The sequence below is a fragment of the Hypanus sabinus genome, chromosome 14 (assembly GCF_030144855.1).
Source record: "Hypanus sabinus isolate sHypSab1 chromosome 14, sHypSab1.hap1, whole genome shotgun sequence".
In the NCBI taxonomy this organism is placed as follows: Eukaryota; Metazoa; Chordata; class Chondrichthyes; order Myliobatiformes; family Dasyatidae; genus Hypanus; species Hypanus sabinus.
The window spans coordinates 8,340,061-8,412,149 of NC_082719.1; the positions used below are offsets into that span (position 1 = coordinate 8,340,061).

The 72,089-nt window shown below is 40.8% G+C and overlaps 2 protein-coding genes across 5 annotated transcripts in view; both read left to right on the forward strand.

Moving 5' to 3' along the window:
• The first annotated feature begins 8,768 nt into the window (after positions 1-8,768).
• Positions 8,769-35,085, forward strand: ndnf (neuron-derived neurotrophic factor). Its single transcript, XM_059988509.1, has 4 exons — positions 8,769-9,075; positions 22,696-22,890; positions 29,676-29,800; positions 33,195-35,085. Exons 1-4 carry the CDS (start codon positions 9,056-9,058, stop codon positions 34,595-34,597), a joined length of 1,743 nt encoding a protein of 580 aa, XP_059844492.1. The 5' UTR covers positions 8,769-9,055; the 3' UTR covers positions 34,598-35,085.
• Positions 35,086-49,392: 14,307 nt separating this feature from the next.
• The window catches only part of prdm5 (PR domain containing 5), a 305,611-nt gene continuing 282,914 nt past the window's right edge, over positions 49,393-72,089 (forward strand). For all 4 annotated transcript variants that reach the window (XM_059988749.1, XM_059988750.1, XM_059988751.1 and 1 more), the window contains exons 1-2: positions 49,393-49,604; positions 59,892-59,975. In XM_059988749.1, coding sequence (XP_059844732.1) covers positions 49,512-49,604; positions 59,892-59,975 — 177 coding nt within the window. In that variant the 5' untranslated portion in view covers positions 49,393-49,511. The remainder of the gene's footprint in view (positions 49,605-59,891; positions 59,976-72,089) is intronic.

Genomic DNA, 72,089 nt, shown 5'->3' on the forward strand with positions numbered 1-72,089 from the left:
ATGCAGAGGAGGCTGCACATACTGGTGACCCTGATGGACTCGGAGTGAAGTATCATATCACCTATAAGGACTGTTTAGGGCCCTGAAAGTTGGTGAGGGAGGAGGAGTAGCACTTTCATGGATAATTGCCGGTGGGGGGTGGAGATCAGTGGCGGAGGTGAGTGGAAAAAGCAGTCATGTAGAGAACAACCCTTGCAGAAAGTGGAGGGGGTGGGTGTGGATGCAATGGAGGAAGTGATGTGTTTACTGGTAGGATCCCGTTATAGATGGTGAAGGTTGCAGAGAATGATGTACTGAATTGGGAGGCTCGTGGATAGTAAGTAAGGACAAAGGGGAACTCTGTCCTGTTGTGTTGGCAGGAGGTTGGGATGAGGGCAGACTCACAGGAAATGGGGGAGATGTGGGTAAGGGGAGCATCAATGGTGGAAGGAAAACCCCTTTCTTTTAAGAAAAGGGGACATCTCGAATGTTCTAGAAAGGAAAACCTCATCTTGAGAACAGGTGCGGCACAGACAGAGAAACCGCAGGACAGGAATAGCATTTTTACAAGCAGCAGAGTAGGATGAGGTACAGTCAAGGCAACTGTGATAGGCAGTAGATTTGTAAAAGATGTTAGGAGACGGTCTGTCTCTAGAGATGAATTTCTATTTCCACAGGTCCTGGATGAACAACTGAGCCTTCACAACATTTTCCGTTTTGGTTATAACAGTTGACTATGTGACAACCGCCCAAAGGCCGCAGGCAGCAGCATAGCGGTAGTGCTAACCTTCGCATCGAAATAAACATCTGTGAGCATCAAGTGATCTCTGTCACATGACAATGTTTCTTCCCTGTCCTCAGCTGGTCTCAAAGTTCAAAGTTCAAATTAAATTTATTATGGAAGTCACTACCTTCCAGACATACAACAGACAAGTACAATAGAAGGCTGCCAACGGGATGGTGGCAGCTCCAAGCCTACCATCATGTGCCGAAGAAGTCTTCAGTGTCCGGCCTCACATCGTCATGAAGTGTTTCGAGACGCTCGTCATGAGGCACAACAAGACCCTGCTGCCCCCCCTCACTGGACCCCCTGCAGTTTGCGTACCGTCCCAACCGCTCAACAGATGATGCCATTGCCACCACCCTCCACCTGGCCCTCACCCACCTGGACAAAAAGGACACATACATTCGAATGCTGTTCATAGACTTCATTTCAGCATTCAACACAATCATCCCTCAGAAACTGATTGGAAAGCTGAGCCTACTGGGCCTGAACACCTCCCTCTGAAACTGGATCCTAGACTTCCTGACTGGGAGACCGCAATCAGTCCAGATCGGGAGTTGCATCTCCAACACCATCACACTGAGCCCAGGGCTGTGTGCTCAGTCCACTGCTGTTCACTCTGCTGACCCATGACTGCGCTGCAACACACAGCACAAATCACATCATCAAGTTCGCCGATGACACAACCGTGGTGGGTCTCATCAGCAAGAACGATGAGTCAGCTTACAGAGAGGAGATGCAGCGGCTAACAGACTGGTGCAGAGTCAACAACCTGTCTCTTAATGTGAACAAAACAAAAGAGATGGTTGTTGACTTCAGGAGGGCACGGAGCGATCACTCCCCGCTGAACATCGACGGCTCCTCGGTAGAGATTCTCAAAGCAAACAGCATTATGAAGGACCCCACGGACCCCTCATACAAACTCTTCTCCCTCCTGCCATCTGGGAAAAGGCACAGAAACACTCGGGCTCTCACGACCAGATTATGTAACAGTTTCTACCCCCAAGCTATCAGACTCCTCAATACCCAGAGTCTGGACTGACACCAACATACTGCCCTCTACTGTGCCTATTGTCTTGTTTATTATTTATTGTAATGCCTGCACTGTTTTGTGCACTTTATGCAGTCCTGGGTAGGTCTGTAGTCTAGTGTAGTTTTTTTTCCTGTTTTGTTTTTACGCAAAAGTTTAGGGGTAACATGAGGGGAACTTCTTTACTCAGAGAGTGGTGGCTGTGTGGAATAAGCTTCCAGTAGAAGGCAGGTTCAGTATTGTCAGTTTAAAAAAAAATTGGATAGGTATATGGACAGGAAAGGAATGGAGGGTTATGGGCTGAGTGCGGGTAGGTGGGACTAGGTGAGAGTAAGCTTTCAGCACGGACTCGAAGGACTGAGATGGCCTGTTTCTGTGCTGCAATTGTTATATGGTTACATAGTAGTTCAGTGTAGTTTTTGTACTGTTTTATGTAGCACCATGGTCCTGAAAAAGGTTACCTCGTTTTTACTGTGTACTGTACCAGCAGCTATGGTCAAAATGACAGTAAGAAGTGACTTGACTTGAGAATCAATGAAAACTACACACAAAGACTGCCAAACAACCAATTGAAAAGAAGATGATCAGTGCACATAGAAATAAATAAATAAATAAATAAGGTTTCCTGGAGCTGTTGAGATGGTTTAAGCTAATTTGGCTGCAGTAGATTTAAGAACTGGAGTGATAGGACTGAGGTTAGAGCATTTGGTACACAATAACCCTTCCTGAACCTGGTGGTGTGGGACCTAAGGCTCCTGTATCTCCTTCGTGATGACTGCAGTAAAACATTTAGAAAGGAGTGGTTCTATTAGCTGGACGCAGCATGGATTCAGAAAGGGCAGGTTCTATTTGTCAAACTTACTGGAGTTCTTTGAGCACATAATGAGTGCAATGGATAGAGGGGAACAGGTGGATGTGATATACCTGGATTTCCAGAAGGCGTTTGATAAGGTGCCGCACAAGAAACTTATAAATAAGATACAGATGCATGGAGTCAGAGGAAGCATAAATAGTGGATTGGTTAGCTGATAGAAGGCAGAGAGTTTGTATAAATGGGAGGTTCTCTGGTTGGCAGTCAGTGGTGATTGGGGTGCCACAGGGTTCGGAGCTGGGCCCACAGCTGTTTACCATTTATACTGATGATTTGGGACTGAGTATAGCGTAGCAAAATTTGCTGATAACACTAAACTGAGTGGAAAAGCAAATTGTACAGAGGATGTGGAGTGTTTGCAGAGGGATATAGATAGGTTAAGTGAGTGGGCTAATGTCTGGCAGATGAAATACAACGTTGGTAAATTGGAGATCATCCACTTTGAAAGGAATAATAGAAGAGCAATTTATTATTTAAATAGTGAAGAATTGTAGCATGCTGTTGTGCAGAGGGACTTCGGAGTGCTTGTGCATGAATCACAAAAAGTTAGTTTGCAGGTACAACAGGTTATTAAGAAGGCAAACGGAATGTTGGCCTTCATTGCTAGAGGGTTTGAATTCAAGAGCAGGGAGGTCATGCTGCAAACTATACAGGGTACTGTTGAGGCCGCACCTGGAGTACTGTGTGCAGTTCTCGTCTCCACACTTGAGGAAGGATATACTGGCTTTGGAGGCCATGCAGAGGAAGTTCACCAGGTTGATTCCAGGGATGAAGGGGTTAACTTATGAGGAGAGATTGAGTCACCTGGGACTATACTCTCTGGAATTCAGAAGAATGAGAGGGGATCTTATAGAAATATACAAAATTTTGAAAGGGATGGATAAGATAGAAGTAGGAAAGTTGTTTGCGTTGGTAGGTGAGACTAGAACTAGGGGACATTGCCTCAAGATTCAGGGAAGAAAATTTAGGACAGAGATGAGGAGAAACTGCTTTTCCCAGAGGGTGGTGAATCTGTGAAATTCTCTGCCCAGGGAAGCAGTTGAGGCTTCTTCACTAAGTATATTTAAGATACAGTTAGATAGGTTTTTATGTAGTAAGGGAATTAAGGGTTGTGGGGAAAAGGCATGTGGGTGGAGCTGAGTTTACGGACAGATCAGCCATGATCTTATTGAATGACGGGGCAGGCTCGATGGGCTGGTTGGCCTACTCCGGCTCCTATTTCTTATGTAAGATCACATGGAAGGTAGGGATCCTTGACGATGAATGCTGTTTTTTTTGTGGCACTTGTCCTTGTAGATGTGCTCAGTGGTGGGGAGGGTTTTGTCTGGGCTGTGTCCAGGCTTTGTAGGCTTTTCCATTCTTGGCAATTGGTGCTTCCATAGAAGGCCATGCTGCAACCCGTCAGGGTATTGTCCAATAGGCATCAATCGATATGTGTCAAAGTTCTAAATGATGTGCAAACCTGTAAGAAAGTAGAGATGCTGTCCTGCACTTATCTTCTGATCCCAGGACAGATCCTCTGCCAAGGAATTTAAAATTACTGACCCTCTCCACCTCCAATCCCCTAATGAGGACTGGCTCATGTAATCAATAATCAGCTCTTTGGTTTTGCTTACATTAAGAGAGAGGTTGTTGTGGTAGCAGCATTGGTTGTTCTTATACACTGCCAATCAGTATAAAGTTGGTAGAGCAAGGTGGCTAAGCACGTGGCCTTGTGGTGCACCTGTGCTGATGGTGATTGTGGAAGAGATGTTGTTGCCAATCCAAATTGTCAGAGGTCTGCAAGTGAGGATCTAACTGAACAAGGATGTATCAAGGCATAGAACTTAGAGTTTACTGATTAGGTTTGTGGGGATGATGATATTGAATGCTGAGCTGTAGTCAAGGAAGAGAATCCTGATGTATGCACCTTCACTGTCCAGATGTTGCAGAGCTGGAAATGAAATGGTGTCTGGTGGTAAGCAAATGGAAGCAGATCCAAGTCACTCCTCAGACAGGAGTTGATATTCATGACCAGTCTCTCAAAACTCTTCATCACAGTACCTGTAAGTACTACTGGATTAGGCAGGTTACCACGTTCTTCTTGATTGAAGCCTGGCTGAAGCAGGGAGCCAAGGCAAAACGTCCAGCTAGTTGATTAGCACTTCCCTTCAGTACTTGGCCAGGTACACCATCAAGGTCAGACGCTTTCTCTTGGCTCATCCTGATGAAGATTGGTCTCCGAGATCAATCCCAAGTAAACTTTGGCATGCTGGAAGTACGATGCTTATCAAATTGGCTGAACAGACAATGGCGTTGACTATCTCACAGGTAGCAAATCAATAATTCAGAAAAATACTGTCTCACATAACTTTTAAAGTATTTTACAGCAAAATAAGGGGCTATATGCATGTGATCAATATAGAAACTGAAATATCATAAGAAAGCATTGAAACTATGTTCTAAACTACCTGGAGATTTAGGGAGCTGTAACTGCATCCTTAAAAGCTCGTCTGTATCTCATTCAATGAGACATTAATTTTTCAGGAGATTTTTCTTTACAGAACAATAGTTTGCAGAAACCTTAAAATTCAAGTTAATTCCCTGATTCCATGGGAGGGGGTGCTTATTAATAGTACATACTCTTTGGTGGGTGGGGCAAGAATTGATGACAGTAGCTTTTGAATTCCTGTGATTAACCACACAGTTACGTACTCGGAGAATTATTGACTGGCTTCCTTCCTAATAACGGTGAGTGCTGACAGCGCGGCCATTATTCTTACAAGTCCTCTTGTTGACTTGCAGGGCGATGTGAAGGGCTGCAGTTCCTTCTTCCTCCACGGGGTGGCGAGGAGCACCTGCTGCAATTCGGATTCCCGAGCAGTTGGTGATTCACGGTTGCATGCGGAGCAGGGCGCGAAGTAAGCAGGACCTGAAAATGAATAAAAATGGGGCCAATTATGAGACGTTAACAGCATGAGAGCAATTCTCGGGAACAAAAAAATACACGGCGCTTTCAAGACATGCCAGATTACAGCCCTTATTTTAGGTGAAGCAGGCAAGTATTTTCATCATTATTATTCATTTACCCAATTTTAGAATCATAGTTGTATGATTGAAAACATGCTTTTTGACCTAACTGGCCCATGCTGGCCAAAAGGTCTACCTGAGCTGATCCCATTTGCCTGCATTTTACCCATATCCCTTTGTACTTGTTCAAGTGCTTGTGCTTATACACACCCTTCCACATACCCGCCACTCTGTGCGATAAAGTTGCACCTCAAGTCTTTAAATCTTTCGCTTCTCATGCTGAATGCGTGTCCTCCAGTTTTAGACTATCGTACCCTGAGAAAAAGAGTGTGATCAGGTTACTCATACCTCTCGTGACTTTACTTACCTCTATGATTACCCCTCAGCCTCCTGCACTCCCAAGAAAGAAAGCCGCAGCCTACCCAGCCTCTCTTTTTGACTCAAGCCCACCAGTCTCAATAGCATCCTTGTAATTTCTGGCACACTTTCCAGTTTAATAATTCCTGCAAGTTTGGTGATGTAATTCAAACAATATCGCAAGCCGGGACTCATAATGGACTGGTGCAGTTGCAATATGAATTCCCAACTCCTGGTCTCTGACCACTGACAGCTAAAGGCAAGTCTGTCAAATGATTTCTTCATTACCCTCTACCACTTTCACAGAACTATGATCCTGTACTCCATTGAGCACTGCTCTCCATTTATAGTGTAAGTCCTGCCCTGGGTTTACTAGCAAATAAAAAGTACCTCACACATGTCTGAGTTAAATTCCATCTGCCATTCCTTGGCCCACTTCCCCAGTTTCTGTAGATTCTCTTGTAATCTCAGACAATCTTCTTCACTGTACACACCACTGCCAATTTTGATGTTAATAACATCGCTAACAGAATCTTCATATGGCTGTCAAACCACACTGAACCCAGGGCAGATCCCTGAGGCACACCACTGGTCACGAGGCCCTGAAATGCTACAGACTTGATCGGTTTATAACCATTATTACTGTATATCTGTAAAATTCACAGGCTTAAGATAAAAATTCTGCGTGCTTAGTTTTGCTTCTGAGTACTAATGAGCCTAACCTTACATTTCTTGCAGACTCCACTGCAATATCCAGTCTCATAAAGAAAATATTCTTCACAGGTCAATACATACATTGTTTATTTATAAAGGTACGTTTTGAAGATGGGACAAAATCTTTTGGTTTTCCTTTCTACAAGGGATGATTTTATTATCTGTTTCAAAATTATAATTGGTTTTTAAATTATTTATGTCAGCCTCGAAATTACACCGCCAAACTCGCAGAAATTCGCTCTCGAAGACGTCGCACTACCGCTTCTGACCACTAGATGGCAGGGTGTGTACGGAACGTAACTTCCAGAGCTTGTTTGATTTTCTTCCAACCCAGTTCCCGTTCGCCACTTCTCTGCGCTTATTGCCTGAAAATACCAGTATCAGTGAAAAACGGTTTAATTTTAAAAGCAATAAATGAAGCATAATCACTACGCAAACGTTATCTCGAATTACAAGTGTGCATAATACTCTGTTACAGTTGCCGAAGACGTACCGGGTAGGTTAATTGGTAATTGTAAATTGTACCGGGATTTGGTTAGGATTAATCCGGATATGTCGGGGGTTGCTGTGGCGGCGTTGCTCGAAGGAAGGGCTTACTTACTCCGCTCTGTATCGCTCAATAAACGAACAAATAAGTAAATAATAAAGTGTACCGCGCCCATTTCTCTATTTGCCTATGTGTCTATTTCTATGGAAGTCAACTCCCCCTTCCGAAGTAATTAACTGGTGGAAATATCGAACAGGTCCATCAACGTCTGGATTCAGAGGAGATGAAATGAGCTGGCTTTCTGAGGGCAACACTGCAGATCAAGAATTAATTCGTCTATCCCGATACATCAGCCGTGTGACGTTAACATTCATTACTCCAGACGACCTGGAGGTGCTAGGGGTTCCAGTTGCATTTTTCGTTGCTGCTGTGCACAAATCCTGTTTGTAAATAGATGTCGCTCTATTTAATGCGATTACAATTTACAGGTATTAAGAGTTTGCAATCCGTGCATTTTCACCGCTGTAAAAATGGAATTATCGAGAGAGGAAGGAGACATTTTTATTAAAAAGTGACAGATGCCAGTCATAAACAAGTTAACACGTAATTACTTGCATGTGTGTACGCGCGCGCAAGTTAAATTGCTGTGCTATATCGTTTTGTGTCTGCATCACTCTTCAGCTATTTCACTGTTCTTATTCCCCTCTGCTGCCCTCGTTGTTCTGATCTGCCCAGTCTTTCACCCTCCTGGCTGCGTGTGTCTGCGGCGTTAATGGAATAGGGCATTTTGGCCGTGGAGGAGCAGGGTGCGATTAACTGCAATTTGTGTCCATTGGAAACCGCCTTGTATCTGAAACCTTGCAACCATGGAAGTCGCGGTGTGACAATAAAAACACATCATTGGTGCCAGTGTCACACTGAGTCAGTCTCCCCGTGCGCTGCATTAAATAGACCGCCCAGCACTGCACGCAGATCGAAACCACGGTGTGCAGATTTCAAGCAAACAGAAATCTCAAAAATCCATCACTATGCTGACCAGCCATCCCAGAATGTAGCTATGGTTTTGGATGGAGATTCGAGCGAATTCATCGCCTCCAAAAACTTCGCTCAACTCAACAGACATTATCAGTCAAGACCGAAGAAAAGATAACGTAGAATTTAATAGTTACGCAATAAAACGGTGGACTCGCGAACAAATGATATATTTGCAAATTTCGTGCAAAATGGTTCTTGGTAAATGGTGCTAATGATTTGAAATATGGTGTTTATATGCTAGTTCTTGCTCTAAGCCGGGACTCGGGCTGGTCGGTCCGAACGCTGCCGCCGCTCCAGCTTTCATTCATAAAGGGAAGACAGTCACTCTGTTATTGGTTAAAATGGCGCGCTCTCTGTCTTTGATTGGCTTTTCCCTCCGCATTCTTTGTCTTTGGCAATTGGCGAAGGTAACTCTGCTGGCCTGTGATTGGTCAGTTGGATAACGACGTGTGGATTGGTAGAAGCCAAGAACGGGACAGAGTGAGTGGAGTTTGAGCGCAACTTCTGTTCAGTCTTCCCTCTGCTCTGTGGAAAGTGAGACCGAAAGAGCGAGCCAGATACTGATGCTCACACATTGCCTCTATGCAATCCGACACATGTTCCTTGCAGACTCGGCTTTGCGGAATTTAGAAGAGAGCCACATTTCAGATACAGGGGTAGCTTCACTGGCAGCCATCCAAGTTCTGTCCGCATTTATTTAGCATTCTTCTCCCCTTACTCCCTCTCAAAATAAACGTGGGATCTTAAGCGAAGAAAAATAAACTGGACTAACAGAGTTGGAAGTTTGCAATGCAAATAATTACCTCAAGGTAAGAAATACTATTTCTTTCCCACCCTCAAAAGAATCTCACGGCAAAATAAAATTAACTGGAATTTTCTTGAGACCTGTGTTGTATCAGACGCTGTGTGTCATATTTTGCTTTAAAAAGTATTTTGGCTTATGCTGAATATTACTGTATTTAATCCAGACAGTGCAATACACTTGTTATATATAAATGACAAAAACATAATGATATTCGTCCTTCGCTCACCTATTCGCGTATCTACGAACGCGGCTTAGCACTTATAAATGGTTAAAGCAACCAATTTTGGTCCAGCGGATTTAGTTCGCTTTCACTTGATTACGGGAAGACGTGGGTTGGAGGAATTTTTAAAATTTTAAAAAAATTGTTTCGCTAATGTGCAAGGGATGAAGTGTTTTGATTTGCATTTGGAGGGTATAAGGGGGTTTGTTGCCTTTCGTTGATGTCACGTTCCCATAAACAATCAGAAATGATACTGGGAAATAAAACCAGAAAATATCGGAAACACTCGGCAGGTCAGGCAGCATCTGTGGTAAAAGAACCAGCCTTAAAGCGCTTTCCAGCAATGCTGCTTTTTTGTTCTTGATTTTCAGCACGCGTTTTTTTGTGTAAGTTTCCCTGTTGTCGGGAAAGTTGTTTCCCACAAACAGGCTTCCAGCAGGCGAGCTTCTGACTGCGAGTGGTTGCTTCTGAAAGTTTGGCTTCCATCCTCTGGACCAGTCAGGTAGACTTGTATCCTGGTACTTTTGGAAACTTTCTCTGCTACCAAATGTACCGGAAATGTGGAGCCTTGCGTTTTATTTTGAATATCGGGGAGAGAAAAAATAACATTCCTGGCGTTAAACTTCGTGAAGCATCGACACGATTTCGTTCATTATTGGTTTCGGTTCAGTCGCCAGCTGAGTGTCATAACGAACGGAGCTTCACGATGAAATGGCATTTGGCGGTAGACAAACATCATTGAATGTGAAATTGTTGCTGTTTGATAATTTCGCATCCACGGCTGATTGAAACTTGTTTTGCAGTAAAACAGCAGCCGTGCTAATTGATCCTGATCACACTAAGCGCCCGCCAAGCTAACCAACCCCTCTTTTTCATCAACATGTCAACAAAAGGTACCCTTCAATTTCAAAAAATCAAACTTGTGCTGGCGTCAAAACGCGAAAAGAGACAGATCAACTGCGAGCCGCCAGCACCAGTGATTACAGGGTTTAAACCCAGTTCCTCCACCACTCGCCTTCCGCGACTGAGATCCGGGATGGGTGATCGACACCCTACTTGGAGAGAGAAAAGGCAGTGCGCTGCGGCGCCGAGGTCGATTTAGTTAAGGTCCAGTAAAGTACAGGCTTGATTAAACTTTTGGTCAGAAGCTATGGCCTAAATTGTTCTGTGTGCCCCGCCCCGACAGAGAGCGGTCAGCAAGCTTTTCGTATCTGAGCTCAGTTCGTACAGGAGCGGGTCAGAAACAACCAGGCTCCGCCGCGGCAGAGCGCCGCTTTCTACTGCTCCTTTCATCTTTTGTCCCGTATGATCTTGCTTTTCTTACGACAGCTTGAACAGGTCGGTTCATGCCTGGTTCTTTAGCTTGACTCTTCTGCTCAGCTTTCGCCTTAACGTTCGTACTTGTGGACTAAGATAAATGTTGGAATCAACTGTGGGCGCAAGCGCCACCTTTTTTTTGTTCAATATCCTCTAATGCAGATGGGTATCAGTTCGGTGATCATTTAACCCTTTAGTAGCACCGCTGTAAAGACTGCAGATATTCACCGCTTCAACTTTCAGAAAACTAACGGTGATTAATAATCTACCGAAAAGGCAACGAGCCGCGTCAGTTTGTGAAATACTTGGTCCAATGGAAATAATACTGTGATATAAGATTGTTGCTAAAGCTGCCACGAGCTGGCGATATCCTGTCAGTGCATATCGCTGATCTGGAACTCATTAATAAATACTATTTACGAGGATTCAAATTCCCCATTAACCCCCGCTGGAAACTGATTCTCCTGCAAGGCCCGTTAAAAAACATACAAACAGTACTGTAACAGAATGTCTTTGTTGTGTCTGCTTCTCCACGCCAGGGTGCCTTGACCAAGTTGTGTTGAAGGCGGAGTTTGTTTTGAAAGCAGTAGAACTCTACAATATCTCGAGTTCAAAATACCACAAATATAATAATATCAAAATTAGATGCATCAATTCACAAAAGCTCACAGCAGTTGTTAATTACTTGCAAAAGAGAGCAGTGAAATTCCAGAGTGTGCACAGCCTGCAATCTGGGGTCATCCTGAAAGGAAGGGGTTGGATTGGACATTGCATGGAAACCCTTTAGAAATATATGCAACCACGACCTTCTTTCAATGTGTAATTGGCATGTAGACCCTGATTAACACGACTGGATAGGAAAGGACAAAGGGTCGGTTGTACACACACACACATTTTCTATGTATTATAATCAAGATAAGTAGCGATTCCTTCTTTTGCAGATCAGAGTTCGTCACTTTAATCAACTCGTTGCGGCTAACTTTCAAACAGACATGAGTAAGGAAATAATGGGCATCTTGCAGTGTAATCCGATCTCTGCTTCTCTTTAATCCAATGTGCGGGTTGACCGCAGCATAAATCAAAACAAAATCCCAGTCTCCTTCTGCGCAGCGTGCAGTGTATCAGGCTGTGGGGATGATTCCCCAACAGTCCACATCATTAGTGTTTCCTTCTTCGCTGTCCTTGTGACGGAAATATGATGACATGCGAACTACCATCTACTCGGTAGTTTATTAGAGCACAAGTCCATTTACATTAACTTTGAACTTGATGCCATAAATAAAAGATTCAAGATGTTTTCGAATCCGGCTAATTTTCATTGTATGTAGTATTTGTCTTTTAATATGAGTAAACATATCAATGTCACCGCTAACCGTTTCCGAGAAGAAGTGTTTTGCATTTTAATAACGCCTCTGAAAGGCAGGCGTGAATAGCTATATTTTACACATTTTAATGAATATTTCATAAAGTCGGTTAAATTTAGTGGGAATTCTATCAAGATCGGGTTTCAAGCCCTGTACACTTCGGTTTAAATTTATTGCATAACTTCAATTAATGTTAAACATGTTATTAAATCTGCTAATTTTACAACGTAGCGTTTTGGGCATACCCTGGATAAAACAATAAACTCTTAAGGAACCATGGAGGAAATCTACTGTATATCTGCCGAGGAATGTCTTCTAAATCCCCGTACCCTTCACTTTGTATGCTTGTAATGAAACAGGTGTTTAACCTGTCAGACCTATCATTGAAACAAAGTAGCCCATTTAGCACTTTAATGGAATTTTGGCTGGTTTACGAACTAACTCCATGTACTTGAATATGTTCCATTTTCTTTAATGCCCTGCCTTTATTAGCAATTAATTAACCTATAATTATGACTTACACTGTAGAATGCCACATTTCTATAATATTTGGCATGTAACTGTGTAGGCAATGTATCCACCATCCCCTGTGCTTAGCTTCATCTCCACTGCTGGGTCCAGTTACCCTCCTCTCCATAAACCCCCCTCTCCCATCACTACTTATCAATCTGTATTTCTCAAACAACAGGTGGATCATTTCTTTTATCTACCAAATCCATCCTTGAAGGCTTCATTTAAAGTCTCCCTCTAATTATTAATAATAGACAATTATGTTAACATTTGAAATTCAGATTTTGATCATTTTCTGCATGAATCTGATGCCCTTTCTGTGTGGACCACAGGTCTGCTCTGACATTGCAATTCCAGCTTTTCACCATTTGTGTGGAATTTGATTTGTCATTTTTAGGTGCATATCTATCTAAATTAATAACCCTTCTTTAAAAAATCCCATACGTTTAATTTGTTGATGTCTGTATTGTTGTTGTCTTAAATGCAACTAAATTTTATACTGGTCTTAAATAGGTGATCTTCTGTCCCAACATCTAAACCATTAATAAATCTAGTGTGTAATTGAGACTCCAAAGTGACCTTTGTTGGATACCACTCATTAAAATTCTGCCATTTGGCAGTACCTGCCAATTATTCCTTTTGGCTTTTTGCCATATAGCTACATTCCTTACTGCAAGTCATCATTATTCTTTGAACATCATGATTTTCACCTACCTTAACAGGCACTTATAAAGGAGTTTATCAAATATTTTTGCAAGTTCAAAGTTTTTTTTTAAAAGATAGACTTTCCCAGCCACTACATATATATATATAAAAAAGAATTAGATCAGGTTTGTCAGACATCACCTACTTCTTGTAAGTAGAGGTTGACTTTCTCTAATCAGCTAAGAAATTTAAAGGTCTTCTGTGCTTCATTTGGAGACTTAAGTGGTTTCCTAATATCAGACATTAAGAAAATCAGTGTAGAATTTGTTTGCCTCATTCATATTTTCCACATATACACTGACCTTTAAGATTCCAGGAGAGAAACCACTTGATCCCAAGTACATGCATTTCTTTGGTTTAATTAGAGTTTTTTTTAAACTTAAGTTACAAATATGAGCAACCTATCCTTATTTCAATATTGGGATGTCTGGCATTTTCTCCTTATTTGGTTTAGGCAGCCTCTGTGGTAACTGGAATTCCATGTTAACCCTAGCACCAGAGTTGGTGCAGGGTGGAGGGGGGTTATAAATAACAATAGCATTGAAAACAAGAACTTATCAACATACTTGATTGCTCAGAACAGCCATTCAGCTTTTTGCACCACTTTGTTCAGTTGGTTAGTTTTCTTGTCAGGTGAGCAATTAGTATTTCCATGGTCATCTGCTTATACCTCTAGTCTTGTCTCATCTGTTTGATGTCCTTCTTCAAGCCCTCTCTTTCACACTTGCCCCATCTTTCTACATCTTTTTCCCTGTAAATTCATTCTCATTAATTTCTTTCCATCAGCTTAATGTTCTGACCCTATTTCCAGGTTTAATTCCCCCCTTGTTTCTTGTGCCATTCTGAATCTGTCCCTTAACTTTTGAGCAGTCTAACAGTAAAATGGCCTGCTGAATAATAATTTAAATTGCATTTTAAATCACAGGTGTGAAAAATAAATCTGGTGGTAGGTATAGCTGAAATGTTCACTGTTCAGCCAGAGGCTGAACCCCTCTTTCTATACCATGGTCCCATTTTAATGTGGTCTTTGTCCTGACACTCATACTAACCAGGCTATCAGCGCAGTCAGCAACCTCATATCGAATGATATTCGCACAGGCCCTCCCTGCTAGTCGAGAACAAACGAAGATTTAATGGTTGTTTTAGCGCTTGAAGCTGACAACATGTTTCTGTATTCAGCCATGTTCATTGGCAGCTGCAGTGCTTTCCAAACATTTATGAAGTGTCTTCAACTTGATAAAATGATATCAAGCATTCTTTGACAAGGAGTCGCGGAAAGACACGAGTATGATCTGCGTCAAAACAACGGAACATCGGGACCAACATCTTCCCCAAGGCCAGAACAATTCGTTTCAATGGAGACCTGATTATAATCTGAGATTACGCTAGGGACGTGATTATCAGAAAACTAAGAGAGTCCGAAGAGCTTCTCTTCCACCATCGTAAAACCACAACACAGAGGGTCTGAAGGCAAACTTTATCATGTGTATGATGGGAAGAGAATTCGAAACGGGAACCCTCTGAAAGCCTCTCGGATTCCTGATATTTTTTAAACTTATTTAGCTATTGTGGCATATAAAAAGGGCAGAACAAAGTTAAATTTCGAATTGCTCTGTCGTGTAATTTTCTGTCCGTTCTTCCAAACCTTTTCACTCCCAACCACAATGCGTTTTATTGGTTCCAAATTCCGAGCTTTAAACAACCTCCCGTGCTTTAGTCAAACATTTTCAGATTCGACTGGGCTGCATTCATGCGAAATGCGACCTCAAGGCTTGGGGACGTTTATTCTGTGACTAGGGGTTGTAATGGGCTGATGGTTATAGCACAAGGTGCTTGAAGCATAGTGAGGGAGGAATGGTGAGGATAATGGTGGTGGTGGGGGGAGATGGCTTGGATGGAGGAAGAGTGTAGGGCATTGCGTGTTAGGTGGGAGGGGAAGCTGGGGCAAAGGAAATTGTGGGAGTTAAGCCTTTTGCGGACCCACACGTTAATGCTCACCGGAAGTGGTGGCTCTTACACGTCCTGAGACGAGAACTGTCACTCCAAGGCCACTCGGAGAGAGGATCGCGTCCTGGAGTGGTGATCATGCGGGCAGTGGTGTGAGGAGAGGCACAAGATCGGATGCGGGACTGCTGTAACCCAATATCTGCCTCGCCAAGCCACAACTTTTCACTTTCAGCTCATAGTCCCAATAACAAAGCTCCCCGAAGCGCATCTTACAAAATGAGCAGCCTTCCCACCTGCCAACTATAATCATATCGGCTGCGAGAGAAAAAAAGACTCCTGTCTATCAATTTCAACTTAAATCATAATATTCACACTCCGCTACCAAAATGATAAATATTTAAATCTAACGTGATTGAAAGGTACGTTCGGTGATTAAAAGTAAATAATCACATAGCTCTTGAAATCATGTGTGCCATTTCAATCAGCCTGAAAAGGGAGCAGATGTGCGGTGTGACGGGTTTAACGAGATCAATGAAAAGCAGTGTGTATAGGTTCCAGCAGCGGCCTCATTGCTTTTAATAAACCCCGATAATGGAAACCATTACCGCGAAGAGCTGTCAAAAATATGTCCACAGAGTTCACAAGGAGGCCAGGCGTCTAAATCCTGCACCAAATAACAAAGTGTTTGTTGGACAATTGCCACCGGGTACCGGGAATACCTTCCATTACCTGTCATTCCTCGAGAGAGAAGTGACAGGCAATCATAAGAAACGACATAGGGAGATGGAGAGATATTTGCAGAGCGTGATGGATGACATTGCCAGAGTATAATTCCAGCTGGCAATTTGAGTCCAATGCCAACCAAGGTGCTGACCCATTAGCTTGGTTTTCCTAAAGGTCGCAGTAATGTTGAGATTGCATCCTTCATCTGCGAACGCCGTTCTCCTTCCCCAGTCGCATGGCCATCACCACGTAATGAGCCCAGGCCGCTGCCGGCCTGGCTTCTTGTAATTTGTCATAAGAACACAGACAGTTGCGCCATACAAGTATTTCCTACAGTGTAAGTGTGTCAGTCTGTGTCATTATGCCTGATTGTGAACTTCCAGATCAAATTTACATTCATGTGTCTTCTGCAACGGATGTTGTTCAAGGACCGTTACTAGCATTTTGAAACATAACCTGATACAATCGTATTCGTGGGTGTTAAGAGGGGTGAATAATAGGAAAGAGACCCTGAAAGTGAGACTAAGTAAGTAAAAAGGATCCGGGAGAGAATCTTAAGTGTTCGTATAGCACCCAGGGTGAAGTGATTGAAAGTGAGGTTGTGTAAGAGGGAAGAAGTGGAAGATCCCGGGGGTCAGAGGGCGCTGCGGTGATGTTCAAGGGTTACGGATGTGGTGGGGGGGGGGGGGTGAAAGGCGCAAAGATCATGTTCACGTCAAAACATTGTTGGATCATGAGCCAGTATATGCGAGCCAGGTTATAGCTGAATGGGATCTGGTGTGGTGGAATGTTACACCAATAATAGTTTTGAATAGGCACTTAACCACGACACCGGTGCCAAGCTGCATGGGTCCTAATGCCCTTCCCTTGGACAACACCAGTGGCATGGAGAGGGGAATCTTGCAGCTTGGGCAACTGTCGGTCTTTCAAATATATATATAAACCTGGAAACTTTCCAAGGTGCAAATCCATGGTCTATCGAGACCAACGGAGGCCTACACGCAGTTTTGAACGAGATCATATTCATGAGGCGTCAGGATGGAAACTCAGCCACCGGAACTACCACGTGTCCCGGGCATTGGCCAGCTCATACAGCGAATTGTCTACTTTTAATTGATTACGACAAACGATACAGACTTTGGGATCACGTAGGAATGAGGTTTCAGTTTTTATGAAGTAAAGTGGTTTATCAGCAAACAAGGCAGGGGCGCTGAAATGTCCTCAGGACTGATGGTTGCATGACTTCTTTCCGGTGTCTTTCCGAAAGCGGGCTGAAGAGACAATGCTTTAAGTTTAATCGTGTGAAAGAGGATTTCCTCCAGCGATCCAATTGATCAGTCGAGATAGATGTACTTTAGGTTGGTGTTCAAGTTTGGCGTAACAGCAACTTCCTTTGAGCATTAACAATAGAAGTCTAGATTTTAATGTTAGGTCATGAAACCATCTGAGCTTTACCTTCACTATCACCGTTCCTATTTAACCCGTTCTTAGAATCTCGATATTCAGGTACTGATGCGCGCCCAGAAATGATTGTGAATAACTCTTCCGCTCGAATGTTGTTTTATTGCGCTCATATGAAGTGACTTGCAAGATTTTCCAGCATCGAAGGCATCAAAGTAAGTTGTTGCTTGCGCGTGTACGGTCCAATTACTAAGATCCTAACTGAGTTGCAGATGAATTCAGAACGCATCGATTGAATTGTGGTAAAGGTTAACAAACTTGCGTAAAAGTAATATCGAAAATGTATTAACGTCAATACGTTGGAGAATTCGCGAGACGTATTCGTTCAATGGAAGGAGGAAGTTTAAACTGCATCCGTTAACAGCAATTTTAACTGGTTCTAATACGGCTCCTGTTGAGAACCGGCCCCTGTCCTTCCCTCAGCCGTCAGTTGCCATTATTCAGCAAGAACTGAGGAACTGGCGGTGTGGGTGGGGCTGCTTCACACCCTTTCACAGTTGGGTCAGGAGAGCCGCGGTCCCAGCACTTGGCCCAATTCACTCCCCGTGCCAGCGGCCCTCTCTCGTGGACCTCTGAAGATGGGCCGCCTCTCGATGATCGCCGGGATGGACCCCTGTGCGTCTTCACCAGCAGTCTGTTTCCCGGGACACAGGACACGGGGGAATCAGTTTGCGAGGGAACGGGACTCTGCAATATTCACAAAACAACATTGTGACTGAGGAGGCCTTATTATGCAGAATCTGAAAAAAACTGCTACCTAATTCATTATTTAATTTTCTTCAGCAGTCACTCGGGATCGAAGATAACCCGTTCCCAACACGACACCCGCCTACCTGCCAGACAGCGGGTGCGGGACGATTCACCCTCCACGGGTGGGACTATCTCGCCAGGTCACTAGCATTGATAGACATGGGGATCTTCAGGTGCAAGTCCGTAGCTCTCTGAAAGTGACAACACGAGAAATAAAGGTGGCAAAGAAGGTTTCTTCATCGTTTGGCGGAATGAGTTAGGTTGGAACTTATAGACTTCTGGAGTGATTTGTATGCTTTTGGTATCCTCCCGACGAGAATGATGTGGAGGCTTTGCAGACAGTGCGGAAGAGATTTATCAGGATGTTGCCGGGATTAGAATGCATTAGCGATAGAGAGAGGCTGGATGACTCCGGACTGGAGCGCCAGGGAATGAGAGATGAGCTAAAAGAAGTATATAATATCTTGAGAGGTCCATAGTCGGAGTCTTTTTCCGAAGTTGAAAGAGTCAAGTACTGGGGGGGTGGACTATGTGGTTTAGATGAAAGGGGGCAAGTGTACGGGAGATGTGTGGGGCAAGTTTTAACACAGAGATGGGTAGCTGCCGGGGTAGGTGGTAGACGCTGATGCTTGAGTAATATTAAGAGGCACATGAACCGATAGGAGATCAAGGGATGTTCATGCACATGAGATTAGTGGGATTGGCACACTGGTTGGTGTAGACATGATGGGCTTGCAGGCTGTGTTCCTGTGCTATAATGTTCCGAGCAAAAACAATGATGCCCTCAGGAGGCTTCTCTCCTGCTGGCCGTCTCTCCCGTGCTCAGATTCTTTACTCAAATCCATGTTGACAACATCCACTATCCCACTCTCTTCATAACTTCCTCAAAAACCTTAATCAATCCTCCTCTGCAGGTTATTGCAAGGATATAAGTTCATGTTTTTTAATGCAAGTAAACCTTGTCCTTAAGAATCTTCTCTAATCATTTCCCTACCATTGTCCCTCTTAAAGGAAGACCATTGGCTATTTTCCAGTCTCCAGTGGCTAGGGGGGGATACAAAGATATCCATGAAGACAGCAGCAATTTCATTCCTTGCTTCCCTCATTACATAGGACAGAACCCACTGAAACACTGAAACTGCTTTCCAAGATGCCCAAAACCACACCCTCCTTCATATCACCATGCCTTAGAATCTCAAAATACCCCTCTGTATTCTCACTATCACCCAAATCCTCTTTTGTAAATACTCACTTTCTGTGGTTCCATACGTAAGTTTTCTCCTTTGCCCTTGAATGGACCTATCCTTTCCCTAACTACCCTCTTGAACCTAATGTAAGTATAAAATGCATTGAGATTAGGGAGAAGAAATAAGGATTTTACTCTCCTGTATGAATCATATTAATTTGGGGGCAAAACAAAATTTTGAGCCATGTGCTAAATTGTCGGTTATATTTTATGATCTTCTGTCAATTCTTCCCCTCCCAGACACCTCTATTCCCACATTAACTACAAACCAAATTTCAGAATTATTTATATGAATTTCCTGTATTTTAACTTAAACTGAGCCCCCTGGAAATTCAGTTTGATTTTCAGACACAACAGAAAACAAGTTATGTTTATTGTTTGAAATCTTGAACTTCTACTTTGATGACTAACATAATTATTTTTACTGAGGTATTGCATTTTAGCCAAAATTATTCTTCAGCCAGAGGGTGATGAAATTGTGGAATTCATTGCCACAGATGTCTGTGGAGGTCAGGTCATTGGGTATATTTCAAGCAGAGGTTGATAGCATTTTGATTTGTTGTGTGTCAAAGGCAGAAGAATGGGGTTGAGAGGGTTAATAAATCAGCCATGATGGAATGGTGGAGCAGACTCAGGCCTGAGTGGCCTAATTTTGCTCCAATTTCTCATTCTCTATTTTCTGTCTTTCAATCTACTTTAATGACCACACCATACACAACTTTTAAACAAACTAGAAACTTTCTTATTCTACTTTAAAACTATGCATGTATAAATTAACTGAAACTTAAATTTACATTAAAAAAGATGTGTTGCGAGTTTAAAATGTTCCTTAGGCCTAGATTGTTTTGATAATTTATGACCTGTATTAGGTTCACATATATTTCAAGGATTTGACAGAAAATTTAAATGTAATTATGATAGATAGGGTGTGAAAATGGGCACATTTTTGTGACCAACTTCCAGGCTGTGTCCTAGGATGAAATTCCAAGACAGTCTATTTATCTGCAAAAGAATCAGTATATTCATTCACATTGGCTGTAATCATTTCAGCTTATATTTTTTTCAAATGAATTTCCTGGACTTTACTGGTTTCTTTCCACATGCCAGAAAGTACTGGTTGGTAGGTTAATTAATTACTGAGAATCACCCTATGTGCAGTGTAGAAGAGAGTAGGTTCCAGAGATATAAGTGGGAAAATGGAACCGATGAAATTAGTGAGATCTGGCATTGACTTGATGGGCTGAGTAGCCTCCTATATCATGTGAAATGTGAAAAACATGAAATAAATAAAATATTTCAGTATTTTAGTTACTTCATTAATATATTCCCTTTAGTCATTGCTTTTAATTGTAACCTGTGATAGAAGTTGTAACACCTCATTGCAAGCACAGTGTGTTAACTTTCTAGCCTTTTGCCACTGGTCTGGAGACCCTGCAGAGAGCACCTTCTGAAAAGTCCAGCTTGCAGGCTGGGTTTTTGACAGTTTTTATTTGTTGTTTGTGACAGAATATTTGCTATATGTACTAACAGTGGCCACCTGAGAGGAGATCCTCAGCATTGTGAGGATCTTTTTGATGATAAAATGACACATGGACATGAATCAAGCCATAGATTTTGACATCAGGTGGTGGGTACTGGTGAGGATGGTGAGGGAGGAATTGGTGCAGTTTCCAGTTTCTGTTACATTGGTCACAGGTTTAGTTTTTCAACTTTGTTTTCCTGGGTGCAAGCTTTGCTGAGAATTGAAAAACACCAATTTACTACTGTGCCTGTGAATTCCTTATTTTTAAGCTGGTTTTATTACATTTTGGAGGACAGGATTGGAATCAGATTTAATAATTTAATAACACATGCATAAGTCATGAAATTTGTGGCAGCAGTATGTTACAATACATAATCATAAAGAAAGCAATGCTGTGGATTACATTGAATATATATAATATATATTAAATAAAGTAGTGAGGTAGAGTTCATGGGTTTAATGTCCATTCAGAAATCAGATAGCAGAGAGAAAGAAGCTGTTCCTGAATCATTGAGTTTGTGCCTTCAGGCTTCTGTACCTCCTTTCTGATGATAGAAATGGAAGCAGGACATAACCTGGGTGGCGGTGGGGAGGGTGGGGACCTTACTGACAGATGCCACCTTTTTGAAGCATCCATCATTAGAGGTCCTGACATAATGTGAAAAATATTTTCATTTGAGGAGAAATGAAAACTGATCCTTCAATTAATAGCTTATCTCGCTTTGTACACCCTGAGTATTCACTGCATGCATAAGGGCAACGAAATCTGCCATCTACAATTAAGCCTTATTAGCCTGTCTGTCATTTCAGTAAAATTTAATATTCCACTTACCCTATCCTGTCTAAAAACATCCTCTTCGTCTTATTTGTATTTTGTAATAAATAGAATGGAGCATGTACAATATAAATTATTATTGAACATTTGTAAAAAAGGTAACTAAATAGTTTGAATAGATATAATGAGGGTAGGAGGATGGTTTAAGCAACAAAGAACTTTTAGTCATCTTTATAGCGATAACAATTTTGTCACTAGTTTTCGACATTCCAAATTTGACTCACAGCAGTGTTTCAAGGGCATTAAATACCCCCGGTACTTCATCAATAAACATTCTTTTTTTTTCAGATAGGTGTTTGAACTTTGAGTCTTGGTAATTTTTCTGATTGGAGGTACAATAGAGCTGAATCCAATTTTCATGCCCCTGTGTAACAGGGATCAGTCATTTTGCTGCTCCTTCTTGCAGCATGTCTAAGTTAACACTGGGAAACCTTCCTGCTACATTTTGGAAAATGTTCTTATCCAAATATTTTAATTTTGGATGGGAGATAGATTTTCCAACTGACCTATTGGGGAAGCTAATATTTAAAACAATTTAAGATTCAAAAACTTCTAAATTTATTTATGGATAATTGATAGAGGTGAAATCTATCTTTTATAATTATTAAAGGAGACAATCAATATTTTGAATGATCTAACTTCACATTGTTCATCCTATCAGAATCTGATACATAGACAATTTCAGCAGGAAAACTCTATATATCTTTGGTCCAAAACAAAAATGTATGATGGGGGTGAAGAAGGAGGGGATGAAGATTTGTGTGGAAATTGTGCTTATTCTAAGGTAACAATATCTTGTGACATCACCTTATTAAATCATTTGCAGCTCTGAAGTAGCAGTATCTTACTTCTGTATGGAATAATCACAAATAAAATAAGGCTAGTCTTTTTTTGAAATGAACAACTTAATTCATATCCTGGAAATAGCAATACCTCTTAAGTTCATCAGAATTTGACCATATGTTGTGTGTGTTTGTTAAAAAATGTTAATATCTCCCTGATAATTGTCCTGTTCTTGGTTTAGGAAAATGTTAATCATATCCTGGGCAGTGACATCACTGCTACTGTTTGCAACAGACTCCAGGACACAGAAGCTACCCACCAGAGATGAAGAGCTCTTCCAGATGCAGCTTCGAGACAAGTCTCTTTTCCATGATTCTTCCATCATCCCAGACGGAGCTGAGATCAGCAGTTATCTCTTCAGGGATGCACCTAAAAGGTAATTTATTTCATGATTTAGGGATAGGAATGAGAGTAATTCAACATCAACACAACACATAATTGAAATCCTGTAAAGACCAAGAACTCACAACCTGGCCAGCCTTGCAAACTGCAAACAGCTTTATCTATTTGATAATATTACCCTTTGGACAGTGTACTTCCATTTATAAATAGGTACCACCAATATCATATTGCGATGTACAACAAGATCCCAAATTCATAACTTTCATTTCCAGCTAGCCACCATAATGAGAAAAATACTCAGAAATAGTTCCTTATCAGCTAATTTCTAATGAAAAAGCTTCCGATATTACCATGACTGCATCATAATAGCTCAGATTTCTTGAAGTGACATCTTCTGATAAGCCTTGCTGCACAGGACCCTGGTAGCCTTGTACTTACCAGGTCTGATCCATCTCAGCATCTCCAGGATTGGGGCTGTGGAATCTAGATAAGTTTGCTCCCTTCCTCATGAATTCATATGGAATACAAACAGATAGGCTATCATGAATCTGTTAGTAACTTTAGAACTTATGCATTCAGAGGCACAAGTTGATCTTTGAAATTATTGTTTGAAGGAACCTCGGTACTTCATCATTGAACTAAAATTGTCAAGAAGCAAGATTCAACTAGTCAAGAACTTTTGAAGTTAACTCTGCACTATTACAATCCTGACTATTAATAATCAACAACCACTGTTCCAGAGTTGCAATTGACTATTTTCACCCAACCTTAGAAATAACCTTAAATCACATTTGAAAAATTGAATTGGGAACAGAAAATGCCAGAAATAGTCAGCGGGTCAGACAGCATCTATGAAATCAGAATCAGAATCAGAATCAGACTTTAATCGCCAAGTACCTGTGCACATACAAGGAATTTACTTCCGGCAGATGTTGTCTCTCTGCTCATAACAATAATAATGATAAATATAAATGAAAATATAGATTATACATACAGGTAGTGCAATCCAAGTAATAGTTAGCCAACAGTTAACCGGCAGTTAACTGTTCAGCAAAGTGACCGCAGTAGGGAAAAAACTTCTCCAGTGCCTATTAGTCTTAGTCTGGAGGGATCTGAAGCACCTACCAGACGGAAGCAGTTCAAACAGTCCGTGCGCAGGATGGGAGGAGTCCTTTATGATGTTCCCTGCCCTCTTCTTCAACCTGGAAGAGTACAGGTCCACAATAGAAGGCAGGGAGGCTCCAATGATGCACTCGGCAGTCTTCACTGTGCGCTGTAGTCTGGTTCTATCCCGCTTGGTGGCGGCTCTAAACCACACAGTGATGGAGGTGCACAGGACAGACTCAATGACTGCAGTGTAGAACTGCAGCAGCAATTCCTGAGGCAGACCATATTTCCTCAAGAGCCGCGGGAAGTACATCCGCTGCTGGGCCTTCTTCAGGATGGAGCTGATGTTCTGCTCCCACTTCAGATCCTGAGAGATGGTGGTTCCCAGGAACCCAAAGTTCTCCACGGTGGACACAGGGCTGCTGAGGATGTCTCCTGAAATCCACTATCATCTCCTTTGTCTTGAGCGTGTTCAGCTGCAGATTGTTCCGACTGCACTAGAGCACCAGTTGGTCCACCTGCTGTCGATATGCAGACTCATCACTGTTCTGGATGAGTCCGATGACAGTGGTGTCGTCTGCAAACTTCAAAAGCTTCACATAGGGGTTGGAGGAGGTGCAGTCATTGGTGCAGAGGGAGAACAGCAGTGGAGAGAGGACGCACCCCTGGGGGGTGCCGGTGTTGGTAATTCGAGTATCCGAGGTGACCTGTCCCATCCTTACCTGCTGACTTCTGTTGGTCAGGAAGAGGAGCAGAATTAACATTTCAGGTCAAAGGCTTTTGTCAAAGCTAGGAAAGAGAAATAATACAATGTATTATTTGCATTATTTATTATTATTATGAATGTATTATCTTGCATCTGTGCTACTCTGGTAACAGACACGGAGTCTGTAGAAATTGATGCAAAACAGTCATGAGCTGTATACAGATTACAGAAGAGGAGGTGCTTGTTGACTTGAAGGAAATTAGCATGGACAAATCTTCAGGGACTGATAAAGATTTCCCACAAATCTTGTGGGAAGCTAGTGTAGAAATTGCAGGGACTCAGACGGAAGTATTTAAAATGACCTTAGGTGAGGAGCTAGTGGTTTGAAGGATAGTAATATTATTTAAGGAGATTATCCGGAAAGTTGATGAAGGAAAGGCAGTGGATACTGTCTACATGGACTTTAGCTAGGCTTTTTGAGATGGTTATTCACTATTCAGGGGCAGGAAGTCTTATCATTTTTGCCAAGCTTTGCTTTCTAAACATAACTGTTGTGAACTTCTAGAGATCAAAACACTGTTTTTAATTTAAACTTCCAACCAATATTCTTTGTTCAGTTTCTTGATGTAAACAGGAGCCAGTCTTCAGTTGTTATTGTAAATAATCAGTTTGAGGTTAAAAGGACAGTTTGTTGGCCCAAAAACTCATGGCTTATTGCTCAAGAGGTGCAGTAAAAGACAATGGTTATCTAATTGGGCTTGTTTCAAACTAGCTGACGAAGGGCCTCGGTCCAAAACGTCAACAGTGCTTCTCCTTATAGATGCTGCCTGGCCTGCTGTGTTCCACCAGCATTTTGTGTGTGTTGCTTGAATTTCCAGCATCTGCAGATTTCCTCGTGTTTGCAATACTCGCTGAGTTATTTAATTCAAGGAAGTTTGCAGACCAGATTGTTATTATCACTTAGCATATCAAATAGCTGCTGTTTTGATAGTTGGAAGATTTGTCAGCATTCCCAGCATTATTTGTGGGCATCTGGGAACTCCATCCCTGGAAGCTTTTAGTCCACTTTTGTGAAAAGGTATCTAAAAAAAATCATGTATGTGAAGTCAGCAAGTGACAAAGGAAATGTATAAATGTAGAGAGCAATCCAGGCTTTTTAGATTGGCTCAGAAACATCAAGAAAAAATGGGGCGAATAAAAATCCACTCCTCTACCTTTGATTTCTGTGAGGAACTTGTTGGTATGTCTTTTAAGCTTATAGAAATTGAACCGGTGTCTTGGAAATCCTTTGTGTTTTAGAAATGGTTTGTAATTTGGAAATGTTTTATAAGATATATTTGTTTTAAGAATGTTGCCTGGATTTAAACATGTATCACTGGAAAAAATGAACTTTGTTAAAATTACTTTGTTAGCTGGAAGTATCTTCTCCTTGCTAGGGAGAGAAGATCCACTGCTGAAATAGTGCACACCAGCAGCTAAACTCACCATGAAGGATAAACGGGGAAGTAAACTAGTCTTTGAAAATTGAGTAGTTATACTGTAACTTCTCTTTAGTGAGGGTACTATAGCTATCTATATCGATAGGGCTTTAAGTTTTCATTTGAGTTTAGAACTTGACGGTCAGCAAACACAATACCATCAGGGTTTGACAAAGTGCGGAACGTTAATTTAGTCAAGAAGGTTGAGATGCTTGGCATTCAGGATGAGGTAGCAAGTGGAATTAGATGTTAGCTTCAGGGGAGAAGCTAGAGAGTGATAATTGATGGTTGCATTTTTGATTGGAGTGCTGTGAATAGTGGTATGCCACAGGGATCGGTGGTGGGTTCGTTGTTGTTTATCATGCAGATCATTGATAGATGACATTGTAGGTAAACTAGATCAACAAATTTGCAGGTAACAACATGACTGGAGGTGTTGTGTACTGGTGTCTGGGCCAGCTGGAAAATTGGGCTCAAAAATGGCAGTTGGAATTTAATACTGATAAGTGTGATGAGTTACACTTTGGGAGGACAAAGCACGGTAGACCTATGCAGTGACCAGTTGGGAACTATACATTGTGGTAGAACCAGAGAGGTTAGGGAAATACAGATCCATAATTCTATGAAAGTTGTGTTCACAGGTAGATAGATGTGTAAAGAGAGCATTCGGCACAATGGCCTTCATAAATAAAAGTACGGAGTACAAGAATTGGGAAGTTGAAGTTTTATAAGACATTGATGAGGCCTAATTTGGAGTATTGTATGCAGTGCCTAATTTGGAGTGTACATGGTAGAATATTTCCTGCATGACTACCTGAGAAGAAGGATGAGTTTCACCACCATGAGGATCTTTTTAATAATAGAATGACATATAGAACATGAATCTATGCAGGCTGGAGAAGTAATTAAACCATAATTTTTGACATCATATTGGGGGGAGTGGTATTAGGGAGGAAAGAGTGAAAGGAAAATTTACAAGGATGTCGCCGATACTTGAAGACTTGAGTTATAGAGAAAGATTGAATAGGCTAGGACCTTATTCCTTAGAGCATAGGAGAATGAGGGAAGATTTAATAGAGGTATACAAGATTATGAGGGGTACAGACAGGATAAATGCAAGCAGGGTTTTTCTACTGAGATTGGGTGAGACCAGAACTGGAAGTCATGGATTAATGTCTAAGGGGAACATGAGGGGGAGCTTCTTCACTCAAGAGGGTGGTGAGGGTGTGGAATGAGCTGCCAGCAGAAGTAGTGGATGTGGGTTCAATTTCAACACTTAAGAGAAATTTGGATCCATTCATGCATGGGCAGGGGTTATGGAGGGCTATGGTCTGGGTTGATGGGACTAGGCTGAATAATAGTTTGGCATAGACAAGTTGGGGAAAAGGGCCTGTTTCTGTGCTGAAGTGTTCTATGACTGTGACTCTGGAAAATAGAAGAGAAGGTGGCTGGGGATGGATAGGAAGAAGGGAATATGACTTTATCAGGTGAAGCCAGGTTAAATAGGTTAATGGGCAGTTAGAAACTGATTATGCTATTAGCTGGGCTGCAATTTGCTGTGTACCAATGCAGAGTGGAAAAATGAATCAAAGTCTAGGATGTATGACTTAGAGCAGAAATGCTCAGTTACGAGAAAGAGTTCCCTAAAGTTAGAGAAAGTTATACTGAGACCAGATTACATTTCTGATTTACAAAATCTGTAATTCTTATTTTCATTTTTTATGACTCAATCAAGACAGGATTAATTTTCAAATTTTATGCCATAAATAGTATTTCCTTCTACTGTCTTGTTCAGTTATTAACCACACTTCACAGATGTAATGCTTACTTTATCTCAAACACGTAGGTTAACATCCCGCAGAAATCTTCAAAAATTAATCACAAAGTTGAATGTGACTAAAGTGCTGAACACAGAATCAAAGCACACCACCCATTTTCATGACAGTAATGTAAACTATAACCATAACTATTTACATATTGCTGTTTATAAATATTATTTATAATTATATTTGAATATCACTGAAAAACTAGGTACTTTGTAGCTCTCAGAAGTTAATGTTAAATTTATTAATTTCAGATAACCAGCTTTCCTGCTTGTGTCAGAGTTGACCTGTTCTAATGTACAGTTATTAATTTAGCTTTTCTTTCTTCACAGTTGCTGCCTGATCTAATGGGTATTTCAGGCATTTCGAAGTATTTCAGATTTCCAACTGTTTCCATGTTCTGCATTATATATTTCCAACATATTCTTTTGATTTATTTCTATTTCCAGTTGCCTAAATCTTCAAAAGGAATGTCTTGATGAGGCAATATTGAATCTCCAATCTATCACCAGCAGTCTCTTTGTTTTCTCCATTCAATTAACTTTCTTTAACTCAACAATTTAAAAAACATTTATGTTCTCATATTTATCATTCTGGCGAAGGTCAATGACCTGAAATTTTTATCTGTTTTTCTCTTTTGCAGATGCTGCCTTACATGTGGAGTATTTTCAGCATTTCCTCTTTTTGTGCTTAACACGCTGTACATTTATTCCATTTATGTTAATGTTTACATTTAATTCCATTGTCCTGTCTGTGCTATTGAAGGCCATTGATGACCTTCCATCTCGATGGTATGGTTGGAGTTCATCAATGTTTCTATAATCTATAGTATCCACAGTACAGGGGATTGGCCTGTTGGGTCAGCCTTGCCTGTTTCTACCTCTCATGACAGGGATGTAAGGTTGGACTTTGAGAGGAAGTGTTTACACTTTTCCATTAGAAAAGGGCATAAGAGCTCTACAGGTAATGGGGGCAGCACGGTAGTGTAGTGGTTAGCATAATGCTTTACCGTTCTCCCCGCTGCCTGTAAGGAGTTTGTACTGTATCCCTGTAACACGTGGGTTTCCTCCCATAGTCCCAAGATGGTAGGTTAAATGGTCATTGTAACCTGTCCCATGATTAGGCTAGGATTAAAAACCTTGTTGCAGGGTGATGCAACTTGTAGAGCCTGAAGTGTCTATTCTGTGATGTATCTCAATAAATGGTATATAAATTAATAACACACAAGCCATCCATTTGTGATGAACAATCTAGTTATCATTGCAGTAGCAGTATTGAAAAGTACAGCTTACAGCTTACTTCAGATACGGCAAAGCTGTCTAGTGTTTGACATAGAAATCCACCACATTATCGAAATATATATATAAATGCCAAAACTACAACTTTTGACCTGCTTTATACGCTCTGCAATCTTCAGAAAGCATTTTGTTAAAGCCAGTGGGAGTAGCAGAGCAAGCAGAAATGCTGAAGGATATTATGTCCCTATTAGAATATTCTGCTCACTGCAGATTCTTACAGTAGAAAGTTGTTACGGCGGAATACAATTATATACTAAATGTTCTTTTTTCTATTTACCATAAACTGTTAGCCTTGTTACCATATCCATTTCAGTCAAAAATAGTACCTATTAGTAAAATCTACCTTCTAAATATTTTAAGACGTAAATAAATAATTAACATTAATAGCTATCACTTTCTACTTGTAGATACTACTTTGTGGTTGAGGAAGACAATACACCCTTGTCAATTACCATCACACCATGTGATGCCCCCTTAGAATGGAAACTAACTCTTCAAGAACTTCCTGAGGAGTCGAGTGGAGAAGGTTCTGGTAAGAATATAATGAGAAAACAAGGTGTAATTCCTCAACATGGTTAATTAATGATCAACATCCCTTAAAATTGCTATATAGTTTAATTGAGGTGAATGGAGTTCTAAGTAATATATCCTTGAATCAAATCAGGAGTTTCAGTCTGTACATGAATAGAGTCAAGGTGGATTATTATGTTATATCTATTCTGGTTAAAAGTCAGTCTTCTGAATTTTTCAGTTATCAGCATTTCATTTTGGGATCAGAATGGACAATATGTATTTCCAATTTGGAATATTCCAAATGGTATGTTTCATTTGAATTCAAAGCAAATTTAGAAGAAGTTCCTCTGTGTAAAGGCAGGAACAAGCACTCTGTTTCTGTGCTGATTACGGGTTTCAGCCTAAACTATCGACCATTTAACCCCTCCATTGATGCTGCCTGAATTGCTGAGTTCTTCCAGCATTTTGTGCACTTTCCACAAGATTTCCAGCATCTGCAGAACTCTTGTGTTTATTCTGTTTCAAGGAACATGTTAGGTATATATTGTTTTTGTGATAACTAATGCTTAATCAAATAGAAGTGATATAAAAGCATTCAAGGAGCTTCTATGCATTAGTTGAAATAGATAATTGGGTTTCTAACTACATATGCTCGCTAGAACATGTTGAGGAGAAATTCACAAAGGAAGTTCAGAAATCGACTTCTGTTTGAATGTAAATGTCTCGAACTTGCTGACAGATCAAAAGGCTGCTCAAGCCACAGGAACTTCAAACAGCTCCAAAGTTGAGTTTGCCTGCAGGCAGTTGAACTTCCAATTTTGCAACCTCAATATTTTTGGAAGAGATCAGACATAAATGGTTGTGAATTGAAATGTGTACCTCCAACAAACTTTGAGTGCAAATTGGGGTTGAAGTGAGTTTGAACTAACAACCCACAAACTACAGCTCTAATAGTAAATTGAATCCATTTTAAGCATAGGCAAGTAGAAGGAACAGAAATAGGAATTCTCTCTGCAGATTAGGGATAGGGTGATGTAATTCCATTTATGTTAGGGGGAAGCTATTTTTTCTCATTTATTTTCAACTGCAACATGAATAGAGCATGACTTAAATTCAGAACTATTACACTTTTATCATGAAATGCCTGCAGAAGAGTTTTACAATAGCTCCTCATACTGTATGTATTTTGCCTCCCTTGCCTCCCTTCAATAAGGGGAGAGCTGTTGTAACACCTCCAATTATTTTGCTGTATCTCTATATTAAATATATCTTAACTGCAGAATGTAAAATGCAGCAACAAATATTTTTGCAGTGTTATGAACATTACCAAAGGAACTTGTACAATATCAAGCCTTCCTAAGAAATCTTACAAATAGCTGAAGATGCTAATTTCCTTTTGTTTCATCTTTGCAATTTACATTAAACCTTAATAAAACACCTAACAGCAATGTATTCTAAAGTTTAGGAGTTCAAAAGAATTGTTTTTTGACAAAATGTGTTTGGAATTTGGAAGGGATAGTGATGGGTGTTGCTCACAATAGACACAAGTTTTTGGGCAATAGCCAGAAACTCAGATTTTGGGAGATTGGTCCATAAATTCCATGCTGAGGGGGTGGTTGACTGCACCACATGTTGTGGCTTTGGGGAGAAGAAGACTCAACATTTTCTGGAACTTTTTCGTGTTCCCTCCTTTACACTGAGTACCTTTTTTCCGTCACCCATAAGTCAGTGATAGTTTTCTAGCTGGTGGAAATTTAGCATTTATCTAATAATGGCTGCAAGGTGCAAGAGTGAAATTCCCAGAAAAATTTGTTGGTAATGTGGAGGAATATTAGATTTCTGAACCCGTAACATAGCTTTATTTACCTGAATCTTTTCAATCTGAGCCACTTTGTTGAGCTGGATTGCACTCAACCTGGCTCTCATTCACACATGCCCCTGTATGCTCTTTGCAGATGTCTTGAGCTTCAGCAGTCTGGATGGTCTAACCAAGCTCCAGGTGGAGGTGGATGTAAGAATTGATTTGTCTTTGGGCAGTGCACTTGAGGCATCATTTCCAGATTGCCTTGATCTACTTTTGATATCTTGCAGTATGTGGTTGAAAGGTCTCTTTTAACATTTTATAAATGCTTCTGATCATTAATAAGCACAGGCATTTAAAAAGATAAAACAGATTTAAATGATCAGGTATTATTTAAAAGATAAAATAATATATTTCAAAACACATTTATCTCATATAAATTAATTAAACACTTAATATTAATTAAATCAAATAAAAACATTTTCCTGCACTTTTCAGTGCCATTGGTAATTCTATTAAAATGATGGTAAAAAACTGGGTATGAACTCAGCACTGTGGCAAGAGGCCTGATGTCAATATATCTAAAGGACAAACACACTGACTCACAATGCAGATATCGGAGGGATTTTGCTTCCAGGTTCTGTCTAAAGCAGGCATTCCCAACCTTTTTTATGCCTTGGACCAATGCCATTAAGCAAAGGGTCCAAGGACCCCAGGTTCGAAACACCTGGTCTAAAGGGAGTAGATTTTTATCCTATTGCCATTCAAGGGATCCCTTAAATAAGAAAAGAAGAAAACAATTTAGTATATTTGTAACCCTCAGGTTCTATCAGCTGTGTAAGTCTGGGGAAGACTATCTCTGGCCCCACCAAACGGGTGAGATTGAGATGTGAGTCCACTCTGAAACCCCCCCGTCTGTGTGGATGCAGCGTGATTTGTTCCCCTGTTACAAATCAGTACCACGAAATTACAGACAGTACACTGCATACAATTAAACAACACAGACTTTATCATTCTTACTTTGACTACATGGCTAGTGAAGAAAAAGCAAAAAAAAGAAAAGGGCTCATTTTAATGAAACAGTCTAATGCCCACAAGTTGGAGCTCACGGTTTCCTCTTCGCCAATGCTCCTTCGATCTCACCGGCCTTTGTCGGACCATGGCTCTGCTCTGGATCAAGTCCTACAATCTCTTCCCTCCAGAGTCTTCTCCCTTCATCTCCCGCCAAACAAAAGATCCAGATCATCCTGGGGTCAGGCACACGGCACGAAAACACCCTCCCGTCATTGGACGGCTCAGATTCCGAAGCACCATAACCAAAACTCTGCTTCTGCAGAAAGACCATTACGTCAGCAGTGAAACCGTTCCCAGGGTGTTACGCATTTGTTTGCAGATGTTCAGAAAATTGCAGAGTCCTTTGTAGCCATTACATTACTGTTAGTGTATTGTGAGTGCTGTTTGCACAGATTGTCTTTTGACAGGACATTCGTACAATCTATGCTGAGATAAATAACCGGTGAGATTAATGAGTCGCACTGTTGTTCCTGCATATACAGCATGATGGACAAGTGTTCCTGGCAGTTTTAAACTAATTCAGTGTTTGTCATTTCAGGAGAGCCAGAACCACTGGAGCAGCAGAAGCAGAAACAACAAGCACTGAAAGAGCTTGGCACCAATTTGTACTCTTACAAAGGCAATGATGTTGAATCATACCGAGCATCTAATTCACCCTCCGGTTTGTACCGCTTGGAACTGATTTCAACAGAAAAAGATACAAATTTCAAAGTTTATGCCTCTACCACACCTGATTCAGATCAGCCTTATCCTGAGCTCCCCTATGACCCACGTGTGGATGTGACCTCCTTTGGACGTACAACTGTCACTTTGGCCTGGAAACCTAGTCCCACCATCTCACAATTGAGGCAACCCATCCAGTACTGTGTGATCATCAATAAGGAGCACAACTTCAAAAGTCTTTGTGCAGTGGAAGCAAAACTAAATGCTGATGATACCTTCATGGCAGCACCCAAGCCTGGATTAGACTTCAGTCCTTTTGATTTTGCCTATTTTGGCTTTCCTTCAGACAATGGCCCCAGCAGAGAACGAAAGACGGCCAAACCAGTTAATACACGCTTATCACGACATATGGCTGGAGCACCAGGTGTAGATCTGCAGCAGGTCTGCATTGGCAACAAAAGCATTTTCACTGTGTCAGACCTGAAACCAGACACACAGTACTACTTTGACATTTTTGCAGTCAACACCAACTCAAATATGAGCACTGCCTATGTGGGGACTTTTGCAAAAACTAAGGAAGAGGCTAAGCAGAAGACAATGGAACTGAAGGATGGAAAAGTGACTGATGTATTTATTAAACGAAAAGGTGTTAAGTTCTTAAGGTTTGCTCCAGTCTCTTCTCACCAGAAGGTGATGCTGTATGTTCACTCGTGTCTGGATGGAATCCAAATCCAGGTCAGGAGAGATGGGAAACTTATGCTCTCACAGAATATGGAAGGTGTACGTCACTTCCAGCTAAGAGGAAAACCAAAAGCCAAGTACCTTATCAGGCTGAAAGGAAGCAAGACAGGTGCTTCATTGCTGAAGATCTTGGCCACCAACAGGCCAAACAAGCAACCCTTTCCTTCTGTACCAGAAGACACACGAATAAAAGTCTTCGACAAGCTCCGCACATGTTCCTCAGTCACTGTGGCATGGCTGGGCACACAGGAACGAAACAAGTTTTGTGTTTATAAGAGGCTTGTGGAGAATAACTACAGTGAAGAGCAGAAGAAAAGAGAGCAGAACCAATGTATTGGACCAGACACACGAAAGAAATCTGAGAAAGTGGTCTGCAAATACTTCCATAGTCACATCCTACAAAAAGCAGTGACTACAGAGACAATCAGAGGGCTACAGCCAGGCAGATCGTATCTTCTGGATGTTTATGTCATAGGACATGGAGGACACTCTGTCAAGTATCAGAGCAAACTGGTCAAAACAAGAAGATCTTGTTAGTGTCTCTGTGTACAGACTCAATATTATTGAACTATGAACATTATTAGATGAAAATATACAGACTGACTACTTAAACAGCTGAGATGTTGCAACCTGTATTTGTAATTTAGAAAGATATCAACTTGTATATTTATGTTTACATAATTCAGTAATTATTTGAAGAGACTAAGACTGATGCACTTAGACAGCATCTGGCTTTTGCAATTACATAACTGCAAATCCCTTGTCACACCTGGCATTGATATAAGTAATCCTCAATGGCAGGATAACACTCAAGTACTGTCAGCTTTTTGTCACCGACACTGCATGAATTGCATTTTAACTTATTTCATCATCCCAAGCCGCTTAACCTAGCTGCCCTGTTAATCGTACATGCAATATAGGACATAGGGATCTGTAAATTATTTTATAAGGATAAAGTTCAGTCTTAAATGTCTATGTTTTTATGATTGTAAACTTTATGAATCATCTCCATTAAAATACAATTCTAACTATCTATTTGGCAATGCTCTTGTTGTGTTTCTCAGGTGTGTATGAAAGGATTATCCCTTTTCTCTCACACAGGATTCAATGATCTTGTCAAATACTTCTGCGTGCTATGTTTTTGATTTTATTGTAGTACTTAAACTTAAGTCATTGTTTCCTTTTACTTATGAAGTAACAATTTAGCAAGCCAATTTTGATAATGTAATAACATAGAGAATATACACTATCAAGAGAAAATCTGCAGATGCAGGAAATCCAAGTATCTTGCCTGAAGCGTCAACTGGTTACTCTTTTCCACAGAAGCAACCTGGCTTGCTGAGTTCCTCCAGCATTTTTTGAGAATGTACACTAATAGATTCATATTTACTAGCCAGATTCTGAGTATGGTTAAAATCCAAAGGACAAGTAAACATTTGGCAGTAATGTACATGGCAGTCAATCACTTTCTGGAAGAAAGTTGTTATCTTCTAGGCCTGACGAGGGCATGACAGCTATTGAACCTCAAGGAGCGAGCAAAGGAACAAAGAGCTAATTAGCCTGCTTCTTTAATGCATTATTCTATAATTCTAAAACTTCTCAGATTATCTTTAGAGATGATCAAAATGTAGAAGGATGAGTTGATTCATTGATTTGAACCCATGCATGAAAATTTTATAAAGAGACATCATTGCCAATGGGAGCCAAGATATGTCAACAAATAGATGTGCACAGGACAAGGGAATTTCTGTTGAATACTCACAGCAGAGGTTTGGATGAGACTATCTGTTCATTTAGGAATGCTTGATTAAGGGATAAATGCTTGCTACAAAAGTTTGATGGCTTCTCTGTTTCAGATGAGCACATTTATAATATTGATAAAGCATAACCAGAATTTAATAGGCATGATAAAAGATCTGCCTGGGATTTAGTTTCCAGCACATGGAGACCCAAAAATATTTAGTTATTTCCCAATACAGTGTGGCAAAGGCCCTTCCTGCCCTCTGAACTACACAACCCCACCGACCCCCACCAAACCTGATTAACAATGACCAATTAACCTACCCAGCACATCTTTAGACTGTGGGAGGAAACTGGAAGACTGGGAGAAAACCCACAGGGAGGATGTACAGAGACCCCTCACAGAACAGCACTGGAATTGAACTCCAGTCTCTGACTTTGGAATTGAGGGGGTTAGCCTTTGAGGAGAGCAGATATATTCACTGAAATTCAGAAAAACAAGAGGGTATCTTAGAGAAACATAAAATTATGAAAGGGATTGAGTTCTACTGGTAATTGAGACTTGAACTAGAGGGCATAGCCTCAAGATTCGGGGGAATAGATATAGGTCAGCAATGAAGACAAACTGCTTTTCTGAGAGAGCAGTGAATCTACGGAACTCTATACTCAGAGACGCTGTAAAAGCAAACTCATTAAATACAGTTAAGACACAGTTCACATAGCAGGGGAATTAAGGGTTATGGGGGAAAGGCAGCTGACTCTATAGCCAAATCAGTATGAAAGAGCTGAGGATGAGCCAACAGGTTTACAAGTAGATGATATAAATGTATGGAAGGACAGGCAAATGTCAGGTACAACTGCAAACAGAGCGGAGTTAAGTTGTACCACAGAGGCAAAATTCTTAAAGGCGAAGAATGAGGTGGACGAACTCATGGCACAGTTAGAGATTGGTCAGTATGAGGTTGTGGGCACCACTGCGTTGTGGCTGAAATAAGGTCGTAGTTGGGAGCTTAACATCAAAGGATATTCTTTGTATAGAATGGACAAGCAGGAAGGCATAGGCAGTGGTTTGGCTGTAATGATAAAAGGTGACATAGGGCCAGAGAATGTTGAATCTTTGGGTGAATTTAAGAAACTGCAAGGGTAAAAAAAAACCATTGTGGGAATCACATATAGGCCTCCAAATAGTAGCCAAGATGTGGGGTTGAGACTGCAAAGGAAGCTGGAAAGGGCATGTGATAAGGATAATGCCACAATTATAATGGGGGCCTTCAATATGCAAGGGGATCAGGAAAATCAAGTTGGCATCGGATCACAAGAGAGGGAATTTGTTGAATGCGTACAAGATGGCTTTTTAGAGTAGCTTGTGCTCAAGCCTCAATGAACAGCATGGAAGATACAAGGTGGATGATCTTATTACAGATTGACAGGTATGTTTCAGCCATCACTGAGCCGTGGCTGAAGGATGGTTGTAGTTGGGAAATGAATGTCCAAAGTTAGACATTGCATTGAAGGAATAGGAAGGTAGGCAGAGGAAGTGGCGTGTCTCTGCTGGTAATGTCATCAAATCAGTAGAATGATGTGACATAGGATTGGAAGATGTTGAATCCTTGTGGGTTGAGTTAAGAAACTACAAGGATAAAAGGACCCTGATGGCAGTTATATACAGGCCTCCCAACAGTAGCTGGAATGTGGACCACAGGTTACAACAGGAAATAGAAAAGGTGAGTCAAAAGGGCAATGTTATGGTAGTCATGGGAGATTTTAACATGCAGGTTGGTAATGGATCACAAGAGAGTGAGGTTGTTGAATTCCTATGAGACAGCTTTTTAGAGCAGTTTGTTGTTGAGTCTACTAGGGGATCAGCTGTACTGGATTGAGTGTAATGTAATGAACCGGAGGTGATTAGGGAACTTAGGGTAAAAGAGCCCATAGGAGCCAGTGACCACAATATGACTGAGTTCAACTTGAAATTTGAGAGGGAGAAAGAAAAGTCTGATATAGCAATATTTCAGTGGAGTACAGGAAAATACAGTGGTATAAGAGAAGAGCTGACCAAAGTAAATTGAAAGGAGCCGCTGTCAGGGATGACAACAGATCAAAAATGGTATGTGTTTCTGGGAAAAATGAGGAAGGTGCAGGACATATGTGTTTGAAAACTGAAGGAATACACAAATGGCAAAATAGTACCACCATGGCTGACAAGGGAAGTCAATGCTAATGTAAAAACAAAAGAGAGAGCATTCAATAAAGTAAAAATTAGTGGGAGGACAGAGGATTGGGAAGCTTTTAAAAACCTACAGAGAGCAACTAAAAATCATTAGAAGGGACAAGTTGAAATATGAAAGCAAGCTAGCAAACAACCTCAAATTGGATAGCAAAAACTTTCAAGTTTTTAAAAATAAAAGAGAGATGAAATTGTATATAGGAGTGCTAGAAAATGAGGCTGGAGAAATAATAACAGGGGACAAGGAGATGGCTGATAAACTAAATGAGTATTTTGCATCAGGCTTTACTGTGGAAGACACTAGCAGTGTGCCAGATGTAGTGGTGTGTGACGGAAGAGAACTGAGTGCACTTACAATTACAAGGGAGAAGGTGCCTAAAAGCTGGAAGACATACATAAGTCACCCAGATCAGAGGAACTGCACCCTGTAGTTCTGAAGGCGGTAACATTAGAGATTGTGGAGGCATTGGTAATGATTTTTCAAAAAATCTTTGGACTCTGGCATGGTGCCAGAGGTCTGGAAAATTTCAAATGTCACTCCACTCTTTAAGAAAGAAGGAAGGCAGCAGAAAGAAAATTATAGATCAGTTAGCTTGAGCTCAGTGGTTGGGAAGATGTTGGAGTCAATTGTTAAGGATGAGGTTATGGAGTACCTGGTGACACAGAACAAGACAGGACAAAGTCAGCATGGTTTCCTGAAGGGAAAATCTTGCCTGAAAAACCCTTTGGAGTTCTTTGAGGAGATTACAAGTAGGATAGATACAGGGGATGCAGTGGACATTGTACATTTGGCCTTTCAGAAGACCTTTGACAAGGGGCCATACATGAGGCTGGTATTACGGGAAAGTTACTAACATGGTTAGAGCATTTGCTGAGTGATGGGAGGCAGCAAGTTAGAATATAAGGATCCTTGTTTGGTTGGCTGCCAGTGACTAGTGGTGTTCTGCAGGGGTTGATGTTGGGACCACTTCTTTCTATGCTGCACATCAATGATTTAGATAATGGAATGGATGGTTTTGTTACCAAGTTTTCTGATGATACAAAGATAGGTGGAGGGGCAGGTAGTGTTGAGGAAACAGGTAAGTTGCAGAAGGACTTAGATTAGGAGAATGGGCAAGAGAGTGGCAAAAGAAATACAATGTTGGAAAATGCATGGTCAGGCACTTTGGCATTTTCTAAATGCAGAGAAAATCCAAAAAGTTGAGATGCAAATGGACTTCAAGTCCTTGTGCAGAACACCTTGAAGTTGGTAGAGATTGTGGTGAGGAAGGCACTTATTTCAACAGGTCTAGAATAAAAGAGCAGGGATGTGATGCTGAAGCTTTATGTCATTGTTGAGGCCTCACCTTGAGTATTGTGAACAGCTTTGGACCCCTCATCTAAGAAGAGATGTGCTGGCATTGGAGAGGATCCAGAGGCAGTTTGCAAGGATGATTCTGGGAATGAAAAAGGGCTATCATATGAGGAACATTTGATGGCTCTAGGTCTGTACTGACTGGAATTTAAAAGCATGAGTAGGATCTCATTGAAACCTTTGGAATATTGAAAGGGCTAGACAGAATAGACGTGGAAAATATGTCTCCCTTGGTCAGGCAGTCTAGGACAAGAGGGCACCTCCTCAGGATAGAGGGAAGTCCATTTAAAACAGAGACAAAGGAATTTCTTTAGCCAGAGTGTAGTGAATTTCTAGAATTTCTTACCACATGCAGCTGTGGAGGCCAGGTCGCTGGGTGTATTTAAGGCAGAGATTGACAGGTTCTTGATTGGACATGGCATCAAAGGTTACATGGAGAAGGCCAGGGAATGGGGTAGAGGAAGGGGAAAAAAGAATCAGCACTGATTGAATGGTGGAACCGTATCAAGGGGCCAAGTGGTCTAATTCTGTGAAGGGAAATCTTGCTTGACAAAGCTGTTTGAATTTTTCAAGGAAGTAACTTGCAGGGTGGACAAAAGAGAGGCAGTGGATTTCATTTACTTGAATTTTCAGAAGGCATTTGATAAGAGGTCTCACATGAAGCTGTTTAATAAGATAAATTCCTATGGTGTTATAGGAGGTATACTGGCATGGATAAAGGAATAGCTGGAAGTCAGGAGGCAGCGAGTGGGAAAGCCTTTTCTGGCTGGCTTCTGGTGAATAGTGTTCCTCAAGTTTCAGTATTGGATCCGCTACTTCTCACATTATTTGTCAGTGATTTAGATGATGGAATTGATGGCTTTGTGGCAAAGTTTGTGGATGATATGAAGATTGGTGGAGGGGTAGGAAGTGTTGAGGAAGCAACGTGATTACAGCAGGACTTAGATAAATTGGAAGAATGGGCAAAAAATTGGCAGATGGAATACAGTGTTGGGAAATGTATGATAATGCATTTTGGTAAAAGGAACAATCGTGCAGACTATTATCTAAATTGGGAGAAAATTCAAACATCAGAGGTGCAGAGTGACTTGGGAATCTTTGAGCAAGACTTCCAGGAGGTTAATTCACAGGTTGAGTCTGTGATAAAGAAGGCAAATGCAATGCTGACATCAATTTCAAGGGAAATAGAATATAAAAGCAAGGAGACACTATAAGTCCATTAATGGACACTATAAGACACTAGTTGGGCCGCACCTGAAGTATTGTCAACAGTTTTAGGCCCCTGATTTCAGAAAGGATGCAACATCATTGGAGAGTCCAGAGGAGGTTTAGGAGCATGATTCCAGGAACAAAAGGCTTAACGTATGAGGAGCGTCTGGCACCTATTTACTGGAATTTAGAAGAATATGTGGGATCTCACTGAAACTGAGTACTGATAGGGGGGACAACCTACCTGTGAGAAATAAAAGTTGCCATGCCTCTGGCACAGAGCCTGGCCCTGTGGCTCAGCAGGGTAGGGAAAAGAAGAGGAAGGCAGCAGTGATAGGGGATTCTATAGTTAGGGGGTTAGACAGGCAATTCAGTAGATGCAAGAAAGAAATATGGATGGTAGTTTGCCTCCCAGGTGCCAGGGTCCAGGACGTTTCTGATCACGTCCACGATATCCTGAAGTGGGAAGGCTAACAGCTAGAGGCTGTGGTATGTACTGGTGCCAAAGACATAGATAGGAAATGGGTGGAGGTCCTGAAAACAAACTATAGGGAGTTGGGAAAGAAGTTAAGAAGCAGGACATCAAATCTCGTAATCTTGGGATTATTGCCTGTGCCATGCGACAGTGAGTATAGGAATAGAGTGAGGTGGAGGATAAATGCATGGCTGATAATAGTGGAGCGGGGGCAGGGATTCAGATTTCTGGATAATTTGGACATCTTTTGGGGGAGGAGTGACCTTACAACAAAGACTGGTTGCCTTTGAATCTGAGGGGGATCAATATCCTGGCAGGGAGGTTTGCTAAGGCTACTGAGGAGAGTTTAAACTAGAAATGCTGGGCTGGGGGCGGGGGGCGGGGGAACCAAACAGAAGAGACGAAGGAAGAGGCAGTTAGCTCACAAATCGAGAAAGCTTGTAGACAGTGTGAGAGGGAGGATAGAGAGGTGACAGAAGGGATATGCTCAGACTGATGGTTTGAGATGTGTCTATTTTAATGCAAGGAGTATCGTGAACAAAGCAGATGAGCTTCGAGCGTGGATCAGTACTTGGACTATGATGTGGCCATTACAGAGAATTGGATGGCTCAGGGGCAGGAATGGCTACTCTGAATGTCAGGCTTTAGATGTCTCAGAAAGGACAGTGAGGGAAGCAAAAGAGGTGGGGGCATGGTACTACTGATCAGAGGTAGTGTCACATTTGTAGAAAAGGAGGAAGTCATAGACAGATTGTCTACTGAGTCTCAATGGGTGGAAGTTAGCAACAGGAAGGGGTCAATAACTCTACTGGGTGTTTTTTATAGTGACAGAACCATTGAGGAGCAGATAGGGAGACAGATTCTGGAAAGATGCAATAACAACAAGGTTGTTATGGTGGGAGATTTTAATTTCCCAAATATTGATTGGCATCTCCCTAGAGCAAGGGGTTTAGATGGGTGTGTTCAGGAAAGTTTCCTGTCACAATATGTAGATAAGCCTAGAAGAGGAGAGGCTGTACTTGATCTAGTATTGGGAAATGAACCTGGTCAAGTGTCAGGTCTCTCGGAGGGAGAGCATTTTGGAGATAGTGATCACAATTCTATCTCCTTTATCATAGCATTGGAGAGGGATAGGAACAGACAAGTTAGGAAAGCATTTAATAGGAGTAAGGGGAAATATGAGGCTATCAGGCAGGAATATGGAAGCACAAATTGGGAACAGATGTTCTCAGGGAAATGCACGGAAGAAATGTGGCAAATGTTCAGGGGATGTTTGCGTAGAGTACTGCACAGGTACATTCTAATGAGACAGGGAAAGGATGGTAGGGTACAGGAACCATGGTATACAAAGGCTGTTGTAAATCTAGTCAAGAAGAAAAGCTAGAAAATGTTCAAAAACTAGGTAATGATAGAGATCTAGAAGGTTATAAGGCTTGCAGGAAGGAGTTTAAAAATGAAATTAGGAGAGCCAGAAGGGGCCCTGAGAAGGCCTTGGTGAGCAGGATTAAGGAAATCCCCAAGGCACTCCACAAGTATGTGAAGAGCAAGAGGATAGGAAGTGAGAGAATAGGACTAATCAAGTGTGATGGTGGAACCAGATGAGATAGTGGAGGTACTTAATGAATACTTCGCTTCACTATTCACTATAGAAAAGGATCTTGGTGATTGTAGAGATGACTTACAGCAGGCTTTAAAGTTTGAGCATATAGACATAAAAGAAAGAGGATATGCTGGAGCTTTTGGAAAGCATCAAATAGGATAAGTTGCCGGGACCGGATAAGATGTACCCCAGGATACTGTAGGAGACGAGGGAAGAGATTGTTGAGCCTCTGGCGATGACCTTTGCATCATCAGTGGAGAGGTTACAGAGGATTAGAGGGTTGCGGATGTTGTTCCCTTATTGAAGAAAGGGAGATAGCCCAGGAAATTATAGACCAGTGAGTCTTACTTCAGTGATTGGCAAGTTGATTGTGAAGATCCTGAGAGGCAGGATTTGTGAACATTTGGAGAGGCATAATATGATTAGGAATAGTCAGCATGGCTTTGTCAAGGACAGGTCGTGCCTTATGAGCCTGATTGAATTTTTTGAGGATGTGACTAAACACATAGATGAAAGTAGAGCAGTAGATGTAGTGTATATGGATTTCAGCAAGGCATTTGATAAGGTGACCCATGCAAGGCTTAGTGAGAGCATAAGAAGGCATGGGATCCAATTGGACATTCGTTTATGGATCCAGAACTGGCTTGACCACAGAAGGCAATGAGTGGTTGTAGATGTGTCATATTCTGCATGGAGGTTGGCGACCTGTGGTGTGCCTCAGGGATCTGTTCTGGGACCCCTTCTCCTTGTGATTTTTATAAATGACCTGGATGAGGAAATGGACGGTTGGGTTAGTAAGTTTGCTGATGACACAAAGGTTGGGGGTGTTGTGAATAGTGTGGAAGGCTGTCAAAGGTTAGAGCAGGACATCAATAGGATGCAAAACTGGGCTGAGAAGTGGCAGATGGATTTCAACCCAGGTAAGTGTGAGGTGGTTCATTTTGTTAAGTCAAATTTGATGGCAGAATATAGTATTAATGGCAAGACTCTTGGCAGTGTGGAGATCCGAGGGACCTTGGGGTCTGAGTCCATCGGACACTCAAAGATGCTACGCAGGTTGACTCTGTGGTTAAGAAGGCATATGATGCATTGGCCTTCATCAATCGTGGGACTGAGTTTAAGAGCTGAGAGGTAATGTTGCAGCTATTTAGGACCCTGGTCAGACCCCACTTGGAGTACTGTGCTCAGTTTTGGTTGCCTCATTACAGAAAGGATGTGGAAACTATAGAATGTGTGCAGAGGAGATTTACAAGGATGTTGCCTGGATTGGGGAACATGATTTATGAGAATAGGTTGAGTGAGCTTGGCAGAGTGAACGAAGGATGAGAGGTGACCTGATAGAGATGTATAAGATGATGAGAGGCATTGATTATGTGAATAGTCAGAAGCTTTTTCCCAGGACTGAAATGGCTAACACGAGAGGGCTCAGATTTAAGGTGCTCGGAAGTAGGTCCAGAGATGTCAGGGGTAAGTTTTTTATGCAGAGAGTGGTGAGTGAGTGGAATGGGCTGCCGGCAGCTGTGGTGGAGGTCGATACGATAGGGTCTTTTAAGAAAGTCCTGGATAGATACATGGAGGTTAGAAAAATAAAGGGCTATAGGTACCCCTATGTAATGTCTGAAGTAAGTACTTGTTTGGCACAGCATTGTGGGCCGAATGGTCTGTATTGTGCTGTAGGTTTTCTATGTTTCCACGTTTCCATGAAACCTACTGAATGTTGAAAGGACTAGATAAGGTGGATATGGAGAGCATGTTTCTTTCGGTGGCAGTATCCAGAACTAGAGGGCACAGCCTCGAATTTGAGGGGTGACCGTTCAGAGCAGAAGCAAGGAGGAATTTTTTCAGTCAATGAGTGGTGAATCTGTGGAATACTCTGCCACAGACTGTGGTGCAGGCTAAGTTCGTGGTTATATTTAAAGTGGATGTTGGGCATCAAGGGATATGAGGGCAGGTTTATGGAGTTGAATGGGATCTGCAATCAGCCATGATGAAATGGTGGAGTGGCCTAGTTCTGCTCCTATGTCTTTTGGTCTTATTGAATGGCAGAATAGGCTTGACAGGTCAAATGGCTGACTCCTGCTCCTATTTCAATGCTCTTATGCTGTGGAGATAGATTCTGGAATTTGTTCCCTGCTGATGAAGGAGTAGCAATTTAGTCTCAAACGTGTGGTGTATGACTTGGGAGGGGACGTCAAGCCAGTGTTATTTCCATGTGCTTCTTGGCTTTATCCATAAAGCTGGTGATTTTCTGCTATGAGCCTTGGAGATGATAGACAAACTGGCTGCAGTATATTAAGCTAGAAGCTGTGTTCTCTGTGGTGATAAACTTCTGGAGTTTTTTCAGATGATGGAAAATGATTTGAAAAGATGGGACCAAGTCCTCACCGAAAAATACCCAATCACTGACCTATACCTGTAGCCATTGTATTAATATGACAGATCCTGTTAAACTTCTGAGCAAAGGTGGCACCTCCAATTTTAATACAGCATCTGGAGATACAACAGTGCAGAGTATCATGGAACCCTGCTGAATATTCAGCTTCTCTCCTGTTGCTTGCACTTTATCTCCTTTTACGCAGTCCATGCTTCAATGTCTTTCCGATCTTTGCTTGTCAGCAGGGAGTAGTAGTTTATTACCTGAGGGGATGAGAATGGAAAGGAAGAACATGAGAAATAGAAGCAAATTTTATAATTTCATCCCCCAAGCCTGCTTCACCATTCTTTGAGATCATGGCCCATCTTGTCTTAGCCTTGACAATTTCCTGTCTGATCCCCACAGTCACTGATTCCTAAAGATTCTGAAAATGTATCTGTCACAACCTTGAATGCACTTTGTGATTTAAAGTACAGAATTCTAAAGATTTACAATTCTCTGAGAGACTCAGTTCTCCATCTTTTAGTCTTAAAATCCAGACTCGACAGTTTGGGAAGGATATATAATTCCTAGAGAAGGTGCAAAAAAGGCTTACTGAAATGTCTTGAGGAATGAGGGATTTCATCCAGGGAACCAATTTTTACAGGAGTACCATTGTGGACGTTCTGACCAGATGTACCATCATATATATGGGAATTGCAAGCCATGTGACCATAAGGCCCTACAAAGAATTGCAAGGACCACCGAGGGGTTCATCAGGGTCTCTTTTCCACCCATCTATTTATCAGAAGTGCTGCAGATGCAGGCCCCTTAGTATTTTAAAGGAATCTTCCCATCTGTCCCACGATCTATTTGACCCCCTACCATCAGGCAGGAGGTACTGTAGCATGAGGACAAGGACTGTTAGAATGGGTAACAGCTTTGCCCACAAGTCTGTGAGACTACTGAAAGCCCTGTTCCAACCCAGGTTTCATCATTTACAAAGCATCAGTAGCGTTATACTGTTTACTTTTTAGCTTGTGTTGTAAATGCATCTTATGCTAAATGTCAATCTTCAGGAATATATTTATTATTTGTTGATTTATTTCTGGTAATATTACTTTGTGTGGTGTGTGAGTTGTATGTACTGACTTGTGCACCTTGGTCCAGAGGAACAATGTTTTCATTGATAATATACATGTTTACAGTTGAATGACAATAACTATGAACTTGAATAACTTTGACTTTAGACAATAGTGTAAAACAGCTGATATTCGATTAAGCAAGGTATAATCTCTAAATGGCCTGGATTTTGCTGATGGATGTGCGCCCATTAAGGCACACTCCCCAAGCCCCCATTGATTCACTTTCTCTATGGATAAACAACAGCCATCATTCATTCCTCCTCAATCATGTACTGTCTTACTCCTCTCCACAGAGGGTCAGATTCAACATGGTAGTATAGTGGTTCACACAGTGCTTAATTGTACCAACAACTTGGGGTTCAATTCCCACAGCTGCTGGTAAGACGTTTGTATGCTCCCCCCATGACTCTGGGTTTTCCCACAGTCCAAAAAAGTACCGGCTTGTAGATTAATATGTCATTGTAAATTGTCCCGTGATTAGGCTAGGATTAAATGGTGCAGTGGGGTTCAAAGGGCCAGAAGGGCCTATTCTACACTGTATCTCAATAAATAAAGCATTTGAAGTAGCACAACATTAAGGGCAGAAGAGCCTGTAACACACACTCAAAATGCTGGGGCAACTCAGCAGGCCAGGCAGCATCTATAGAAGTAAGTACAGTTGATGTTTTGGGCCAAAACCCTTCAGCAGGACTGGACAGAAAAAGAGCCTGTAATAATGTGTGTATTGTTCTGTGTCTCTCTTTCCTCTTTATATTGGCTATTTTCTCTCTCCACTTTCAGTCCTGATGCAGCATTTTAACATATCCTTTCCCTGTATGGACACTGCCTGAGCTACTTATTTTTTAAACAGCAGATTTCAGCTTCTATATTCTCTGCTGCTTCCAATGGAATTCAAGATACTTGTTTCAAATGGCTGTGTTGTTGAGGTCCTTCCCTTTTATTGCAACTGTATCTTCCTAATGTGGCAGAATTCTGTGAATACCTCATTCCTAAACCACAAACCCCAGAGGCAATGATCTTTTGCTAGATAGATGCATGAGTAATGCTTCTGGAATACGCTTTGTAGACAGTGCTGCTGGTTCAAGTCTCCTCTTCTTCATCCTCCTGTAGCATGTTACCCTCTTGGTCCATAGCTCACTAACCAGGTCATGAGCAACTCTGATGGGATACAACTGAAGTGCATCCATGTAGTCCACAAGATATTCAGTCTTTATGAAATGATTTGTTCACGACAGTAGTTAAAAGTTAAACCTCAGCAATATCATAGAAATTGCAATCAACCCTCAACATACCAGAAACCAATTGAGAATCCCTTCAAAAGAGCATTTGAGTAACAGTAACTGCTGTTCAATACCAGCAAATCACATATGTTCTTCATAATGAGTTTTAAGTTGATTGACATGGCCTAGTTGTTGTCAAATCAGTTCTGCACAAGTTCTTCCATAATCATTTATATACTTTGTGTGTGTGTGTGTGTGTGTGTGTGTGTGTGTGTGTGTGTGTGTGTGTGTGTGTGTGTGTCTGTGTGTGTGTGTGTGTGTGTGTGTGTGTCTGTGTGTGTGTGTGTGTGTCTGTGGTATGTAAGAATACATACTCTACAATGCTTGACAAAATAATCAACACTGTGACTGTTGCTGAAAGACAGTATGAGATACCAACTAGTGATATTTTTTTTTGCCATGTGGGATGCCTAAAGAAAGCAATAATGAAGAAAATAATTTTCCATAAATAAAACAGCAGAGAGGTCAGCTGCCAGATTTACTCCATATGTCAAAGATCAGAAGACAAATCTACAAGATTAGTGCATTCAGGCCGTAGATGACAGAATAGAAAATAGATGACAGAATAGTCATTGAGTTTTAAGCAATTTGAATCGTCACAATTCCTACTATTATTTATAAGAAAAATATTAGTATTTTATGGTCTTTGGTGAATTATTTATCAATTTTCCAACTAAAATGATTATTTTGCAAATTCATTCATCTGACAAGCAGATCTTCAATTTAAAACAAAACTGAAGGTGAACCTATTGCAATCAATATATTAAATTGTTTTGGTGTGCTTCATTGATTAATAATATGGGGGCCAGCAGAGGTGAGACCAAACTCTCCAATTTAACAAAAACAAACACAAAATGTAGATGCTGTTAATTCAAGACAAAATGGAATAACAGGTCAGACAGCATTAGTGTTGAGAGAAACAGTTCAAGTTTCAAGTCAATAGCTTTTCAATGTGAGTTCTCAGCATTTTCCTCGATGATCTGATAACTTTGTTTCTCCACCAAGGTTACCATGTCTGTTCTTATTTGTGTTTGGCTCAACTTCCCAGTGCATACAATTCTATTTTGACAAGCATGGCATCATTCTGAACACAAGGCAGAGACATCATTTATGCTCTGGTAATTCCAATCGAAAATACAAGGCTGCTTTCAGAGGCTAGAGTCAAGTATTTTCGCTCGAGATTTGTGGATTATTAAAGTGAAGCAAATGCTGTCATTTTATAGATCAGCCGATTTGCACCACAGGACCTTTACAGATACGTCTCTGTACATGTTGATCAATTTAATTCTGAAAGAGTACATCGAATCAGCAATAGACACGGACTAAACAATTTCTCAGGAGCAATTAAGATAGCAATTCTCCTCTACGTCCTCATTCAATGTCAGGATGTTCAGGATAACGTGAGGACGTGACTTCTTCCCGTCGGCAACCGTCTTCGGTTCACAGAGACCATTTCACACCATGTTTGTTCTGAATGGTTCATCTTGCAACTTTGGCCGTAACTACCACCTCGTGGACTTGATTTTACTCTATCAGAAACTGTCAGACAAAGTGTGGTTTATTTTAAATGTTGCCGATCTGTGGAAAAATGGTAAAATTGAGTTCCCCTGACAAACAACTATACCTTTTATTTAGGGGAACGTAAAAATAAGGTTTTTGAGACATTGCGACAGGTTCTACTGTGTTTAAAAGGCCGTGACAACATTTATTAAAGTTCACTTTCCCATTCTGTAGAAGTTTTTCTCAATTCAGCGGCGCGGTTGCGCTCAGGCCGGATTCATTGATAACCAAAGGAGGCGGCTTCACTCGCGGTCTGGTTCGGATGAACGGGAGCCCGAGAGAGCTCAGCCCAGCGGACCTGCATGAACCCGGCGCCTAGTGCGGAAAGTTTGCTGCGAGTGAGTGAGTGAGGGAGGGAGGGAGGGAGGGAAGTAGTTGAGCCAATCAGCGAGGCGCCGCCGGGCACCGCAAGACCAACATGGCAGCGGTGCCGGGACAGGCAGTACGTTCCCGCAGGCGATCGGGGCGATGACAGCCGCCACTGCGCCCGACCCTCCCCGCCGCCACGATGCTCGGCATGTACGTCCCCGATAGATTCTCCCTCAAGTCGTCCAAAGTGCAAGAGGGGATCGGCCTGTATACTGCCAGACGAGTGAAAAAGGTTTGTGATTTTTTGTTTGAAACGAGGAGACAATAAGAACGAGTTTTATTTTTCTTTATTCATCATGGTTTTGTGTTGTTTTCCGAGGTTCCGTAACTTTAGCGGGTCTGCTGAAGGGATCGCAATGGAAGGCATCTTGCTCGAGTGCCACGTATTGAGTCCGATGCTTTCTCTGAGCGCATTCTCACCTCAGGCCCCCAACGGCAGCCTGCTGGCTGGGTGACAAAGAAGGAATCTCTCGGGATAATAGAAGCAACCCGCCTTTCCTATATGTGCACCTCATTTTGCTGCAAACTATGTGGGCTCTCGTTTCGGCCACTGAATTAAACTACTCCTTCCCGCCTCTCTAATATGTCTGCTGAATGATGTTGCACCTGAAGCATCAAGCTTGCCTTCTTTTAGTTACACTGGCAGGTTTGCTAATGTACTTACCGTATTTTTTAAATTTCAGATTTATAGCATTCAAAGCATTTTGATTCCGAAATGGTTTTTAATAATGAAGTAAAACTTTTTAAATTGAGATATGAAACCATTTGCGAATTAAGATCAGATCTTCTTTACCTGTTTAAAGTAGCATAGCCATTTCACCTGAAAATGGTCCAGCTGCAAATATTTCCCCTTTCCAGATTTCTAATAGTTTGCTGGGATCCTTTTGACATCAAAATCAGGACATGTAGTCTCTGGTAATCCTTGCAAGTTAAATATTTCTGTTGACAGAAGCTGAGAGGAAGACTTAATTCAGCAAATTGTGCTGTAACCCTTACACAGACATCCTGGTTACTTGTAAGTGGTTCCTGTGCCTTTTCCTTCTTAGGTAGTCCCTTGGGATTGAGGATTCCCTGGATCCACTCTAGTCCTGTTGGTGAAAGAAACAATTAAAAAATACAAAAGCTGGATCTCTCTCCTTCAGCACATCTTGAATTGCCAGACGTGTCCTATAGCCCTGCCCTTCCTTAGCCCATTATCTCATTTGATTGGGGAATCTTTATGACCTGTTTCCATGGCAACCCTAACCTTACGCAAGATATCCCTCCCCATCTTAACAATTTTGTACTGACTTGTTTTCTCTCTGTCCTAGCTTAAACAAAGGTTCTTTGACCTGAAATGTTGCCTTTATGTTTTTTTTCCACTATAGTTCTGTAGATTCTGAAATGGGGCCAATATAGGATCTACAGATTCTGTCACAGATTGAGCTGGAGATGTACAAGAGGTGTAACCTTTAGTTCAATACTTGACAACAGCCATAGGGAGCCCATACAATAACTAAATTCTTGTACCTCTCTGCATGTTTTAAGTGGTGCCTATTTAAATGGCAGTTAATGTCAATCAGGTTTTTATCTGTTGCTTTCTGTTTCTCACTGTTGCCACAACCTTGATTTTCAACTGGTTCTGTACACTTAAACAAATTGAAGATGCAGTTGCATTTTGCATTTTCCTTACTCGGGATCTTTCATAGCCATTAAAATCACAATTGAAGTCAGTGTCATTCAACGAATCACACACAAAATGCTGGAGGAACATTGCAAGTGAGACAGCAATCAAATTCTGTTCGCTGTTAATAGAAGGAAGATCAACAGTTAGAATATGTAGATATTCAGTAAAAAATTCAAATGGGATTGTTTATGCCCAAAGCAAACAGGTGCATAGAGTATTACTCCTGAGATCTGACAGTGTAGCAAACTCTCCTTATACACAGAAGTGAAAATCTATCTTGTGACTCTGAATGGGGTATAAATTAACTAAGTTTGACTCTGGCAAAGAAGACAATTAGAGAATTAAGAATAAAGAGATCCCAGGAATTTTGAATGACTTCTGCATGCAAATATGTACATATCTGATAGAGTTAGAGGGTGAATGCTTCTTTTAGTACAAGGCCTGCAGTACATCAATTAAGGCACTGAATAAGCCTCTATGAAAACTTAAGTGAATTCCACCAACAAAGAGCACCAGAAAGTTGCTTAGTTCTTCGAGACTGTTTCAGAAGATGCATTAAGTGGCTGTTTTTGCAGAATAATTGTCAAATAGATTACTGAATCATTGGTCAACAGGAGATAGAACTCTACTAAGGCTGTCCAATTTTACCAACAGCTGGATTTCACAAGGCGATGGCACTCATGTTGCCATTTAGTCCCCTGGAGAGAATGTTTCTTATGAAGCCAGTCTCATACAGGACAGTCTTTTGTTCTTCAGGTTGCAGTTTGGGTTATGATAATTTTATGCAAGGCTACAGTGAAGGCAAAAAGAAAAGATGGCTCTTCAGAAATCGTGTTCCTTCAAGAGTGGGAGTTAGGACTAGTATTTAAGGTTTTAATTCAGTTTATAAAAGATTCTTCTAAGCTGTATTTTTCCAATACCTTAAATAAAAAAATCCCATTCCAATCTATCAAATGCTTTTTCCTCATCCAAAGCAACTGCCACACTCATTTTCTCCATCTTTTGTGCCAAATGAATTATGCTAAGTAATCGAGTTACATTATCTGCTGCTTGTCTATTTATAATAAATCCTGTTTGATCCATATATATTAATTTTGCTAAATATTTAGATAAGCTATTAGATAAAATTTTTGCTATTATTGTATAACCCGTGTTCAACAAAAAAATAGGCATATATGATGTTGGTTTGAAAAGATCTCTATCTTTTTTTGGCAATACTGTTAAATACTTTTAAAATCGCTGTTGAAAAAGCTAAAGTAGTGACAAACGGTCAAATTTCAACACCATTTCAGTTAACAAGGTCAACTAGGCAAGGTTGTCCATTATCACCTGCTTTATTTGTATTGGCGATAGAACCATTAGCTGAATTAATGAGAACTGATTCCGATATTATGGGCTTCAGTGTTAACTGGGAAGAATATAAGATTAATCTATTTGCTTATGATGTTCTGATTTACCTAACAAACCCATTGCATTCATTGCGTAAATTATCTTTTAGATTGGAAGAATATGGGAAAATATCAGGGTATAAAATAAACTGGGATAAAAGTGAAATTTTACCCCTCATTAAAGGAGATTATAGTCAATGTCGACTAGTAACTCAATTTAGATGGCCGATAAATGGTATGAAGTATTTAGGTATAAGAATTGATAATGATATAAAGAATTTATATAAATTAAATTATTTGCCATTATTGAAAAAAAATCAAGAAGATCTTGATAAATGGATGATGTTACCAATAACATTAGTAGGTAGAGTCAATGCTGTAAAAATGAATATATTTCCTAGATTACAGTATTTATTCCAAACTCTACCAATACAGCTGCTGCAAAAGTTTTTTCAAGAGTTGAATAAAAGTGTGAGGAAGTTTCTTTGGAAGGGTAAGATGTCAAGAATATCGTTGGAAAAGTTGACATTTAAATTTGACCTAGGAGGGTTACAATTCTCAAACTTTAAGAATTATTATAAAGCAAATCAACTTAGATTTATTGCATCTTTTTTTGCTGAAGCTAAACTGGCATGGATTAGAATAGAATTAGATAAGATAGGAGAAAATATACTAGAAGATTTTATATACAAATGGGAATCTAAATAGATACGGGAAAAGAAAGAATCTCTTATATTAAAACATTTGATTGATTTATGGAACAAGACAAATGTTGATGATGAAATAAAGAAATCTTTATTAGCAAAGCGACCTCTAATTCAAAATAGACTCGTTCCTTTTACAATGGATAACCAACTTGTATATAATTGGTTTCAAAAAGGGATTAGCTATATAGGAGAGTGTTTTGAAGGAGGTATATTGATGTTGTTTGATCAATTAAAGAATAAATATAAAATATCAAATAATACTCTTTTCTGTTATTTCCAATTAAGGGCTTATTTAAAGATAAACTGGGTCAAACAATGTTAATGCCAAAACCTAAAGAAATAGAAACTTTAATTCAAAAAGGAAAAATTAAAAAATTTACTTCTTGTATGTATAATTTGATTCAAAAACAGACAATTAAACAAGCAATTCATAAGTCAAGACAAAAATGGGAAACTGATTTGCATATTAAAATTGATGAAACAAGTTGGTCAAGACTATGTCTTGACAGTATGACAAATCCAATAAATGTCTGACTTAGATTAGTACAGTACAATTTTTTACAACAATTATATATTACACCACAAAAAATAAATAGATTAAACCCAAATTTATTTGATCAATGTTTTCGATGTAATCAAGAAATTGGTACTTTTTTACACTTGGTCCTGTTTCAAAATTCAACCTTTTTGGATAAATTTAAGAGTTTTATTGGAACAAATTATTGGAATACAACTTCCACATAACCCAATATTGTTATTACTAGGTGATATTGAAGGGATAAAACTGAAACCTAAATTGAACAAATATCAGAAAGAATTCATAAAAATTGCATTGACAGTAGCCAAAATGGCTACTGCAGTTACTTGGAAATCGGATTCATACTTAAGTATGGATCGTTGGAATAATGAAATTTTTAGCTGCATTCCACTTGAAAAAATTACTTATAATTTAAGAAATAAATATGACTTATTTCTGAAAATTTGGCACCCTTACTTAGGTTAGATAGGATTAAATATATAGGTGCTCTGAAGATAAAGTTATTAGTCATTTGGGGAAGGAAACAAATACATATATTAAAGCTATTTTGAATTCCATGGAGCATGTGGGGATCTTCCGATATCCAGACATTCTTTCTTTCTTCTTTCCTTTTTTCCTTTTTTTCCCTCTTTTTTTTCAGATAGGGATGTTAAGGGGGGGAAGGGAGGGGGGAGGGCTGATATATCATGTTATTCTATTATTCTATTCATTCTATGTAATTATCTTAAAAATTGAATAAAAAATATTTTAAAAGAAGAGTAGGAGTTAGAATCACTAGGTAATATATACTGCCGGAGAGTTGTAGATACTGATCGGAGCAGAACTCAATCATAAGTCTAACACAGCCCGTAAGTCATGCAAAGCAAAGGAATAAGGGGGAGATAGAGGTTTCATGCATGATGACAGATTGTAAACCAGCTTATTTTTTTTATATTTTTAGAATGAAGATGTTTAGGAGGTGATGTGGTAGTGATTGGTCGATCTTAAGAGTGGAAGGGAGAAAAAACAATCAGCTTTTCAACTAGGGTCTGTAGATACATTTTCCAGTGAGTTAGTCATTTCTTTGCAATGCTGTCCTATACTTAAACGTTTTTCCAGGTTTCCATCTATTTCACACAAGCTGGAAGAGATTTAAGGAGGAAAGCTCAAAATAACACCCTCAATCAAGTGCTATTTCTCTATTTCCCAAGATGATTCCCCTTGTTATCAGTATATAAAATGTAGCTTCTAAACAATATATCAGCAAATGAATTAAATATTGGAAGCCATTAATAATAAATTAGTTTCAATATATTTCTGTTACTTTTTGAAATTCTATATCAATTCTGTGAATGGCTGCTCCAGCACATTTGCATCAAAAGTCATATCTGTATTGCTACATTGGTCAATTCTGCAGGAGGATACCTGAGCTAGAGGAGGGTATCTATTGATACAGTTTACTCGTACTTTCCAGCACAGATTCACCAGGATAGAAGCTGTATTGATTTAACCCCTGTGTAGTTCTTATCACAACTTACAGGAAGGATGTGAAAATTTTGGAGAGGATGCAAAAGAGATGTTGCCTGGATTAGAGAATATTAGCTTTAAGGAGAAGGTAGGAGCTATAAGAAGGGTTTGGACAACTTGGATTGTTTTATATATGTAATAATAATAATAAAAAACATGCTAAGCATTGTCATAGTGGATAGTCAGTCTTTTTTCCCAGAGAGGAAATGTCAAATACTGGATTGCATAGATTGAAAGATGGGGGGAATATTCAGAGGAGATTTCTGAGGGAGTGCAAAGTACCTGGAAGGCTCTGCCAGGGAAGATGGAGGAAGAAGATATGATAGCAATATTTGAAAGATATATGAACAAGCAGGGAATGGAGGGATGCAGGCCATTTGCAGACAGATAGGATCAGTATAAATTGGCATCACGATGGGCACAGACACCTTGGGTCAAAAGATCTGCTATTGAGTCATGTGGTATTATAAAACACAGAAACAAAATAAAATCTTGGATCAACTATGATCCAACTGGTCCATACAATCAAAGCACTCACACCTAATTTCATATCATCCACACACTTTGCCACAAAGCCATCAATTCCATTATCCAAGCAATTGACAAACTATGTGAAAAGTTGCTGTCCCAATACTGACCTCTGACAAACACCACTAGTCACCGGCAGCCAGCCAGAAAAGGCCCTCTTTATTCCCACTTGCTGCCTCCTGCCTGTCAGCCATTTCTCTATCCAAGCCAGTATCTTTCATGTAATGCCATGGGATTTTATCTTGTTAAGCAGCCTCATGTGTGGCGCCTTTATCAAATGTCTTTTGAAAATCCAAGTAAATGACATCCACTGCCTCTCCTTTGCTTGTTACTTCCTCAAAGAACTCTAACAGATTTGTTAGACAGATTTTCCCTTTGCAGAAACCATGCTGAGTGATTTATTTTTTCACTGGTCTGCAAGTACCTGGAAGCCTCATCCTTAATAATAGACTCCAACACTTCCCCAACCACTGATGTTAGGCTAACTAGCCTATAATTTCCTTTCTTTTGCCTCCTCCTTTCTTAAAGTGTGGATTTTCCAGGACCATGCCAGAATCAAGTAATTTTTGAAAGATCATGACCAAAGCAGCTGTTATCTCTTCAGCAACCTCTCTCTGGCTTCTGGGATGTAATCCATCTAGTCCAAGTGACTTATCTACCTTAAGACCGTTCAGTTTGCCTAGCATTTTTTCCTTTGTAATAACAATGGTACTCTTGGACCTCTGGCACACTGCTAGTGTTTTCCACATTAAAGGCTGATGCAAGGTACTCATTAAGTTCATCTGCCATTTCTTTGTCCCCCATTACTCGCTCACCAGCATCATTTTCCAGTGGTCCAATATCAACTCTCACCTTCGTTTTACTCTTTATATACGAGGGGTGATTGATAAGTTCATGGCCTAAGGTAGAAGGAGTCAATTTTAGAAAACTTTGCATATTTATTTTTTAACATACCCTCTCCTACACATACACACTTAGTCCAGTGGTCATGGAGCATACGGATCCCTTCTTTGTAGAAGTGGTCCACAGCAGGGGTGATTGATAAGTTTGTGGCCCAAGGTAGGAAATGAGTTATTGTTCAAAATTTCTGCATTATCACCCAAAGAGTTGAACTGCACATGCATGTAATGAGAGTGTCTTGGACTTCCAGGCAGTCCACAGCAGGGATGATTGATAAGTTAATGGCCTAAGGTAGAAGCAGATTAGTTATACAGCTTTCGTTACATGCACATGCACTTCAACTCTTTGAGTGAAAATGAAGAAAGTCTGAAGTTAATAACTCATCCCCTTCTACCTTAAGCCACAAACTTATCAATCACCCCTTGTAACAAAAATCTTTTGATATTCTGCTTTATATTATCAGGTAGTTTGCCCTTATTTTTCATCTTTTCCCTTTTTATAACTTTTCAGTTGCATTAGTAGGATTTTAAAATCTTCCCACTCACTTTTGCTACTTTATCTACCCTTTCCTTGGCTTTTATGCAGACCTTAACATCCTTCGTCAGCCATGGTGCCTAACCCAGCCATATGAGAACTTCTTCCTGTAAGGGACATATCCTGTGCCTTGTGAACTATTCCCAGAAACTTCAACTATCTCTGCTCTGCCATCATCCCCACCAGTATCCCCCTCCAATTCACAGGGGCAAGCTCCTCTCTCGAGCCTCTGTAATTCCCTTTATTCCATTGCGATACTGATACATGTGACATATGCTTCTTCCTCTCAAATTATAGCATAAATTCAATCATATTATGATCACTGTTTCCTAAATGTTCCTTTACATTAAGCTTCCTAATAAGATATGGGTTATTGTACAACACCCAAGCTAAGATGGCCTTTTCCCTAGATGGCTCAAACACAAGCTGCTCTTAAAATGCCATCTCATAGGCATTCAACAAATTCCCTTTCTTGCGATCTGGCACCAACCTGATTTTCCCAATCCCTTTGCATATTGGAGTCCCCCATCACTGATGTGACATTATTCTAATGGCATGCCTTTTCCAGCTCCCTTTGTAGACTTTGGTCAGGAAGTCAAGGATCTAGTTGCAGTGAGAAATGTTGACTCCCAGGGTCCGGAGATGGTGATGAGTTTGACGTGGGTGTCTTTCTCTCAGTTGAGTGCAGGGCAAGAGAGATGGCATCTGCCATAGACCTGCTTCAGTGGTAGGCGAATTGCTAAGTAATAAGTGAATCGTCCTGGATCAGATTCATCAGTTAACAAAAGTCGTTCCTCCTTCAAATCTTCTCTTTATTCCTGTCTCATCAGCCTAAAGTTCCTTGGGCTGGGCAAATATGGCATTGCTAATATAACAGATGGTCATGCTGTACTTTAAGTTCACTTGAAAAAACAGACCTCATGTTCGATGATGCCTGCTCTGTCCTGACTCAGTTTTTGATAAATTGTGGAAAGCAATATGCAAGACAATATGTCACATGTATTTAATAAAAAATGGATTGTATTAATTGGGTATCAGGGCATATCTTTAATTTGTAGTTGTTTTTGAATGTCCAGTTTAATCTGAATGATTCACCACAATAAGGAAATAGTTTCTGCAGATAGCAAATTGTTTTTCCAAATACATTAGGTCTGCACCAGATTTTGTGACTTTGTTGCATTTTAATATATTACTAAGACAGGTATGTATACAGAACATTCCTGAATTCAAACCTCTGGATTTGAAGTTGATAAATATACATTGCAACTCTAGCTTTGTTTGTAAGCAAAGAGAATATTTTGGTTTAGCTTAACTCTTTTCTTGTGGAAGTTTTTGTTAAGTACATTATTCTCTGCATGTACTGTTCATCTTTATTGTCTGCATTGCATGCACATGCTGCAAGTTCAAATGATCATTTTGGGAGTCTGCTGATTGGGGGTGGAAGAAAATTACAGACAGATTTTTAAACTTCTAAAAAAATAAGTGCATGTGTATTCACTCTGTTCTGTTATCCAGTTGATGATTGTGTGTGGGGTCTTCCTTCTGCTATTGCCCCTGGAATGTTTTCTCAGTGACTTGTGAGGGTAGGGGTCGAGGTACTGTACTGAGATACTTCATTTAAAGTCAGCATTGTTTGATTTCAAATAAGGAATTTATTTTGGTCTTTGTTTGATAGTGTTTGTTCTTGAGATGAGAATTAAACCTGTTACTATTGTTGAATTTAAGGATTGCAGCCCTATTAACAATAGACTTCCTTGCTTGCTTTTTGAAACACATTAATATTTTTCATTCTGGCATCCTTTTGACTGCTTCCACTCCCTGGACCACAGTGAAGAAGAAATAAGATTGTATAAATAAAAACATTTTAGCGAAATATCCAACTATATGTATTATGTACTGTAAAAGTAGACACTGAAAATACGATGAGGAGATTTAAGAAAAGATGTTTAGGTATCTGAAATTAAACATTATTAGCTTCTGAAATTTATTAGCATTAACTGGGTAGAATACAGTTTATTTACATGATGAAGGCTTCACTATAGGCCACTTGAGTTTTAATTCTGATTTATATCCATTCTCCATTGTTTTGATACTTAAACATGACTAAAATCATGATTTCAATTGAACATGAGCTAAAGCTATTAATTCATTGGTGGTGTTTGTCCCCTTATAAACCTGGCTTCATTTCCAGTAATTTATTGCACCAGGTGGTTTCTATCTTCATAATTTTATTATTTTTGGGCGATATCCCTCTCTTGCACAGCACTGGAAGCCCACTTGGATAAAATGAATGACTCATATTTAGTGAAATACCCTTAGAAGTTTCTCCAGAAAGAAAAAAAATGCTTAAATAATTTCTCAAACTGTGAGTAATAATCCATAGATATCAGAAAGTTTATTAAATCTTCAGGCTGACCTTTGGCAGATTGCTGTTCCTTTCAATAGGATTTTTGTCTTGTCCCAGAATATAATGACTTCCATTTGTGAAATACTTGCAACTCATTGACTGTAGATGTTATAGTGATTTATAGTTACACATTAAAGATAATCAAAACAATATTATGCTGTAATCCGAGTATCTGTTTTGCAAATTTGAAATAGAATCAAATGCATATTGGTGCTGATCTGATTTTTTTTTTCTGGAGATGCAACCTATCATTACAGGAAGCAAAAAAACACATTTTTTTTTTCTGGAGATGCAATCTGTCATTATAGGAAGCAAAAAAAAAACCCACTTTTTTTTTGTTGGCAGGGTGAAAAGTTTGGGCCGTTTGCTGGAGAGAAAAGAATGCCTCATGAACTGGATGAAAGCATGGATCCAAGGCTGATGTGGGAGGTAGTTGCTCTTATTGCATTCTGTCACATGTTGTAAACTAATCAGAATTCCTCCCTGACCATAATACTTCTACAGATATTGTTCCCTTCACAACTGAAGGTTCTTTTTTTAAGAAACTGTGTGCTGATCCCCTCCAATATGGGACATCCCTATAACCTCACTTGGGAAACATTGAGGAAGATATCTGATTCATTGATCTTATATGATGACATATCAGACATGTAATCTGTATGGCCCCACTTGCAAACCTCACTGAAGTGATTGTAGAAAGTGCTAACACAGTCCACTTGGGATTCAGTGCTTTTGTAATGGGTTTGTGTGTTTGCTGATTGTTTAACTTCCTGTGACGATGTCCATCTTCTTTGGTGGTCTTGGGGGAAATAAAGAATAAAACAAAGGTCTTTTCCTGAACCACCTTTTGGAATGTGGATCGTGAGTTGGAAGAAACACTTCAGATTGTTATGTGTTGTGTTGGTGAAATAAACAAAAATCTCATATTTCCTTACCAGACTCAAGGCAATAAAATGAAATCACAGTGAAATTAGACTATTGAAGTGAATGTGATCTCGCCAATCTGCTAATCTCAGTAATAACTTTCTTCGCTACTTTCTTAACTGCAGTACCTATAAAAAGAATTTCCCCCCTCCCCCCAGAAGTTTTCATGTTTTATAACATTGAATCACAGTGTATTTAATTTGGCATTTTTGACACTAATTGACAAAATAAGGATTCTTTTGTGTCAAAGTGAAAACAGATCTCAATAAAGTGATCTAAATTAAATACAAATATGCAATCAGTTATTTTGTGTTTTAAAAGAATTCTTCCCCTTTTAGTATGAAACACCAAATCATCACTAGTGTAGTCAGTTGGTTTTAGAAGTCACATAATTAAATGGCGATCACCTGAGTGCAGTCACCTGTGTCTGGAAGGTCCAGCTGCTGGTGAGTCAGTATCCTGGCAAAAACTACACCATGAAGACAAAAGAACACTCCAAGCAACTCTGTGATTAGGTTGTTGAAAAGCTCAAGTCAGGAGATTGGTACAAGAAAACTCTCGAGTCACTGAATATCCCTTGGAGTCAGTCATCAAGAAACGGAAAGAATATGGCACAGCTATAAATCTGCCCAGAGCAGGCCTTCCTCAAAAACTGAGTGACTGTACAAGAAGGGGGCTAGTGAGGGAGGCAACCAAGAGACCTAACTCAAGTCTTGAGGAGTTACAAGCTTCAGTGGCTGAGATGGGTGAGTCTGCACATACAACAACTGTTGCCTGGGTGCTGAACCAGTCACAGCTCTATGGAAGACTGGCAAAGAGAAAGCCACTATCGGAAAAAAAACTCACATGAAATCTCAGCTAGAGTTTTTCAGAAGGCATTGGGAGACTCTGGGAATAGGGTTATAATTGGAGTAAGGGGAATCATGAGGATATCAGACAGGAACTTGGAAGCTTAAATTGGGAACAGATGTTCTCAGGGAAAAGTATGGAAAAAATGTGGCAAATGTTCAGGGGATGCTTGTGTGGAGTTCTACATAGGTACGCTCCAGTGAGACAGGGAAGTTATGGTAGGGTACAGGAACCGTGGTGTACAAAGGCTGTAATAAGTCTAATCAAGAAGAAAAGAAACACTTACAAAAGGTTCAGAGAGCTAGGTAATGTTAGAGATATAGAAAATTATAAAGCTAACAGGAAGGAGCTTAAGAATGAAATTAGGGGAGCCAGAAGGGGTCATGAGAAGGCCTTGGTGGGCAGGATTAAAGAAAACCCCAAGGCATTCTACAAGTATGTAAAGAGCAAGAGGATAAGACAGGAAAGAATAGGATCTTGAAGTTTGAAGCTAATAATTCATCAGTGGTGATTGATAAGTTTATGGCCTAATGTAGAAGGAGATGAGTTATACAGCTCTCGTTACATACACATGCAGGTCAACTCTTTGATTATGCAAGGTTTGAAGTTAAAAACTCATCTCCTTCTACGTTAGGCCACGAACCCATCAATCACCCGATGAGCTATTAACTTCAAACTTTCTGCATAATCACTCAGAGTTGACCTGCATGTGCATGTAATGAGAGCTGTATAACGCTTCTCCTTCTGCTTTAGGCTACGAACTTAGCAATCACCCATCTGTGGACATTTTCTGGAGATCCAAGATCCATATGCTCCATGAACGCTGAACAAAGTGTGTAAATGTAGGAGGGGACTATGTTGAAAAATAAATGTGCTAGGTTTTCTAACATTGATTCCTTCTACCTTAGGCCACAAATTTATCAATCACTCCTCATATAATGAGTGAGGAGAAAGGATGAGGCAGTAACTGCTAGGTAGTAGATGCATCGAGATGAGGATGGGGATGATGTGCAGGTGGGGATTGGATAGAGAGGTGATAAATGGAGGTGATTGAATCCTGCATATTCTTGAATCTGATAAGTAAGGAATGTGTAAGGGAAACAGGTAAGGGAGAGACGGTGGCTAGTTGGAGCCAGTTAGTAAGGAAATGGGCGATGCAGTGACTTAGGTGTGTGGATGGTCACCACAACAACCAGGTGGGTGGGGGGTATGAAAGTGAGGAACAGGTGGATACAATGGAATGGTGGAAGGATGGTGGAGAGGTATTGAGAAAACGTGAATAGATCTGAAGCATAGAGAAAAGAACATGGGTTGTGGGTTACTAAAAATAGGAAACTTAAGTGTTAATAACATCAGGTTGTAAACTGCCCCTTCCCTTTTCCACACTGGAGTGTTCATCCTTGGCCTTCTCCAAGAAAAAAGAAAAGTATGTAAAGCTGAGGAAGCTGGAATCAAGCAGAGCCCTTGAGGATTGTAAAGAAGACAGAAAAGAACTCATAAAAAATAAATTACAAAAAGAAGAAGAGAATTAGGAAAGCTAATGAAAATTCCTTGCAAGTAGGATTAAGAAGAATCTCAAGGCATTCTGTACATACATCAAAGCAAGAGGATAACTAGGGAGAGGGTAGGACCATCCAAGGATAAAGTGGCGAACCCTTGCTTGGATATGGAGGATGTGAGTGAAGTCCTTAATGTGTACTTTACATCAGTATTCACCATAGAGAAGGAATTGGAGAATAGGGAGATTAGAACTGAGTCTTTTTGATATATTAGGGCATTTCGAGGTTAAGGAAGAGGTAGTGTTGGGTCTCTTAAAGAACATTAAGGTGGATAAATCTGCTCAGCCTGATGGGATATTCCTGAAGTTATTAAGAGAGGCAAGAAAAGAGGTCTTGACCAGTATCTTTGTGTCCTCTCTAGCCACAGATAAAGTCCCGGCGGACTGAAAATAGCTAATACATACAACAAGCTGGAGGAACTGAGCAGGTCAGACAGCATCCGTGGAAACGAGCAGTCAACATTTCCACAGATGATGCCCGACCTGCTGAGTTCCTCCAGCTTGTTGAACGTGTTGCTTTGACCCCAGCATCTGCAGTGTACTTTGTGTTTTTGAAAGTAGCTAATGTTGTTACATTATTCAAGAAGGGTACCAGGGTAAATCCTGGAAACTAAAGACTGGGGAGTCTCACAAGAGTGTTGGGAAGTTACTGGAGAGAATTCTTAGGATAGGATTCATGATTAAGGAGAGCCACTATGGCTGTGTCAGTCAAGTTGTGTCTTACAGACTTGATTGAGCTTTTTTGAAGAGGTGACCAGGATGATTAATGAAGATAGAGCAATGGATGTGGTCTACTTGGAATTTAGTAAGGCATTTGACAAGGTCCCCCATGGGAAGCTCATCCAAAGATGCATGGTGGATTGGCCATTTGCAGTCAGAACTGGTTTGCCCATAGAAGATGAGGGTACTGGTTGAAGGGACTTCTTCTAGCCGGAGGTCTGTGATTAGTGGTGTTCCACAGAGATCTGTACTGGGACTCTGCCATCTGTGATGTATGGGAAAAGATGAGGATTAAAATATAGATGGGTGGGTTAGTAACTTTGCAGGTGATGTGTAGATTGTTGTGGAATAGCATAGAAGACTGGCAAAGAATACAACAGTATGTAGATCAGTTGCAGACATGGGTGGGAAATAGCAGATGTAGTTTAACCTGGCCACACATGAAGTGTTGCACTTTGGTAGGTCAAAAGCAAAAATACAGTATGCCATTAAGGGCAAGGTCTTTAACAGTGTTGATGAGGGATCTTGGGGTCAAATTCTTAGCTCCATGAAAGTGGCTACACAGGTTGAAAGGACGATTAAAAAGGCAAATGGCATAGTTGCCTTTATTGGTCAAAGCATTGAGTTCAAAAGTCAGGAAGTTACGTTGTAGCTTCATATAATTGTAGTTAAGCCGCACTTGGAGTATTGCATGCAGTTTTGGCTGCCCTGTTATAGGAATGGTTTTGAGGTTTTGGAGAGGGTGCAGAACAGGTTTACTAGGACGTTGCTTGAGAAGAGGGCATGTGCTATAATGAGAGGTTGGCCAAACATGGATTGTTATCTCTGGAGTGCCAGAAGCTGAAGGGAGATCTGATAAATTTATGAGGAGCATAAACAGTATCTTTTCCCCAGAGCTAAAATGTCTAATACGCACTTAAGGTGAGAAGCACTAGAACAGTACCTGGTGTTTGGCCTGGGCAGTCTATAACAAGTTGGAAAACCTTCACAAACAAGTTATTTTCCAATTTATTTATGAACCTGACTTAGAAATGTAATACCACAACTTTATTGCTGCTAGGCTGGATCATAGTAATGGAACACTCTCTCAGTCAGCACTGTGGGAATATATCTGACCTAATAAATCCCAGGAGTTTAAGGTGGCAGCTATTTTTTTTCTCTCAATCTGTTTCTACTCATCACACACATGCCAGTGTCTCCCTATTCCACGTCAAACCCATTCCCACTTAGCTCCACCTGCCCCCTTTCCATCTTCCTCTACCCCTCTCTCTCACCTCTTTATACTGGCTTTCTCCTCTCTACATTCCCAGTCCTGATGAAGGGTCTCAACCTGTAAAGTTCACGATCCCTCTGCCTGACCTGCTGAGCTCTTCCAGCAATTTGTCTTTTTCTCCTTTGAGTACTGTTGGATTATAAGCTCTTAAGTGAACTTTTTTTCTGTGTACATTCACAGAATGTGAGCATAGCTGGTAAGGACAACTTTTATTGCCCATCACAAACTTTCATGGAGAAGGTGGAATGTAGCTGTCATATTAAATTAAATCTGTATGAAGCCCCACTGTGCTTCGCCTTCCATTACCCTGACCCAGCAGCAATAAAGTTGTGGTGATATATTTTCCAAGTCAGGTTTATAAATGAGTTGGAGAGGCACCTGCTGCTGGAGACTTTCCTACACGCTCGAGATGGTGTCTAGCTGCGACCTTCGTTAAAGTTGCAGCTCAAGTTTAGTTGGTTTGAGGAGCTTTTTTTTGGTTTATGGAGATGGTTTTAGGGGCAAAGAGCAGGGAATTAGGGGCAAGGTTAAGGTCTTGAGGACAGGGAAGTGGATTGGGGTTATTAGGGGACACTCCATATTGGAAGTACAGCAATGTGGACATGGTATGTCTGTGTATCGATCCGGGATGTCAGGCCACAGTCTAGTGAGGACAAAGGCTGGTAGCCCCCCCCCCCCCCCCCCCCCCACCCTCGATTTGTTGTCAGTTTTGTGCAAGAAGGAATGAGGTCTAATGACATCCAAGGTTCACGTATCAGTGACACAAGAGTTTGAAGCTTAATATTCAGGGTCCCATCATTGGCAAGTCCGGAGTTTCAAATGTGGTGTTTGATAATCGTCAGGTTCTGTGGACGATGCTGAGTATTGAAGCCCAATGTTGATTCATGGCCTGTCTTTTGTAAGCAGTTGTGAAGCTTTGAAAATCAGGTGAATTGCTGCATAAAAAAATCTTCTTGTGTGTTTTTGCAACTAAAATATTTATGAGCTGAACTAATCACCTTTCTGTTGTTGGTGTTGTAAGATGTTGATGATGTGTGTATAGGGATCTGAATACAGTTGAAATTCATGGGTTAGTGCTTCATTTTTTTCTCTTTTGTTAGAAGTGGTTATTTTTGGATATTGTATTTAGTTGGTATGAGCACTGCTTTCCACATAACAGTTTGTGTCTGAAAGTTGAAAAGTAGTTGTTGCATGTCATCATGGTCTGCTTTTGTATGTGAGAAGTTGCAAACCAGAATGAACGCACAGCAGACCTTAATGAATATCAATATCTTATTGAGAGGAGGTCATTGTTTAAACCACAGAATTTGACCTTCTGTACTGTCTGGAGAACTCCTGCAGCAATATCTTTGAATTGAAATGATCATTCTCCAGCAGCCATAAACATCTTCATTAGATAAACTCTAGCCAAAGGAATCCATTCCTATTAAGTTTTATCAAGTCTCCTTATTTTCACTCACAGTCCTTGTGTTGGAACATAATATTCAGTATCGGATTGTAAGTAGAATCTTATTTATTTATTTAGCAATGCACGGGAGAATTTGCAATGACCAGTTAACTTACTCGGTAAGTTGTTGGAGTGTGGGAGGAACCCAGAGCACCTGGGAGAACCCACGCATTCCACGGGGAGGACATACAGAGACTCCTTACAGAATGGTGCCAGTTTGCCTCTGTGCCGTGATCGGATAATGTTACTTACCCAGAGGAATGTATGAGACTCCGAGTCTCTTTTCAGAGGTTGTTGTCATGGGTAGCCATTCTCAATTTCAGCTGCTTTCTTTTTCTTTAGTGAGTGCAATGGAAAGATCTGCAGCTAAATGGTTACGACACAACCCAAAGTGAAGAAGTGCCACCTGCAAGCGTTTTCAACAGTCCACTTCATTAATCAGTTGATGACTGGAATGCGCTGATGGTTTGGTAATTTGCCAGATTGGATTTGCGGTATTTTGGATAGAAAATGCTCTGGCAATTTTCCACTATCATTAGGGCTGTATTCAAACAGTATTGGCAGCAAGGTATCTACTTCCAGAACACTTGTCTTCTGTCTCATGGCTGGATGATATCAGTGCTATTGTCTCTACAGTTTCCAGTGCATCCCCGAATTTCAATTTTCCTGGGATGTATTGAATCAGCTGAAGGCTGTGATGGCAACATTTTCAGATGGAGACTGATTCTGGATGACTCTCAGTAATAATTAAAAGATCCAAGACAAAAGAAACTGAAGGTGCAGGAATTTGGGAGAGAAAAGATGAATGCTAGAAGATCTCAAAGTTCAAAGTATATACCTCTCACTATATACTGAGATTCATTTTCTTGTGGAAATTCACAGTAAGTATAAGCAACACAATTGAATCAATGAAAGACAACACGCCACAGTATGGACAAGCAACCAATGACAGTGACTGCAAATACAGAAAGAAAGGGGGAAAATAAATATATAAGCAATAAATATTGAGAACATGAGTTGAAGAGTCTTTGAAAGTGAGTCCAAAGGTTGTGGGAACTTTTCAGTGCTAGGGTGAGTGAGGTTGAGTGGAGTTATTTTCTTTGTTTAAGAACCTAATGGTTGAGGTGTAAAATCTGTTCCTGAACCTGGTGATGTGGGTCCTGTGGTTCCTGTACCTCCTTCCTGATGGCAACGGTGAGAAGGGTGCATGGCCTGGATGGTGGGGGACCTTGATGATGGATGCTGCTTCCTGTGATGACCTTCCTTGTGGATGTGCTCAATGGTGAGGATGGCTTTGCCCATAATGAAATAGGATGTATCCACTAGGCTTTTCCGTTTAAGAGCATAGGTGTTTTCAGGCCGGGAAGTACCCTGCATGTGCTAATGGATATAATTCATAAATTTTCTAAATAATTAATGTACCACAACTTTTACTTTGAAACATTTTAGAGCTTCAACATATTTACATTGTCCATGTTTCAAGTTACAGTACTGTTACAAATTGTAACAATAAACACAGAATGGAGGTTGGTAGCTCATTGATAATAAACCTCCATCCTGCTGAACACTGAAGCTGTCTAAGCTTAAAGGTTTGAAACATGAAAGATTTTCTTTGTTGTTTCGTATTTCATTATACCCTTCAATTAACAAGTAAAATCAAATGCATGTGATTTTTTTTCAATTTTCATTCTAAATATTCATAGTATGTATTAAAAGAACCGTTTGAACAAAAGAACATACTGGAGGAACGTTGTCTCATTTTTTAACTGCTTTGCATTTGTGGTTTCTAAATGACAATAATCTGAATTAAAAGAACATTGTGGAATGCTCTGCCACAGACTGCGGTGGGTATGTTTAAGGTGGAAATTGATTGTTTCCTGATCAGTCAGGGCATCAAAGGACATGGTGAGAGGGCAGGTGTATGGGGTTTAGTGGGATCTGGAATCAGCCATGATGGAATGGCAGAGCAGACTCGATGGGCTGAATGGCCTAATTCGGCTCCTATGTCTTATACCCTTATTTATATTGCCACACAGTTTTCAGGCTGTGTTTAAAAGAAAAAAAATAAATTCCTGCTTAGAGCAATGATTGGTCTGCACAGTTGTAAAAAAGAATTAGGGGCTATGTTGGAAGAGGTTTGGTAAATCTTTGCCTCAGTTGGTAGGGCTGCTTAGGCCTCTGGCTGGTAGTGAAAGGGCAGATATTACACCTCCTGTTTTTTGCAGGAAATGTTCCAGAAGATGGGGAGAAGTCATGAAGAGAGTGATGGTGGTGAGCAGAAAGGGGAAAAGAGGGGAAGAAGTGACCAGTAGTGGGATCTCTATAGAGCTGGCAGAAATATTGATAATGCTGTATTGAATGCAGAGGCTGGCATGATAAAAAGTGAGAATGAATGGAATGGTATTTCTGGTCTGAGTGAGGAGAGGTGACCACTGGAAATAGAGGAAATGTGTGTGAGGGCTTCACCAACAATTTAAGGATCCAGCTTGCCTTTTAGCCAAGTTAACTCTTCTGGCAACACAATGGATTAAGTGTGTGATTAGATACTGTCCGTGTGAAGTCCAGGCAGCAAACCAGTCTCAAACTAACTGTTGCAGATTGGTTTGTATTAGAAACAAAGAAAACCTACAGCACAGTACAGGCCTTGTGGCCTACAATGCTGTGCCGTACATGTACTTTAGAAATTACGTAGGGTTACCCATAGCCCTCTATTCTTCTAAGCTGCATTTACCTATCCAGGAGTCTCTTAAAAAACCCTATTGTATCCGCCTCCACCACTGTCACTGGCAGCCTGTTCCACGCAATCACCTTTCTCTGCGTTTTAAAAAAAAGCTTACCCCTGACATCTCCTCTGTACCTACTACCAAGCATCTTAAAACTGTGTCCTCTTGTGTTAGCCATTTCAGCCCTGGAAAACGCCTCTGACTATCCACACAATCAATGCCTCGATGTTGCGCTAACCTTTTAACCTGTCCTGAATCAATCTAACCCTCCAACATAGCCCTCCATTTTTTTATCATGCAGGAGCTTATCTAAGAGTTTCTTAAATGTCCCTAATGTACCTGCCTCTACCATCATCCCGAGCAGACATTCCATGCACCCAGCACTGTGTGTAAAATCTTACTTCTGACATTCCCCCCTATACTCTCCTCCAATCATGTCTCCCCTTGTGTTAGCTATTTGCATCCTGGCTATTAACTCAATGTATGCCTCTCATCATCTTGTACGTCCTATTAATTTACCTCTCACCTTTCATCCTCTTTTACTCCAAAGAGAAAAGCTCTGATTTGTTCAACCTATCTTCATAGATAGGATGTAATGTTTCAAATTTTCCAAACATTGATTACTTTGATTAATGGGCATATAAACTCTTAGGTACATCAGGAGGAGTTTTTAATATAAGTATTTTTTCTTTGCTCCATGGTAGATTTTGAAAAAACAGAGCAGATGACCCTAGACAGTTGATCATTTTGTGTATGGTTGGAAATACAACGTAAAAATGCTCCAAGTTGTACAGCGGTCGGTAGGAGTGATCACCACACACCTCTTACGGAGATAAAAAATTCAGCGGCATACTTAGGAGGCCTGTCATCACCATGCTGTCTTCACACATACACCGACATACTGACACACGCATGACAGGGCGTAATAGATGGGGACAAAGAAGTGGGACAGGGAATCGCAAAGGAAACAGTCCTTTTGAAGTGCTGAAAAGGAAGAGAAAAAGGAATATTTCTGCTGGTGGAGCCTTGTTGGAACTAGCCTGCTAGATGTTTCTGACTAGGTTAGACGATTCGATATTTTGATGAGAGGCCATACATTGGTGAGGCACTTGCAGGGGCCAGTGGAAAGAAGTGGAGTAGCCATTGTTGGAATGGACAGTGTCAGAGTGGCCAGGCTTGGCTCAACAGGCGTGGGCAAGAACAGACGCAGGCTAGAACTTAACCTTGAGAAGTTAACGATATAACAATTGTAGGCAGGGTGGTAGTTCAGTCAGTTGAATGCTCCACTTGTGAGATGTGGTTTTCAGGGTACCAGCAGTTCCCTGTTCACTAATTGGCAGGAAGTGCACCTAACTGCAGTTCCTGACTGATAATGTCAAGGAGCTGGAGCTGGATGTATTCAGGATCATCTATGAGGCTGAACACTCATAGAGAGACTTTTACTGAGGTGGTCACACACAGAGTGCACGCTTCATATACAAGATGGGTGACCACCAGGAGAAGTAAATAGTCCTATGGCCCATTTCCCCTCGGTAGCAAGTTTACCCCTCTGTATATTGCTGGGGGGGGGGGCGGTGGGTGATGAGCTATCAGGGCACAGCAACAGCAGCCAAGTCAGTGGCACTGCAGCCAGCTCAGCAGCGAAGGCTAAAGTCATGCAGTGCAATAATAATAGGAGTCTGTTTGGGGGTCACACGGACAGGAGTTTCTGTGGCCGTGAAAGAGACGCAAGGATGGTTTGTTGCCTTTCATGTGTCAGGGTCCAGGACGTCTCAGAGCAGCTGCAGAAGACTCTCAAAAGGGAGGGTGAGCAGCCAGAGGTCATGGTGCACACTGACACCAGTGACCTAAGTAGAAAGGGAGAAGTCCCATGCAGTGTATATTGAGAGTTGGGGAAGAGGCTGCAGAAAAGGACCTCTAATGTAGAGTAAAAAAGAGGTGGGAGTGGATAATGGACAGCTGGAAAATGATGTTGGAGAGGTAGTAATGGGGGGGACATAGTAAAAGCAGATGAACTTAATCAGTAATTTGTGCCAATCTTCACTGTGAAAGACTCCAGCAGTATGCCAGAAGTGCAAGAGTGGGGCTGGATGTAAATGTAGTTGCTATTGCTAAGGAGAAGATGCTTGGGAAGCAGAAAGGTCTGAAAGTAGATAAATCACTTGGACTCAATGGACTACACTCCAGGGTTCTGAAAGAGCCAGCTGAAGAGATTGTGGAGACATTAGCAATGACCTTTCAGAATCACTAGATTCTGGAATGGTTCTGGAGGAATGGAAAATTGCAGATGTCTCTCCATTCTTCAAGGAGGGAGGGAGGTACAAGAAAGGAAATTTTAGGTCAGTTAGCCTGACCTCAGTGGCTCGGAAGATGTTGGAGTCCATTATTAAGGATGAGATTTCGAGGTACTTGGAAGCACAGGATAAAAGAGGCAAAAGTCAGCATGGCTTTCATGAGGGGAAATCTTATCTGACAAATTCTGGAATTCTTTTGGCAGGGTAGACAAAGTAGCATCAGTGAATGTTATTCACTTTGATCTTCAGAAGGTCTTTGAAAAGTTGTTGCACATGGGGCTGCCTAACAATATAAGAGCCCGTGGTACTAAAGGAAAGATACTAGCATGGATGGAGGATTGTCTGACTGGCAGGCAGCAAAGAGCGGGAGTGTAGGTGACCTATTCTGGCTGGCTGCTGCTGACTAGGGGTGTTCTGTGAGGGTTGATATTGGGACTGCTTCATTTGCTTTATGTAAACAATTTGGTTGATGGAATTGATGGCTTTGTGGCCAAGTTTGCAGATATTACAAAGATAGGTGGAAGGGCAGGTAGTGGTGAAGAAACAGGGAGGCTGCAGAAGGACTTTGGCAGATACAGAGAATGGACAAAGAAGTGGCAGATGGAATTTAATGCAGGGAAATGTACAGGCATGCTCTTTGGTAGAAGGAGCAAAGGTGTAGACTGTTTTCTAAAAGGGGAAAAAGTTCAATCATCAGAGGTGCAAAGGGACTTGGGAGTCCTTGTGCAAGATTCCCTAATAGGTGAACTTGCAGT

Bases quoted from the DNA above. Each gene is read 5' to 3' on its own strand.
- ndnf (XM_059988509.1), top strand. From the start codon at position 9,056: ATGCAAATAATTACCTCAAG. The intron at 9,076-22,695 runs GTAAGAAATACT...TTCTTGGTTTAG, and splicing joins ATGCAAATAATTACCTCAAG to GAAAATGTTAATCATATCCT. The intron at 29,801-33,194 runs GTAAGAATATAA...TTGTCATTTCAG, and splicing joins GTCGAGTGGAGAAGGTTCTG to GAGAGCCAGAACCACTGGAG.